Source organism: Dromiciops gliroides, chromosome 1 (assembly GCF_019393635.1).
Source record: "Dromiciops gliroides isolate mDroGli1 chromosome 1, mDroGli1.pri, whole genome shotgun sequence".
Classification (NCBI taxonomy): domain Eukaryota; kingdom Metazoa; phylum Chordata; class Mammalia; order Microbiotheria; family Microbiotheriidae; genus Dromiciops; species Dromiciops gliroides.
Window position 1 is genome coordinate 660275615 of NC_057861.1, and position 72089 is coordinate 660347703.

The window sequence follows — 72089 nt, forward strand, 5'->3', positions numbered from 1 at the left end:
CGCAATTTTCAATTAGAGATTCATTCCTTTGTCTTGTCAAATCAGTGATTTGTATCTAGTTAAAAAGTAGGAATTCCTGCTCTTAAGTTTACCAATTATTTAAAGTGCCAATGTATCATATCCTTTTTTATTGGCAGATATTGAAAGAGGGAAAGGGGAACAGCAACCTTGACTTGTATCTACCTGGATTTCCATGATTCTATTGATCTTTTCTAAGGGATTTGTCAGTTTTTCTTCCAGTTTCAGCCAGGACCAAAATAATTTTATCAAGAACAAGGTTAATGCTTTTAGTCAGCTACATATTTTGAAGGGGGCATTTTGTAATATTTGGCATTTTATCTACAATAATCAACTAATAATCACCTATTAAGCTCTCTACATATGTGTTCTAAGTTTTGTGTTAGATGTTGGGGACACAATATTAAAAAAAATAAGCAGATGAATAAGCTACTCTCAAGGAGTTTACATTCTAGGGGTGAGAGGAAGATGTTACAGAAAATAAAATACATGATGCATCCAAAATGAAAATGAGGGGACAGCTAGGTAGAGAAAGCACCAGCCCTGGATTCAGGAGGACCTGAGTTCAAATCCAGCCTCTGACACTTGACACTTACTGGCTGTGTGACCCTGGGCAAGTCACTTAACCCCATTTTCCTAAAAAAAAAATGAAACTATTTCATGGTCAGGGTACACAAATAACAACTTGAATCAGAAAAGACCTATTGAAGGAGTTCGTATTAGAACTGAGCCTTGAAGGGAGTTTAGAAGTTCTAAGAGTTAAAGATGACACACAAAGGTAGGAGATGGAATACCATGTGTATGTGTAGTTTCTCACTCGAGAACAAGGAAAGTCCCAACCTAACATCTCATATTGCACTTTTTTTCTCTTTTCTTTTCTCTTGTTTTTTTTCTTTTCTTTTCTTTTCTTTGTATTCTTTTGTTTTCTTTTTGGTGCATTTTTTTCTCCACAATCATTCAAAGAGTTTCTACCCAATTCACTCATTAATTTCTCAATAGCTTGAGGACAGTGGTGTAGCTTTTGGGTTGTTCATTTTGCTATTTCTCTTTCAACTTGATGGCCTCATGTTCTTTTCCAGTCATCTATGTCCTCCATCCAATAGCCACCTGTTGAATTTACTTTGGCTCTGATTTCCCATCTCTCCAATCTATCTTCCACATAACTGCTAAATTACTATTCCTAAAGCACACCATGTAACTCCCCTGCTCAAGAAGCTTCCATAACTCCCTAGGATAAAATACAAACACTTCTGTTTGTCATTTAAAGGCAATTATAATATGACCAGTTTATGATTCCAAAGGATTTCTTGTCTCTCATCTGTGTTCCAGCCCAAACATCCTACTTGCCATTCTGCATATGTGGCATTCCACCTCCCACTTTATGACTTTGCATAAGCTGTCTCTCATGTTTAGACTACTCTACCTTCTCACCTTTGCCTCTTGGATTCCCTAGGTCCCCTAATGGCTCCTCTGAAGTGTTACCTCCTACAAAAGACTTTTCATAATCTCCTCAGTAAGTCTTCTTCACTCTTTGCCCCCAGAATAATTTGTGTTTGAATATGCTGTGTATTTACTTTGTTTATATGCCTATATTTTGCATTGCTATGTTCTTCCCCCAAATATAATATAAACCAGAAGCAAAGTGGTATTGCCAATGGCAAGAGGGCTAGATCTGAGGCCAGAGGAGACCTGGGTTCAAATCTCATCTCTGATACCTAATACTTGAGTGGCCATGGACAAATCACTAAACATCTCTGGGTCTTGGTTTCCTCATCTATAAAATGAAGGGACTGGACTAGATGCGCTTTGTGTGTGTGTGTGCGCGCGGGGCAATGAGGGTTAAGTGACTTGCCTACGGTCACACAGCTAGTAAGTGTTAAATGTCTGAGGCCAGATTTGAACTCAGGTCCTCCTGAATCCAGGGCCGGTACTTTATCCACTGTGCCACCTAGCTGGCCCCTGGACCAGATGGTCTTTAAGGACCCTTCCAGCATAAATTTATTATGCTATGATCCTTAAGAGCAATAACTATTTAAATTTCATCTTTGTATGCACAGTGGCTAGCAAAGTGCCTTGTACATAGTAGGGATGAAATAAATGTTTCCTCAATTGAATTGATTGTTTTGTGCTTTTTATTGTGAAAGTCATTGCTGACAGGGTACTAATGTCTACTTAGATACACAATGCATTTTCCCTTTTCCTTTTTAGTTATTTGGAAATTTAGTCTTCTGATATCAACTTTAAATGCCATCAGAAGAATTCTGGTTCAGGGCAGCTAGATGGCGCAGTGGATAGAGCACTGGCCCTGGAGTCAGGAGGACCTGAGTTCAAATCTGGCCTCAGACACTTAACACTTACTAACTGTGTGACCCTGGGCAAGTCACTTAACCCCAATTGCCTAAACAAAAAAGAAGAAGAAGAAGAAGAATTCTGGTTCAAAAAAGGAACTTTTGGGTGCCTTGGCCCTACAATTTGGAATCTTTAAAGCATACAAAGGGTATATACAACAATAAATTTGTTTTTCATTGACAACTCAAAGTAATGTTTCTCCCCTCCAAGTGTTTGTTTCTAATATGATAAAGTTACAAAAAGTACAAGAAGGAGCACTATGGTTTTAAGCTCAGTGTTAGAAGTTAAAAATGTTGATTTCTTGCTTTAATGATGCCATTGACCCAAATAACCCAGTACATATCACAAGCTTCCTGTACCTCACTTTTCTCAGGTGCAGAAGGACAGAACTTACTCCCTTTCCTTTTCAAGATGTTGTAAAGATTAATTACTGTGCAGCACATCTAAAATATCAAAATGGCAGGTATTCACATGAAAATGATAATAACAACATCAAAATGGCTGACATGAACTGAGGAAATCCTTTTGTTGAGAATGATATTCTGTTGCTAGTCACAATTGTGCTCACACCATAAACTGAACTATCTGCTTTTCTCATAAAAACTTCTGGGACATTCCAATATTTCAGGGGTAATGGAGGAAATTCATAAGTATCATTCAAATACCATTTTGAACTTCTGGATGCTACAGATTCAGAAAACATGAGTCTTCTCTCAAATCCCAACCAAGAGAAAGGTCTATAGATCTCCTCTATACTTATTCTGGGTTTATTTATCTTCAGGGGCTCAAGCAGCCATAATCACCGTGATTGGGTCAATTTTCAGAAAAGAGAATGGTTTTCCAGGAGCATAATAAATAATTTCTGAGTCATAGATGGAGTTCAAGAGGTCACAATATACCAGAGTCTCTACCCTCCCTCTGAGCAATCTTTTCCTTTTTCAATAAGGACCAAGCTATATCTAAAGAATATTTCAGTTTCAAGAACCTGTGACCATCCCATGTTTTGTCAACTCATTCTCCTCCATTGTTATATATGTTCTCTGAGGGCCACAGAAACTTCTCATATAAAAGGATTGCCTGACTATGAAAAAGAAGAGGGGGGGAGGAGCCTACTTTTTATTCTTCTGATTTAGTAAAAAATCTGTTTCAATGCTATACACCAAATGAAAAGTTGCTTTTAGTTTTCATGTAGGATCAAAGGCATGTAGACATTAATTTTAAGTGACTTGTCCAGGGTCACACAGCTAGTAAGTGTGTGTTAAGTGTCTGAGGCCAGATTTTAACTCAGGTACTCCTGACTCCAGGGCCGGTGCTCTATCCACTGCACCACCTAGCTGCCCCTAGACATTAATTTTTGCAAATCAGAGATCATTGGTTCAAAACTAGAAGAAACCTTAGAGATCATTTTGTTCAACCCGTCTCATTTTACAGATGTTAGAAACTGATGTCCAGAAAGGATAGGTGACTTGTCCAAAATCATACAGTGAATGAATGTGAGGTATGATCCAGATCCTGATCTTCAGTCTCCAAATTTATCCCTTCTTCAAGTGAAAAAGCTGCCTCCCTACCCATATCACTGACAGTGATGGTAAACCATTTTGTTGTTGTTGTTGTTGTTTTGTTTTTTCTTCTTTTTTTCGTGGGGGGAGGGGGGAGGTTGTGGGGAGGTAATCAGGGTTAACTGACTTTCCCAGGGCACACAGCTAGTAAGTGTCTGAGGCTGGATTTAAACTCAAGTTCTCCTGACTTCAGGGCTGGTGTTCTATCCACGGAGCCATCTAGTTGCCCCAGCCTTTGGTTAAATGAGAAGCTGGGCATATAGGTGGCACAGTGGCTTAAGTAGCAGTCCTGGAGTCAGGAAGCCTCATCTCCTTGAGGTCAAATCTGGTCTCAAACACTTATTAGCTGTGTGATATAGGTTAAGTCACTTCACCCTGTTTTCTTCAGTTCCTCTTCTGTAAAATGAGCTGGAGAAGGAAAAGGCAAACCACTCCAGTATCTTTGCCAAGAAAACTCCAAATGGAGTCATAGTTAGACATGACTGAACAACAGCAAAATGAGAAGGTACTTATCCATCTCATTGATTTCTTATTTTTACTGAAATATGATATTGACTTCCCTCTTCGCAATACTGTATGCAGCCAGTTACTGATGTAAAAGTGAATATTACTCATTTTATTTTTACTATTTTAATGTATTTTGCATCTGAACATATGATTTTATCAGTGAACAAAATATAATGACTTTATCAGTGAATAAAATGTAATCTCCATGAGATAGGCAAATCTTTTATGATAGGACTATGCCATGGGAGTACCAGTAAGTTATGTGACTTATCCATGGTCACTTAGCTAGTTTGTATCAGAGGCAAGACTTGTACCCTGGTAATTCTGGCCCTCTGTCCATAACCCCAATGATCCTCAGTCCAAAAACATTTAAGAGAAAGTGTCTAAAATATTATTCATAAAGTCTGTTAGTCAATTAAGCCAGTATTTATCAATTATTCATTATGAGACCAGGATTGTGTTTACTAGATATAAAAGAATTCCAAGATCTCCTTCCTTGAAAAATTCAATTTTCGAAGAACCCTGAACTATATGTCAGGAAATGTAGGTCTGGTTCAGCCACACCTACCTGTGTGACATTGGGCAAGTCACTAATATTTCCTGGGGTGAAATTAGTCTCCTTTCTTATAAAATGAGGATATTGGGTTAGATGATCTGCAAGGACCCTTACACTTCTAACATTCTATGCCTCTATTTCTTTAATAGGATATAACTTCATAGGCAAACAATGAGTTCATACTGTGCACATATTGGCCTTTTTCTAAATGGTTGTACACAAATGGCTGTTTTGAAAGGGAAGCAGAGCATACTTGTCAGTTCCTGATTCTAGAATAGATATGAATTTATCACTAGGTCTAGAAGAATTACCTATGTACTTTTATGTGCTTCTCTCTGCTTCTATGGAGTGCCTATAAACATGCCCAGGCAACAAGCCTCACTATAGAACAGGAGAAAGCAATGCCAAATAACTAAAATAGCCTCCAAAAAGTGGGGCTAAGCCTTGAGATAAATGACTAACTCCATAGGTGTCTACTTGAAGGAGAATGAAAGTACAGGATTATATTTCAAAGCCCTAAGCTCCACTCACAGAAGCTTTATATTACTGGGACAGTTGAGTGTGTTATGGTTTTTTTGTTGTTTTTTTTTGGTGAGGCTCAGGCAGGCCCAATACAACAGGGTGGCTTTGGCCTTTGGCACGTAGCACCCAATGGTAACCAGGACCCATCTTAAAAATAGTGCCCTGTGGAATATGTTTGGTGGATTTTTAACTCAGTATTTCAAGGATGCATGAATTCATCAACAGGGGTATTCCATCCACCAACGCATTTAAGTTTCTGACATATGCCAGGCACAGAATGCAACTCATTCTTCTTGGACCTGAGAGATAATCTCAGAGAATTTTCATGGCCTGAAAGGAGAAAGTCATCATGCAATGGCCAAAATTTTGTTGATGAGTTTTTCTCCTATTGGCAAGGCTAGTTCTTAGGTCATATATAGTTATCATTTTCAGGCTGGAAATCAAAGCTTTTTGAGCTTGGCAGGGCCTGCTAGAGCTGGAACTTGGCTGCCCGTGGCCTTCAAGAACCTGGGGTCACTTTCATACCAGGATGAAGCATTCAAAGACGGTTTTAGGGGGAAAGACATAGCATTATTATCATTTTTCTCACTGGGACTCTCTTTGATAGATCATTCCAAGCTTGGGAGAATCATTAATCAATTCCATTTATTATAACTAGGATTCCTAGGACCCCATCTTTTCTACTCCACAACATTTGGAGCTATTATCAATTATTTTTAATGTGATAGATTTCAAATTATATTTAATACTATCAACAGTTTCCATCATTCCTTGATTTTGAATAGGTCATGAATGAAGGTTAAAATGGAAGTAGGAAAGCTTACGACCCTTGCAATTTAAATCTGAAGTACAGATTTGTCATCACATGAAAATATGTAGGTAATTACCAGGTAGTTGAAATGACAATTAACTGTGTCACTAATAATTATAATTTGACAGACAATAAATCATGATGGCAGTTATCTATAAATAAACACCCACATAGCCAGATGAATAACATTTCACAATGCTTTAACCTCATAAAACTAGAAAACCAGTACTAACTCGTGAGTGACTAAATTTCCCTAAAAGCAGACAGAAGCAAGTCTCTGGGGCCACATGCACTGATATTTGTCAGGTTAAGGGAAATCAAAATACCATTTCCATCCCAAATTGGGGAAAGAGTAAATAGTTTCCTCCTACAATTTGTTATCTTCTCCTCCCTCATCTCACCTCCACATTCCAAACAACAACAAAACCTTTTTTTTTAAATACCAGATTTTTTTAAGAAAGATTAGAAGGGGGCTTAAGATAATGTGTTTATACATGCAAGAGAAATTTATTTTTATATATAAAATTAGCTAAAATACCAGAATAATGAGTCCTATACATTGAGGAAATATAGCACACAATAACTCTCAATTGCAAGAATATATTTCAATTCTAACTGCAAGGCAGTGGTCATTTTCATAAAATAAAACACAATTAGTGTTTTTGCTTGTCTTTGCTCGTGGCCTTCCCTTTTTGATTCTTTCTTCCTGGCTAGGCCTCAAAGGACTATTGACTAGCAGTAGTATATACTTATTCCCACAGAGATTAGAAACAAGGAAGTTAATAGTATTGATTGCTCAAAAGGCAGAGAGAGGACCAAGAGGATTAATTTTAGAGGTTTGGGAATTGAAAGATTCATAGGATCACTGAAACCCAGTTCACTCTTGGCCTTATCACCTTGAGATCCTTCAGAGAATACCTCAGGGGTCTTTGGATTGAACAACTTCAGGGGAACTTAAGTTCAATTTAAGTGGGAAAAGGAATATCTTTATTTTCATAGCTGCCAACTAAAATTTATCATTGTCTTTAATTATGAATATATACATATATATACACATACACACATATAGATAGATAGAGCTAGAGATATACACAAACATTTCCATTGAAAGGTAAGAATTTAAATACATTTAAATTCAGAAATGTAAACTAATTTTTTTATACTTCAAAATTTACCAGGTGAGTAATCAAAAATGAAGTGCTTTCCTTTGGAAGTAAAAAGCACATTCACATACTTAAAAATTCTTGATCTAGGAGGAACTTTGCAGGATATTCAGTCAAATACACTTATTTTACAGATCAGACCAAGACCTAGAGAGATCCAAGAATTTGTTAAAGGTTATGCAGCCAGTTAGGAACAGGGCTAGGACTCAATTCTTCTGAATTTCAGTGAATTACCTCTTCCACCATATCATACTGCTTTGGTTTGTTAACTAATTTTCATGCCCTGTGGAAATCATTAAAGAATTATTGCTGATTCAGTGTTTTCTGGAAAAATCATCTAACTAAACATAGAATTGCTTACTAGTTCTGAGGAAGCACAATTACTAAATATTCAGGTGATGGAAGTAAATGTTTTTATACAGGACAAGCTCCATTTTTCTTGTTCTTTTAATTTTTTTTCTCCTCTCATCAAAGTATGAGATAAAATTCTACGATATGGGGGCAGTTCCATACTACAAGTTATTCTGATGAGGGAAAAGAAAATACATGTGATTTGCAAAATTCTTAAGTGAAATATACATATCAAAATACATGTGCTTTTCTACCCCACCCTCCTATTCCAAATAATGACTTCAAGATTTCCAAAATTTTTATATTTAACATTTTTTCAGCTGGCATTTAATTCTATTATTTTGGATTTTATACCTCTAGGAGATCCAGATGTCCCTAAGTAGTAATACGCTGAAGTTTGATTTTCAACCCTTTAATTACATGAGACTGTGATTTTGGTTTGCTTCCTCCCCAATCTTAACTCTAGGTCACTGATAATTGGTATTACCTTATGTGACTTATGTCGACACCAGGACACCAAATCAAGTCACTATTTGTGCTGATCTACATAGCACTAAAGTTGGGAATACAATCTCTTGTCTTGGAATCAAAATAGTTTTGTGGGTGGCCTCATCTATGGAGAGTGAGTGGTCATGCCTCCCTGGACGCTGATGTCAGCAGGCTGGGGAGTACATTCCAGGAAGTCTGTAGTGAGGACTTTGAGCCAGAGCTTCTCCAGAGAGATGAACCAGCTGGGGTCCCTTCTGACCCATTCCATTAGTATTCTTCAGAGTGGCCTATCAAGTTTTCTTCAGAGACTGTAATGTACAACCTGATGAGGCCAATTCTTTGGTGGGGCCTCAACAAAGTAAGCATCAGGGGCAAACTGTCAATTATCACCAGCCAAGGGCCAATCAGAGAGAGAGAGTAACCCTGAGAGGAGGATCCTAGTTGAAACAAACATCATATAAATCGGTCTTTTACATGTGGCACTGATCTGGTTTGAATGAAAACGGGTGGATTTGGCCACAGCAAAAGTCATGTGATATGGGTATGTAAAAACAAAACAAGCCCATTCTGCCATGTTTTCTCCATGTCTCCAAATGGTTTGGGGGGTGATGCATAGACCATCCCAAATACATCTTGTTGGATCCTGACCAGTTGGAATCGAGAGGAGCCTTTCTGTTAGGGTTACAAAAAGAAAATTTTGGGGAGACATGATAAACCACCCACAAGCTGTTGGTGGTGGCTCATAATCACTAGGACAAATGAAATTTCCCAGTTGCACTGGGGGCGTTGTCCTTTTCATGTGGTTCTGCACAAAGATTAAATTCAAAGGGTATGAAAACATGTCAAATGGAATCTGCCAAGAAGTCCTCCAGAATAAATGCAAAGTGTCACTGGCAACATTCATAACCCTCTGACATAGAAAATAGTACTTTCTTTGCAAGAACTTACACTCCCTTAACATTGGTTTCAGGAAACCTGGAGGAGTTAGAAAATGAACTGCAGGATAAGACATACTTAATGGCCTTTTTCTAGGTACTCAATGTGCTTCACAGCATGTGATGTTGGCCATAAAAAAGCATGAAAGAAATCTGCCAAAATCAGCCTGTTAATGAACCTCAAACACTATGGCCCTGTTTAAATAAATAAAGTAAAAGGACTGGAAGCAGTTTTCTAAAAGTTCAAAACAAACAAAGGAATGAATGAATGAGCAAATGGATGAATAAATAAACAAATAAACAAGCAATCAAGCTGAGGCAAGCCCCAATCCCAAAGGCTGGATACCTCATTTGGTGCACATTTCAGATTTGAGGTTTGAGCTTGAGGAAACCTAAACTAGATAATTGCATCATTTCTTTAGCTTACTTAACATGTGTCAATGTAGCTTCTGGTGTATTTGGCTCAATAATATAAGCATATAGTAGGCAGTTCTAAAACTCCTCCCTGTTGGGAAGTTTATTTGAGGTTGCATCACTGACTCACGATCAGTCGCTGTAATGATGTAACTTAAATTTCATGAAAATATCACTAGGAGGCCCTGGTTCTGCTCTATGAAATCAGTTTCAAATGAATACTATAAACCAGAAAATACCCTGATTTCTCTTAATAGCCATTCATAAATCTGTAATCTATGAATTTATTTGGATCCCTTAAAATTATATATTCAGTCTATCTCTTGAGGTTAACAGATGCCATCAATTGACTAACTAATGAGTGAAGTAGAATGTGATTTATTTCTCCTAAAATTATTTCATTCAGTTCTGAAAATTGGGGACTCGGAATTGGAAGTGACCATAAACTTCATCTAGTGAAGTCTCCTTCATCATTGATTCCTTTTACAATATCCTAGACCTGGTAGTCATTCAATTTTTGCTTCAACATTTCCAGTGATGGAATGATCTCTACCTGATAAAGCAACCCATTATATTGTTGGGCAGATTTAATTGTTATAAAAATCTACCTTCCAATATTTTTGTCTATTAATATTGGCTCCTTGAAACAATATAGCACTGGAAAATAAATTCAATTCTCCCTAAGTGAAGAATAAAGGAAGACTATGAGTTTGAGAAACTATGTAACTAGAAGGATAGTAGTACCTTCAAAAGAAAGAAGAGTTCAGAAGAAAGATAGGATTTAAAGAGATAGATAACAAATTCTTGCTAAATTTGAAATGCCTATAAGATACCTAATGGAGAAATCCAACATTCTTCTAGGCACATGGGACTGGAGATCTGGAGAAATATTTTGTTTTTAGAGTCATATCCATACAAATTATAATTGAACCTTTGAAAGCTGATGAGATCACTGAGAAAAGATGAAGAGGAAGAAGGGAAGAGAAAAGAAAGTGAAGTGACAGGAAAAACAGAAGGGAAGGAGAAAAGGGTCTAGGATAGAACATTGAGGGACATCCATGTTTAAAAGGTAGACAATGAATTATGATATAGCAAAGGATACCAAGAAGGAACTTTTAGATAGAAATAAAAGCAGGAGAGAGCAGTATGACTGATGTCAAGGGAGGAGAGATAGTCCAAGAAAATGAAGGGGGAATAGTTGACAGTTTCAGAAGCTGAAAGAAAAGATGTCAAAACAGGAAGGCAGAGGCAGCTAGGTGGCACAGTAGATAGAGCTCTGGCTCTGGATTCAGGAGTACCTGAGTTCAAATCTGGCCTCAGACACTTAACACTTACTAGCTGTGTGACCTGAGCAAGTCACTTAACCCCAATTGCCTCCCCCCCCCAAAAAAAAACAACAAAACAAAAAAAAACAACAAAAAAAACCCACCAGGAAGACTGAGAAAAGGCCATTGGATTTGGTCATTAAGAATCATAGATAAATTGGGAAAGGAGCATTAATATTAAAAGAATGGGCATGGATGTCAGATTACAAAGGGCAAAGGACTGAGGAAGAGGTGAAGAAATGGATGCAATGAATATAGGCAGGGTTTTTTTTTTTTTCCTATGAGTTTGACTGTAAAAGGAAAGAGAGATATAGGATGATAGTTTGGTGGATGATAGGGTCTACTGAGGGAATTTTTTTTTTTGTGGGGCAATGAGGGTTGAGTGACTTGCCCAGGGTCACACAGCTAGTGTCAAGTGTCTGAGTCTGGATTTGAACTCAGGTCCTCCTGAATCCAAGGCCAATGCTTTATCCACTGCGCCACCTAGCTGTCCCCTACTAAGAGATTTTAAGGAGTGGGGAGATTAGATCATGTTTTCAGGCAGCAGAGAAGAATAAATAATAGAAACACAGAGAGAGAAGAAACAGAGGGAGAGAGGGAAAGAGAGGGAGGGAGGAAGAATGATAAGGAAGTAAGGGGAGAGAGGGGAGGAAAAAGAGAGAGATAGAGATAGAGAGAATAAGAAAGAGAAATTCCTGGAGTCCAGATGGAATGGGATCAAGGACATAAGTAAGAAAAATAAGAAATCAAAGGGCTGATAAAGAAGAACCATCTCTCCCCCAGATCCTGGAGTAAAGAATGGGTGATGATATAGAAAGATTTATGGCATAGAATGGAAGAGAAGAGGGAATTTATGACATGTGCCCTTTATTTTCTCAGTATAATAATAGGTGAGGTTCCTTGTTAAAGAGGAGAGTGTAGGCTTAATACAAGAGGCTTGAAGAGAGAAAAAACACATTCTGGATTCATCTTATGAGGTCAAAATGGTAGATAGTAACTACTAGAAAAGAATAAAAGGATCACCATGTTTTTAATTGTGAAATCAGATAACTCACATTTTAGTGGACCTAGTCAGTTGTGACTTCCTCCAGTAGCATACACCTAGATGTATGTGAATGGTGGTAGAGAAGACAAATGGCAAGGACAAACCAGTTTGGGGGTTTAGCAAGGCATGAATAGCTACAGAGAAAAAGTTAAAAAATGATTCAAAGGTAAAGGTCAGTGTATAGTGAACTAGGCAACCACAAGGTAAAGATTATGAAAGTAATAATGGGGCCAGATCCTGATTGAAGGCCTAGAAGAACAAACAAGGTCATAGTGAAGAGAAAGACTATGTTTTAGATAAGGCAGAAGGAGGGATGGAAGTATGAGAGTTAATGATGAAAGAGAGAATTTCAAAGCTCTGGGTCATGGGAATAGAAGAGTTATGGTTGGTGCTGTGATCAAGCATTGAACCATCCCCTTATATGGTGGGTTCACAAGTTCGTATTTTATCCCAGGAGAGTCACTGAAAGTTTTTGAGTACAGGCATAATGTGGTCAGAACTGTCCTCTCACACAATTATTTTAGCAACTATGGGGAGGATGAATATTAGAGAAAAGAAATTAAAGGAATAGAACCCTGGCTCCCAAGTCAGACAATATGTGTTCAGAACCCATCATTGATGCTTACTATCTGAGTAACCTTGGGAGAAGTCATGGCTGTCGAATAGTAGATAATAATCTGAAGGTCAAGAGTGAAGCAGGATTATATGCAATGGAGATAAATTAGAGGCCTTCCCAATAAGATCAGGGGTGAAACAGGGATGTCCATTATCACCCCTATTATTTAATATTGTTCTAGAAATGTTAGCTTTAGCAATCAGAGAAGAGAAGGGAATTAAAGGAATTAGAATAGGCAAGGAGGAAACAAAACTATCACTCTTTGCAGATGATATGATGGTATACTTAAGGAATCCTCGAGAATCAAGTTAAAAATTACTTGAAACAATTAACAACTTTAGCAAAGTAGCAGGATATAAAATAAATCCACATAAATCATCAGCATTTCTATACATGACCAACAAAGTCCAGCAGCAAGAGATAGAAAGAGAAATTCCATTTAAAGTAACGGTAGGTAATATAAAATACTTGGGAGTCTACTTGCCAAGACAAACCCAGGAACTCTATGAACACAACTACCAAACACTCTTCACACAAATCAAATCAGATCTAAATAATTGGAAAGATATCAATTGCTCATGGATAGGCAGAGCTAATATAGTAAAAATGACAATACTGCCTAAATTAATTTACTTATTCAGTGCCATACCAATCAGACTACCTAAAAATTACTTTATACAGCTAGAAAAAATAATAACAAAATTCATCTGGAAAAACAAAAAATCAAGAATATCCAGGGAAAAAATGAAAAAAATTCACAGGAAGGTGGGTTAGCGGTACCAAACCTGGAGCTTTACTATAAAGCGGCAGTCATCAAAACTATCTGGTACTGGCTAAAAAATAGAGTGGTAGATCAATGGAATAGGCTAGGCTCAGGAAATGCAGTAGGAAATGACACTAGTAATGTAGTGTTTGATAAACCCAAAGACTCCAGCTTCTGGAATAGGAACTCAGTATTTGACAAAAACTGCTGGGAAAACTGGAAGATAGTATGGCAGAAATTAGGCATAGACCAACATCTTACACCTTATACTAAAATAAGGTCAAAATGGATACATGATTTAAACATAAGAGGTGATACCATAGGTAAATTAGGAGAGAAAGGAATAGTGTACCTATCAGATCTTTGGAAAGGAAAACAGTTTTTGACCAAACAAGAGATAGAGTATATTATAAAATGCAAAATGGATGATTTTGATTATATTAAATTAAAAAATTTTTGTACAAACAGAAGCAATGCATCCAAAATTGGAAGGGAGGCAGAAAGCTGGGAAACAATTTTTGAGGCCAGTGCTTCTAATAAAGGCCTCATCTCTAAAATATATAGGGAACTAAATCAAATTTATAAGAACCCAAGTCATTCCCCAATTGAGAAATGGTCAAAGGATATGAACAGGCAGTTTTCTGATGAAGAAACCAAAGCTATCTATTCCCATATGAAAAAATGCTCTAAATCTCTAATGATTAGAGAGATGCAAATTAAAACAACTCTGAGGTACCACCTGACACCTATCAGATTGGCTAAAATGACAAAAAAGGAAGATAATAAATGTTGGAGAGGCTGTGGGAAAATTGGAACACTAATGCATTGTTGGTGGAGCTGTGAGCTGATCCAACCATTCTGGAGAGCAATTTGGAATTATGCCCAAAGGGCAATAAAGCTGTGCATACCCTTTGACCCAGCAATCCCACTTTTAGGTCTTTTGCCCAAAGAAATCATGGAAGGGGGAAAGGGACCCACATGTACAAAAATATTTATAGCTGCTCTTTACGTGGTAGCAAGGAATTGGAAGTTGAGGAGGTGCCCATCAATTGGGGAATGGCTGGACAAGTTGTGGTATATGAATACAATGGAATACTATTGTGCTGTAAGAAATGATGAGCAGGAAGAGTTCAGAGAAACCTGGAGGGTCTTACGTGAGCTGATGATGAGTGAGATGAGCAGAACCAGAAGAACATTGTACACAGTATCATCAACATTGAGTGTTGACCTACTGTGATGGACTATATTCTTCTCACCAATGCAATGGTACAGAAGAGTTCCAGGGAACTCATGATAGAAGAGGATCTCCAAATCCAAGAAAAAAAAAGAAAGAAAAAACTGTGGAGTATAGATGCTGATTGAACCATATTATTTCTTTTGTTTTGGGTGCTGTTGTTTTTTTTTTTCTATTTTGAGGTTTTGCATCACTGTTCTGATTCTTTCTCTTGTAACAGGATTAATGCAGAAATAGGATTAATGTTATTATGTGTATATATATGTGTGTGTGTATATATATATATATATGTATATGTATAGAGATATATAGATATAACCTATATCAGATTACCTGCTGTCTAGGGGAGGGGGGGAGGGAGGGGTGGGAGGGAGAAAAATCTGAAATTGTAAAGCATGTATAAACAAAAGTTGAGAACTATCTTTACATGTAATGGAAAAAATAAAATACCTCATACATAAAAATAATTAAAATGAAAAATTTTTTTAAAAGATAGATTGCAAAAAAAAGAGTGAAGCAGGGCTCTTGTTTACCTTTTTAAAAAATAAAAATAATTTTTATTTAAATTTTTTAGTTCCAATTTTTATCCTTCCTTCCTTCCCTCCCCTCCCCTTTTTCTGAGGCAGTATATGGGTTATATGTGTGCAATTATGAGGACAGGGGTGCTCAGTCTCTAACTGGGACAGGTTCCATCACTTGGTGTGACAAATCAATGGAGGCTAGGGAAGGTTCCCATTGGGTTTTCTGTATTGCCTGGGCTGACTAAGCCACAGATTTTGGGGCCAGAACTAATCCATTTGAAAGACACTTTTTTGGCCACAATATGCAAATTTAGTGTCAGTGAGTCTGGACTTGAAAAACATGTTGAATATAATCACATTGACATGGTATGTGCTTATTTACCTCTATCCTATGCTCTCATTGCTTTTTATACTCCTTTTAGCTCCTTATATTCTAATAAACACATTTGTTTTTATCTGAATACTTGTGCTAACTCTACCCAAATGTGTTAGTTCTTTAAGGGTTGTGACAGTGTCATGTTTCTCCTTCTATTTCCCCTAGTGCTAAGCAAAATGCTTCATTGAGGAGCAGCCAGGTAGTACAGTGAATAGAGTGCCCAGCCTGGAGTCAGAAAGACCTGAAATCAAATGCAGCCTTCGACACTAGCTGTGTGACCCTAAAAAAGTTACTTAATTATGTTTGTCTCAGTGTCTCCATCTGTAAAATGAGCTGGAGAAGGAAATGGAAAACCATTTCAGTATCTTTGCTAAGAAAACCCCAAATAGGGTCATGATTAGTCAGACACAACTGAAACGACTGAACAACACAAAATGAATGATAAATGAATAAAAAATGAATGAATGAGAAAATGGTCCGGTGAAATCCATCCTCTGTTGCTTGCAACCTCTTGGACCTCAGAAAAATAATTTACTTTCCCTTGGCCTCAATTTTCCCATGTGTAAAATCAGAGAGTTGGACAAGGTGGTCTCAAAGGTCCTTTTTAGTTATAGATTTCAGTCAGAAAGTCAATAAACATTTATTACATGCTTGCTATGTGCAAGGTATTATGCTATGTGTTAGAGATAACAAAAGAAGCAAAAGACCGTCCCTGCCCTCAAAGAACTCACAATCTGACAGGGGATACTATAAGAAAACAAATTTGTACAAACAAGCTATCTAGGAAATAATTTAAAGGGAGAAGGCACTAGAATGAAGAGAGGTTGTCAAAACTTCTTGTAGAATAGAGGATTTTAATTGGTTGTAGTTTAGTTGGTGAAAGAAAGCCAGGGAAGCCAGGAGGAAAAAAAAGAGACGAAGAAAGAGAAGATTCCAGGCATGGGGACAGCTAGAGAAAAATTACTATGATTAACAAAAAAAGAAAGAAAGGTTTGATTAATATATGATCCCATCATGTGGAGAAAGCCAACAAAAGCAATCAAGAGGTGGGGTGGTAAATGGAAAGAGATTTTTGGAATCAGAGGAGTTGGGTTTGAATCCCAGCTTTACTATTTACCTGTGGAGCCTTGTGCAAGCCACTTGCTTTCTCTGAGCCCAGTGTCATAATTTTTAAAATAAGGGATTCAGATCAACTGTTGCAGTAGGTCCTTTGCACTTCACTTAAGAAACCTAGACATTTTTACTATATGAAAGAACTTAAAGTTCTACATTCATAATAAATAGTTGACAGAAGAGATCCTAGATTATTTCTCATATTATAAACCCCAGGTTAACTTCTGATGGGTGTCATACCATGATACTTTCAGTTCCACATGACAAAAATGGACGTTATTTACTGCCAGAGTCAGGTGTGAAATCAGATACAAGGTACCATCAAGCAGCTTACATTGTTTTTTGGGGAAATAGCATCTTTCTAGTGTAATTTTAGAGTATGATGAGTTGTCCCAGCTCTCAGCTCTAGTCATTTTCTCTGTCCCTCATTCTTGAAGTATTTGCCTTCCATTCCAACTGTTGATCTCTCCGACTTCCTTTAAATGCCAACTAAAGGGGCAGCTAGGTAACACAGTAGATAAAGCACCGGCCCTGGATTTAGGAGAAGCTGAATTCAAATCTGCCCTCAGACACTTGACACTTATTAGCTGTGTGACCCTGGGCAAGTCACTTAATCCTCATTGCCCCTAGAAAACACAAAAACAAACAAAAAACACCAGCTAAAATCTTACCTTCTACAGGAAGACGTCCCCCACCCCTATTCCAATGCCTTCCCTGTCTTAATTATCTCCTATTTATCCTTTTTATAGCTTGCTTTGTATATATTTGTTTGTATGTTGTCTTCCCCATTAGGTTTTCAATTTCTTGAGGGCAGAGATTATCTTTTGCCTTTTATCATATCTCCTAGTGCTTAGTATAGTACCTTGGACACAGTGTGTGCTTAATAAATGGTTATTAATGGATTGATTGATTATGACCAGAATTTTCTTTCCTACATCTGGTGGGATCTTTGAAATCTGCTTCTGACCATCTATGACTTATACTTTGAATTAATGAAAAGTTTCCTTATTATCCAATGAGTAGAAAAGGCTTATGACTCAATGATTTAAAAGGGAGTCTCCCCAGCCTCAGAGTTTTCTTTCTTTCCAACTGCATATCATATTAGGATTGATTTCCCCATGTGGGAAATGAGTGGCTTTCCATATCCCCCATTTCAAACACCAAATATCTGTGAACATGCATAGACATTAAAACAGATGTCCTACCTAGGTGAGCTTGAGTCTGGGTGTTGAGCTGTCTCTTTTCTGTTTATTTTTTCCTGATGTGAATGGGTACTTATACTAAAATAGTTATAACCAGGCTGTTAGGATACCTTGTGAATTTGTGAGGTCATGGTCCTTTTCAACACATTTTGTTGGTGGTCTGGGAAGGAGTCTATACTTCTTCATCACTTTAGGAGAAAAGGATGACCAGGAATAAGAAGTTTAACCTAAACCTGACCTATTTTATCAGAAAATATAGACTAGGATTTTTTGTTTTTGAGCCATGAAGAAAAGACATGCTAATTTGCAGTCTAGAAAACTACTTTATGCTCTGATGAAGTTAAACTTATCAGCTTCCTTTGAGAGTGTTTTAATGTATACACATAAATAAGAGACTTTTTGTATTTTAGCATTTCTTTCCAAGAGGAAAAGAAATACCTATCCCATATCTGAGTATCTTTTTACTCCTCTCTTTGAAAGACCTAAACATGAGCCGAAACCTAAATTTTAATTAATCTTGTCCTTGATTCAATAATGACAATGGGTCTTTGCAATGAGTCAAAGAGTATGAGAAAGGAAAGCCTAACTACCTTAACAACTCATTAGAGACAAAGCTTCCCATGAATCAAACCTGACCTAGGCTCCATTCCTCGGTTCAAAGTTTAAAGATGTTCCATAGTGGAGAACCAAGTGCCCTAGTCTCCAAAATCAAGCAGCAGTTCTTAATTTTAGCCTAATCCAGCTGTCAAATGAAAGGTTTGAGGAAGATGATCTCTGAGATTCCTTCCAGTGCTAAATCTATGTTCCCACATTTTATCTCACCCTCTTTTCTAGGGTTCTAAATCAAACATCTTCCCAGTGATCCATAGGAATGACACACAGCTTAGAAAAAAAATGACATAAACAAGAGGATTAGCCCAAGACCTATCCATATTATCAGAAGACAGAATGGAAAAGTTTTAAACAAGGCAGAAAGGGGGTAATATATAAAATACTTATCTTTTGTTCTTTACTGTGCACAGAAAGTAAAATCTACATCACGCACATACTAAAATATTTTTTGGTGGAGCATCTCCCACATCAGTCTATGACAGGTTGTTGATCATATTTTGTCTTCTTTTTTTCTTTGTCCTTGTCTTATATTTCTCTTCCCTTTTCTTTTTCTTTTTCTTCCCCCTTTCTTTCTCCTTTTCACCCTTCCCTTCCATTTTTCTTTCCTCTCCTTTCTTCTTCTTTCCTTTCCTTTTCCCTTTTCCTTTCCCCTTCCCCTTCCCCTTTCTCTTTCCCTTTCCCTTTCTCTCCCTTTTCCTTTCTTCTCCCTCTTTCCTTTCATCAATGCACCCTAAAGAAATAGAACACAAGGCAGCAATCAAGATAGATATTTATTTTGAGTAATTAGAAGCAACCTGACTTAGTGAATAGAGAGCATTACTGGGAATAAAAAACAAACAAACACCTGGTCTCAAGTTTTACTTTTTATACATACTGGCTAGGTGAACCTGGTACAGTCCTTTAACTTCTCAAGTCTCAGGCAGCTATCTAAGAACAGAGTTTGCAAAGCAGATGCTAATCTGAATTGGTAGAGGGCGTACCTTCTTCAGGAATTTGCTATACCAATGAAATCACAAGTCTAATTTAGAAAAAAAAAGTATTTTCTAAGGGCAATATCAGAAATAGGAACATGTTAAGGCTTCTTTTGCCAGGTCTTGGAACGTGTGTGTTTAGTTTATGTGGATGTAGTAATCCAGAGCAGGCTTTTCTTCTCAATTTCCGGAAGAAAGTAACAGCATGGAAGCAGGCCTCAGCCCTCTGAGCTTGAGGGGAGCCAATGTTCAGCACCCCAGTTTATTTTCCAGTTACTGGCAGCTAGAGCCAACTGGGGTGGATTTAGCAGCCTGAGGGGCACGAGTCTCAGAAAACAGACTTTGTCCAATGGGCTAAAGGATTGTATGGAAAGGACTGCTTAATTCACTGGGAAGGAGCTTTTTCAACTGAGGACTTCACATGAATTTTTTAAAAGAGAAAGCAAAATAAAAAACAGATCAAGCTGAGGCTTCTCTCTGTGAGTGCTGTTCCTTGGCAGGCCATTCTAATTGGAGTTTCTATGTAATTCTGTGAAATGTCATGTGCAATTAGGTGCATTAAATGCTTTTTGATGATAATGATGGGTCTAAGGAAAAGAACCTTTTATAACTCTTCCAAATGACTAGAGGACATGCCCTGAAAGGGAAATGGGAAAATAAGGAGGAAGGATTGGGCACAGGACCTTTTCTCCCTTGTTGGTATTGGGTGAGTTAGAGACTAGAATTTCTTTTTTATTTTATTTTATTTTTTCACATTTTTTCTTGGCTTTTTGTCTAGATTGAGAATAAAGGTTAAACTTGTTTCAACTGATACAGATTGTAATAGACACTACCAGGCCAAAAAAAATAATAATCCCAGCTAACACTATATATCAATTTTAAAATTGTGAAGTACCTTACTTAGAACATCTGAACTTTACAACAATTCTGAGAGGGATATACTATTACCATCATCATTTTACAGATTTACAAGGCCACACAATTCCTAGTATATTTGAGACAGAATTTGAACTCAGGTCTCTTGACTCTAATTCCAGCACTCTACCCATTAGAATATTGCTAATCTGAATTTTAAAAAATACTAAAAATAAATGAACCTCAGAAATTATAATGTTCAATCTTTACCCAAGAAAACAAATATTGACATTTTACTCAGAAAAGAGGGAAAACCTGGGTCTAAAATGTTGTATATACTATTAGATAAAGTTGCTATATGGGTTAACTAAAATCCCACCATCTTCAGGAAGCCTTCCCCAACCTCTCTTAATTATAGTGCCTTCCCTCTGTTATTTCCTTTTTATGTCATATGAAATTTCTTTATATGTATTTGTTTGTGTGTTGTCTCCCCCATTAGATTGTAAACTCCTTGAGGATAGGAACTGTCTTTTGCCTCATTTTGTTTCCACAATGCTTATGTGAGATTTAAAATTGGATACTAGAGCTTAGCACAATACCTGGCATATATTTAGTGCTTAATAAATATTGATTGATTGATTGATCAACATTTTTGTTAAAATAAATTGATAGTGATATAAAAACCATAGGCATCAATACACTTTTTTATTTTTGAAAAGTCTAACCTTCAACCTAAAGAAAGTGGACTGATGCTGTGAAAAAGAGCACTGACCTGGGAATCTGAAGACCTGGGTTGTGTCCAGACTTGCTCTGTTAATATGGACAAGTCCCTTCTCCATCTCTCTGGGTCTCAGTTTCCTCATCTGTAAAATGAAATGATTACATTGCATATTTTCAAAATTCTCTTCTAGCTTTTAATCCCAGGATCCTTATCTTCATTTCTCTAACATTCCAAGAGTGTCTTTTTAAAAAATTTCTTGCTTCTGGGTATGGCTTTAAAGGTTTTTATATTTGTAAACAAAAACGTCTTCAGGCTCTCCTTCAAGATAGATCATACCTCATCTTTCTGAATGCATGAGTTGGAAAGAGAGTTCTCTGTGAACAGCTAGCATCTTGGACCACAGCTCCCTTGAAGTATTGAAGAACACTTTCTTTTCTCCTCTGAGATCCTCTTAGAACCCCTACAGGAGTTGGAGGAAATGGTTCCTTCCATTCTGGCTTTTGTTTATGTAACAAGTGGCCAGCCAAACTCTGATTCCTATTGGCATTATAAGAACCAGATGTAAGTTGGGATTCAGATTCTCAGCAGACAGAGAGTGAATCCTGACAGACATTGCTTATTTAACCTCTAAATTTCAGGTGGCAAAAGGGGAACCTCCTGTTCTACACTCCAGGAAATAAGTCTGTACTGTCAAAGACTCACTTTTTAAAACAAAATTTTGTCATATTTATTTCAATGGATATTACTAGGCAGTCAAAATCCCATTTGGTTTTTGAAATTTTGTAACCGAGTGCATGGACAACCACAAAATAATCTCTGTTAGCGTGCAATTTGAATAGCCTAGATACGTGATATGTCTTACACAACTTTGTCTTCAAGAAAAAGTTTTGGATTATTGAGGGATTTGGTTTTAAAAAATAAAACAGTGGAAGGACACAAATTCATAGAGTATTCCACATTTTTCATTGTTTCCTGAATTTGATGTTTTGTTTTGTTTTGTTTCGGATGCACTTCTTCCTCATTACTGCCTTTCAGAATCTGTATTTCTTTTAAGGCTTAGATGAACAGTTAGGTCTTCTGCAGTTCTTAGTGCTTTCTCCTCCCTTACATTACTTTTTATTTATTTAACATTGTACATGCTGTATGCTTCCCAGCAGACTATAAGTTATTTACATTCCAAAGAATTAGAGCTAGAATACTTACCCTTTCATTTGATAGTTGAGAAAGTTGAGGTGCAGAATGTATAAATGACTTGCCCAATATCATACTGGCAGTAAATAGCAGAGATAGGATTTGAACCCATATCCTGATCAAAGTTAAATGACTTGTCCAGGGTCACACACAACTAATAAGGGTTGAAGACAGGGACTTCACATTGGTATTCCTGACTCAAGTGTTTTACATACTGTGTCACCTGGTTCGTTATCTCCCCACTCTTCCCCCTCCCCAAATAAAACATCTTTTTTCATAACTTCCCTTTTTCAGTCAAAGGGACTACTATTTGCCCCATGTTCCAGATTCCCAACCTTGCTCCATATATCTAATCATCTAAAAAGTCTTACCAATTCTATCCTCAACAACATAGGCCTTATCCATGTTCTTATCTTTCTTCATCCATGCATCCATTTCTTTGCAATCCCTTCTTTCATACTACATCTGTCTTAATTCAGGGCCTCATTATTGCTTACTTGAACTATTACAACCTCTCCAATCCATCTTTTACATGGCTGTCAAATGATATTCCTAAAGCATAGGTCTGATTGGTTCCTTCTATCACAAAATACTTCAGAAGTTCATTCTTTAAAAAGAAAAGCCCTTCCCAATGTTGCTCCAGTCTTTGTTTTCCAAAAAAAATCCCGAATGAGCTCACCAAGAATCATACACAACTGAAAAACTATTGAACAACTTTGTTTCCTGGATGATTGTACATTACTCCTCATCATTCATAGATTTCCAAAGATATCATTCATTCAAAAATCCTAGCCTCCATGCTTCAGGAATACCTATAATATGGAAAAACCTCTCCTTGCATCATGATGTCTAGCACACCTTGATTATTTAGCCATATAATGGGTATTGGTATCTAGACATCTGAAGCCAAATGTTTTACTTATGACTCCTTCCTGTGAAATTATGGACATTTCCACTAATAGTTTTCTTTCTACCTTTTACCTTTCCTTATGTCATCTATGTTGGTGGACATAAATATTTTTCACTCTCCTTTCTTCTTGTGCAATTTTAAACTCATCTGATAAAATTTGAGAGGTTCCCGACTTAAATAGAGTCTTATGAGTCCTGGTTAGGTGGTACACTTGGCCAAGAGACCATTATTTCCTTGTTGCAAGTCATATTTCAGATACCATCTTGTTATCTAGCTATTAATCCTTCCAAATCTGCCTTTCTTTTCTGAAGTCTCTGCTTTTAGTCCCCACCTATGAATGAAACACTGATTCTGTTCTTAAGGTCCCCTGTTTCTTATGCAACATTTTCTAATACTTAAGAATGTGTTGTACATTCCTTCTGGAGATATCATTTCTTTCTATAGCTTACAAACCTTCATATCTCCAAACCTTTCTCACAGATCTTATACTAATTCTAGATCTTTATTATATAATAAGATGACAAGATTGTCTTTATCAGCATTACACTTTAGTATCTTAGGAACTTGTATTAAACCTTCATGCTTGATTTATTTAGGCAACATATAGTAAAAAACCTCTAGCATGGAATAGGAAAACATTTGATGCATCCCAGGAACTTTGTGAGTTGTTTTTATTTGCATTTCTCTGATCAATAGTGATTTAGAACATTTTTTTCATATGACTATGGATATCTTTGATTTATTTATCTGCAAACTGCAATGGGCACTTTTCAAAGGAAGAAATCTAAGCTAACAAAATGCTCCAAATAACTAATAATCAGAAAAATGAAAATTAATGCAACCCTGAAATTTTACCTCATATCCATCAGAAGTAGAATAAATTCTATTCCAACCTTTTATTTTAAGTCTGTGTATCTCTCTGTTTCAAGTGTGTCTCTCATAAACAACAACATCTTGTTTTCTGGTTTCTAAACCATTCTGTTATTTGCTTCTATTTTATGGGTGAGCTAATCCTATTAACAGTCACAATTATGATTACTGACTGTCTATGTCCCTTCATCCTTTTTTCTTATGTTTATTTCTCTGTCTTTTTGTCCTGTCCTTTCTCAAAAGTCTATTTTGCTTCTGACTATTGTCCCCCTTAATCCACTGTCTCTAACTTCAGTCTTTTTCTTGCTGCTATTTTCAGAGCTAGTTCTGGGGATCAGCAAGTTTTCAATGCTTTCAAGGTGGTACGATCTGGGAAGATGTGTGGTCACTGCTCCCCCGGTTTTTACTCTGGTTTTTAGCCAAGAAAAGCCTTTGCTTTCCTGTAGCCACAAGCACTAGTTCTCCTGTCTGTTTCAGAACTGTTCCCACAGACCCTGATCCCTTGTCAGAAAACACAAATGCTTTCTCCTCCCTTGAACTTTGACCAGAGCCCCTGCTTTCTTGTGATGGACCATAAATGCTCCTCTCTACCCTGGAACTATGACCCAGAACTGCTTATGGGCAATAAAATTCCTAGATGCACCCTGTGACATAAAGTGTGTCTTGTAATCTCTTTTTGACCAGTTGTCTGAACCTTGTACGGTCTCTTGGCTGAGAACTCCCTGAACTGCTGTTGCTATTTCTGCCTCTAAGGCCCATCAATGGTGCTGCCATGCTGTTCTCTGGACAGGCCTTAATCCTCGTGTCACAGACCTCTCTTGTCAACTCCTAAGTTTTCATGGCTAGTAAAATGTCTCACCCCAACCTTTTGTTGGCTCTGCTGCTCCAAAATTTGAATTGAGGTGTTAATTTAAAGTTGTTTGGAAGATAACATTGGGAGAGCTCAGATAGGTTTCTGAGCCACCATCTTGGCTCCTTCTAACCATACATTGTATAATATCTCTCATCCTCATGAAAATACTTGCTGAACTAACAGGTCTGAGAAAGATTCCAGAAGTAATCATGGAATCCTTAGAGAAAGATAATCCTTCTAATGTGTAAAACAATTCATCCACAGCTCTGAGAAGCAGGTGCTAAAGTAGAGATCACATGTTCAACTATTATCCACAATTTTAAAAGTCAAGATAAATTCTCCAGTTTCAACTGAAACAAGATCTATTATGGCTAACAAATACCTCTAATCTTTTCATTGTGGAGGCATGCTGACAAATCATAACAATTCTAATATTGTTGAATCAAAGCAGAAGCCATATTTTCCTTTATTTTTTAAAATAATAATTTAGATTCTAAATATGATTGCTTGATGAAGTAGGTTTTTCTTGCAATGGAACATAATGGCTTTTAGGAGGCATTTGGGAACAGAATGATGGTTCCTTTGGGGCTGAAATTTGGCAGAATCCAGTTCTAAGCATATTTCTACCTTTCATATCCTTACACAGAGCCTTTGCCACCTGATCTGAATTTTCTTAGCTTTGTTACCCAGGATTCTGTCATGTTTCAAATGTGAAAAAAATTAGGAAAAGTAAAGTCCAGTTTTAAAATACAACCAGCAGCCAACTATGCATTAGATTCATACATAGAAATGACAGCTCCTGCTGAGCTTATTAAGTCATGACATTTCCCCCCTAAGTTTCCCACTGGAATTTTTGTATGTTAAGAATCACATAATTTTATAACTAGAAGTGACTTTAGTGATAATCTCATACAATATGCTTATTTACATATCAGGAAACTCAAGAGCAGTGAGGGAAAATAATTTGGTCCAGGTCACACTGCAAAGGAGTGAGTCAGGCCAAGACCCTGGGGCTCCTGCCTCATTCCATTGTTGAACCATCAAATCCTATCAGTGGTTCTCAAAGGATTGTGGTGTTTGGAGAACAAAGCTAAGGGGAAAAAGGAAAATCATTCTCCATCCCTCAATTCAGCAATACAATTTAAACAATATATGTTAAGTAGCTGTTATACTGCTATATATAAGACCCTGTGTTAGGCAAAAGAGAAAACATAATGAAGAACAAGACAAAAACACTGACTCTGTGGATTTTACAGTACAGGAAGCGGTGGGAATAATACATATGCACATATTACAAAAGTATATCCCGTCTATCAGAGGGTGCCTTCTCTTATGAAGGGATCAGATACATTTTACAAAACTTTCACAGAGTTCTGGTTTATCTGTCTCAAGTAGGAGGTACCTTGAAACAATAGTGCATAGTATTACTTCAAAGATTGGCCATCCACTCCCTTTAGAAGTCATTAGAATCACAAAGCATCAAAAATAAAGCATCATTTTTGATTATACAGTGGAAGACAAGCAAAAATAATATATTTGAATCCATGGACAGTAAAGAAATAATCTTCTCTTTCTAAAGAGGTTCCTTTTCCTCTCCCCTTTCAACTTATAGTGAGTGTGGACTGCTTAATAAGTGATACAGGGAATACAGTGATGGACTTGTAGTCAGGAAGACATGGATTCAAACCCTGCCTTAGAAACCTTAGCTATGTGACTCTGGGCAAATCATTTAACATTTTTTTCAGCCTCACTTTCTGCATCTGTAAAATGTAAGTATAAAATGCTTTGTAAACCTAAATATGCTATCTATTATTTTTATTAATTATTATTCTCCCAGAATTTTGAATTTGCCAGAAATTCAAGTGGTAACTCCTTCATCATCCCCAACCTTGCCCACCCCATGTTCTGGTGGTCTCATGATATTTTCAGAAATGGCTTTCTTCAGGAACTTACCTTGTGGACATACTCCCTGAACACTACCCACATGATTCCAAGTTTCTTGCTGACATGGTACTTTTTTCCTCTCTAATTTCCTACTAGGTGCTTCTCTTCCTCAGGAGATGATATCACTTCTCAAATATTACATCTTTTTCAAAGTGAAATAGCCAAGGTGATATTATCTCTGCTATTTTAGACTACATGTTTATTCACTGTGGTCCCACAGCCTAGAAAAAAAGCATAGTTTCATTTTAAAATATAATTTACAGTCAATCATGCTTCAGGTTTATGCATAAAAACCTCACATACAAAGAAATGTTACAAATGCTCTCCACATAAAGAATTTCCTTAAGTTGCTTTGAGGACCTCTCTCTATTCATTGGGCAAGTCTTCAATTTAACTCTTATCTGAGAAAAAACAAACAAACATAAACCAACTGACCCCAAGCAGCTGTGGCATGTGTAGTGGACACATTCTAGTAAACCATCTCAGCAAATGGGTTAAGCCAGGTTGATAGTAACCAACATGCCTCAAACCTGTTGGTGAGTTAGGAGGATGTCTATCCCAAGCATGCAATGATTTTCCCTGGAAAAATAGGCAAATGAGAACAATTTGTTCCAATGGCTATGAAGACAGCTGAAACAGGCACTACGAACACTTAAAGCTTGATCAGGCATTAATGATGCCAAGGTCATCCACTGCATCTTGAGTCATCTCCAGTCATCTTCATTTTTGTCCTGCCACTGAACTTCAATGACTCAGGAAGATAGAGTGAAGCTAATGACTTTGTGCAACTCTGTCTCACTTAAATCCAATTCATATGTAAATCAAGACATCACCTATGATGTCACTGATCCTCTTCAAAAATAAAGGACAAACAACATCTAAGTAAACATGACTTCACTTTTGTGGCCCCAATCTTTTTGTAGTTCCTTTATAGGGTGCCTCCTATTCATTTGTCATTTTCTACTGACACTTAGGATTGTGAGAGATACTCTTCATTCCCTCTACATACTTGTCTTATCATTCCCCATTATTTTGTTGGTCAAAGACATGCAAATGAATCCATGGTCCTATGAAGAAAGAATTGGCCATAGAATTGGGGAGGGGAAGAGCTACTTTCAATGAAGAACCCATGAGTAGTTAGAGAGGAAATTGTATTCAAAAGAGAAAGATAATCCTTCTAATGTGTAAAACAATTCATCCACAGCTCTGAGAAGCAGGTGCTAAAGTAGAGATCACATGTTCAACTATTATCTACAATTTTAAAAGTCAAGATAAATTCTCCAGTTTCAACTGAAACAAGATCTATTATGGCTAACAAATACCTCTAAGAGTCATGCTTTACCATACCAGAAAGAATATGAAAGTGCAAACAAAAAGTCCACTTCATAAAATTATTACCTCATGTAATTATAGATGATTAGTGGGTAGGGACCTAATAAATTGTCCATCTTAGTGAAACATCCTTATTTTACAGAGGGTGAAAATGAGATGCAAAGAATGTAATGGTTTTGCCTAATGTCACACAGTATGAGACCTGTGATGTGAACCCAGGTCCTCTGATTCCCAATTCAATGTTCTTTCCACTGTACCATGTCTCTCTTGGGTTTCTCTTCGGTAAGCTCAAGATTCATGAAAGAGCTTAACATTGGAGATTAGACAGAGCTGGAGGAAAGACTTTAATAGAGAGCATAACTAGGGTGAGAAGCCATCAGACGTTTAAGGAACAACAAATAATGCAATTTTTCTGTAGATTTCTTTTCTGGAGAGCGATTTAGGAATTCTATACAGCCTAATGTGGAAGCAATATTAAGCTTCAAATTTATCTGCCAGATTCATTTTGGTTTTATCTTTACCAATAACATCCTATATTTATAAGATGAATCATCTCAAAATTGATTACTTTTCAAACTTCCAGAAGCATAAATTGAGACATGTGGCAATAAATATCTTAAGTCTAACATGCCCCATACTAGTCAATTTGGCAAGGTGATTATAGGATTTAGAGATAGAAAGAGCCTTAAGACCATCTAGTCTGTCTTGGTAGTATACATAATTGTGAAGATGAATATGATCTACAAACTGACTTTGTTGGTTTAATGCATTCAGTGAGTAGTATTTACTAAAAGAGGGTTTTACACAATTCTTATGAGATAGTGCTATATGTACTTCTTTGGGGGGGGGGCAATAAGGGTTAAGTGACTTGCCCAGGGTCACATACCTAGTAATTGTCAAGTGTCTGAGGCCTGATTTGAACTTAGGTCCTTCTGAATCCAGGGCCGGTGCGCCACCTAGCTGCCCCCTGCTATATGTAATTTTTCATCTAAAATTATGTCAAATTATTTAATAAACATCAATGTGCGAATGCCCAGAAAGGAAGCTAATGCATTTTTATTTCCCTTTCTGATTAACAAATTTTTTAGATGAAGAATAAACAGTAGATGTATTTACTCTTGTCATCTACACGCTGAGAAAATGGTCTCTCCTACCAATAGACAGATTTCCACACCCATAACAAAATGTTCAAAATGTTCAATTCACTGATTTTATTCAAAAGGAATTTATTAAATGCTAACCATGTTATGGGCACTGTTAAGTGGTGAGTATATCTCCATGAAACAAGATAGGTTCTATGTTCATGAGTTTTCCAATCTACTTATCAGTGGAGTTGGGAGGGTCAGACAATTCACTATAAAACAAATTATTATTGTTACTAATAACTTGCATTTACTGAGTGCTTAGGTGTTTAAAAACACTTCATATATGTTATTTGATTTGATCTCCATGACAACCTTGTCAGGTAAATGATCCAAATATTACTGTCGACACTTTACCAATGAGGAGACTGGGACATAGAAAGATTTGCAGATGGTTAAACCATTTAGGAAATATGGGAACTGGGATTTGAATTCAGGTCATCTGACTCCTAAGCAAGAATTATACCCATTGAGTATATATGAAACATAGTTAAGACTTAAATGTTTGTTGAATCAAATCAGTGAATTGAGTAATTCGTTATAGGTGGGAACATCATATAAAAATAGAGAAGATTCTACGTTCTTAGTCTCTTAATTATACACTATGATTTTTTGAAGTCAAGAATCAAACCTTATATGGGAAAGATTGCATATAGGCAGTATCATTAGTGAGAGTCAGGGTAGAGAGAGTTAAGAAAATATTCCATGGAATAGGCAACACCAGATGTGGTTCATAAAGGGAAAAAAAAACATATTTCAATACATGAAGAAAGAAAGTCCATTCTATGAAGATGGCATTAAATAAACAAATGCATGCATGAGCGATAGGGGTTAATCTGTAGCTTACCTGTAGATTGGATAAATAAAATAGGATAGTTTTGAGATAAGACTTGAAAGCTAAGTTACATGTTACATAAGACCTTGAATGTCAGACTGAGTACTATATTCAAGTGGCAATGGGAAGACATCATAGAATTTTGAGACTAGCATAACCAGATATCTACAGCAAAGATTACTCTGATGATTGTGGAAGATGTTATGAAAATGGGAGAAATGGAGGCAAAAGAACCAGCTAGAGACATTGCAGAGGTAAAAAGAGAGTGAGCTAGAATTATTACAATGATAGTGGAGAAAAGAAGGATATGAGAGGTACTGGGGAAAGCAAAAAATGAAAAAACTTTGGAAAAATGATTGGAAGGAGTCAATCTAAGGAAAAGTAAGGAATCAAAGAAGACTCAAAGGTTTTAGATTGTCAGACATTTAAAAATGCAAATTTGGAGCCTAGGAGAGAAAGCAGGATTGTGCATATTGATTTAGGAGTCATATCTATAGAGGTGATAGATAAAAATATAAAGTGCATGAAAATGCTGAGGGAAAGAGTACAGAAAAAGAATGTAATGAAGTCAAGGATACTCTTGGGCTCTCTTATCTTACTTTTGGTAGATGGAGAGGAACCAGTAAAGAGATTTCACCATTCAGATAGTTAAGAAGAAGAAAATCAGAAGAGAGCACTGTCATACCTGGAAGCCACAGGAGAGAATAAGTACAAGTGAGTGAGTATAAATCACTGGTAGTGATGGAAGCTATCACAATGCTTGTATGGATGGATGGAGAGAAGTTGCAGGCAGTGAGTATAGAATACTCTTTCTAGAATTGGGCCAGTAGATGGGAACAAAAAGCTGGTGAAATCATTTGAGAGGAAAGCAGGGTACAAAGGAAGGATGTTTTAGTATAAGGGAGCCCTGAACATGTTTGCAGAAAAAAAATGGACAAAGCCAGTAGAGGAGAAACAAAATAATAAAAGGGAGGGATGGATATAGCAGTCCTATAGAGGAAATGAGAGGGGATGAAGATAATAATGACATTAGTATTTTGATGAATCCATGACTCATCAGCATAGGCATGTCATTTGCTAATGCAGATTGCAACTCTTCTCCACATAACTCCTGCCCCCATTCCCTAATCACGCATTAGTTCTTCTGTGATCCTTGTCTATGACTGTCTCTCAGTCCTTCATAGGGCATGGACCTAGTGCACTGGAAATATTCTTTAAGTTATTTCAATATTTAATGGACCAGTGCAGCTGTCAGGTTATCTCTTTCCCCTGACTTTTCCTAACTTGACCTGCATTTTTTCCCTAATCTTACATGTCCTTGGAAGACAGAAATTGTATTCTGCAGTAGTCATTCCAGTATTTGGTGTTACCATCACTTTAGAAAGCAGCGATGACAAGGACACACTCCCTAAGTTACAAACAATACCGTGTTGGGAAAGATGGTTCCTTATCAGGGTGAGGGCAGAATTAAAAGGCTTAGGACTATAGGTCATAGATTTAGATCTGGAGCTTATCTCATAGGCTGCTATGATCATGACATATGTGAAGTGTCAAGAGTAAGTTAAATGAGTTAGTAGAGGACATTTGTGGAGGACGAACAAACTGGGAAAATTCATAATGAAAGAAAATCGTCTATGGATTCATATGGACAAGAAAGTTAAAGTTAAATCCACATAAACAATGCAGGAGGAGGATTATGCAGTAGTATGAAAAGTACTATATAAATGTATAAAGTAACCCATCTATTTTATAATTCCTAAAGTACAGCCCTATGCCTGTCCTTTACAATATTAACAGAGTCATCTTCCTAGGGCAGAGAACTGATCATTTTACTGCTTTGAAAACTTGGAATGCTTCTTCTAAATGGCTGCCAACCCATGATACAAAGTTTCCTGAATGCCAATTTCCGAAATTCCAATATCTCCACTGGAGACAAAACCAGAAGGAATTCATTGAAATGCCAACAAGGAGGACATGGATAAAAAGAAACAGTATTAGTGTGATGTAAAAGAAAGTACACTGGAAAGAATTCAAAAGAAAGATTTTGGTCTCAACTGTACCAATTTTAGATCTGTGACTTTACACAAAGTTGCTTAGATCTCAGTTTCTCCAGATATAATTAAGGGTATTAAATGAGAAGATTATTAAAACTCTTCTAACCCTAACATTTACTGTGTCTGTGTAAAGTTATTTTAAATTTCTCCAAAAGATGATGTAGAGTCACATCTCTTTGACTGTTTAGAAATAGTCAAAGATCCCTAGGAACAATTTCTCACCCAGCCCTGCAAATGCTATTGTTTTTATCTGAAAACTCTGAGACCGTGGGTTAGAAATAAGAGCAGACATATAATTTCATTGGTATAGGGAGCTATTAAATGAAGAAACTCCCTCTACCAACACAAATTGGCATCTTCTCTGCAACTTATAGTTTTAGAGAGTTTCCTAGAACACTGAGAATTGAAGTGGCTTCCCCATCATCACATAGCCAATTTATATCAAAGAAAGTATTTATGTACTAGTCTTGTTGGTTTCAAGACTAGCCTTTGATCCATTATGACACTGCATCTCAGTTGTTTTTCTAAGTGGGCACACAACACTTCCATCTTTTAGAAAAAAGTAGTATTTCAGCTTAAAATCTTTAGATTAATAAACCAGCTTTTATTAAACATCTATTAGATCGAGGCACCAGTGACATGAACAAACAAAAAAAAAGTGAGAAAATTCCTCAAGGAGTATTTGTTCTATAAGGTACCACACATATTGGGAGTGAATTCCAGAGTGGAATTTTGGTCTAGGTCAGGACTTCTTAAACTTTTTGCACTTGTGACCCCTTTTTGCCCAAGAAATTTTTATGTGGCCCAGGTAAATAGGTATATAAAATAGGTATATATAACCTTTTATTGTTGCCAAATTTTTCATGACCCCCACATTCAGTCATGTGACATGCCCGCAGTTTAAGAAGCTTTGCTCTAGGTAGTCCCAGCATTTTGAGTGGAGCCATATGGTAATAGGTTGGCACTCTCTCTCTGGTCTCAATGATAGTATCCATCCATCCATCCATCCATCCATCCATCCATCCATCCATCCATCCATCCATCCATCCATCCATCCATCCATCTATCCATCCATCCATCTATTATTACACACATGAACATGCATATATGTATGGATATAGATATACATATGTGTATGTGAACACACTCATGCATGTACATACATATGAGAAGGGGTATATACCAGGTTGACTCGGCAAATAGTAATGTAACAATTTTGGGTAGAACTTGGTGTCTTGGATATAATTTGAAGCATGATCTGGAGTTGCCTAGACATAACAGGTTAAGTGTGAGTTTTAATTTATTTGCCTACCATCAGGACAGCCTTACCCCATGGTGGAGTCCTAGAACTGAGTGGGAGTCCCAAAAATCTAGGGATAATGATCTCAGTAGTCTTTGGTTTGGAGGGTCACTGTTTAAAAGGGGAAGAGGGGTAATGAAAAGGTAGATATAAAAATGCCATACTGTTTATTTAGATCATTGTATCTTGGGATGTGACTGGATCAAAGATATAACCATGTTACCCTGTTCTTTCTATGCCTCCCAGCCCCACTGCTACCTCAACCCCTTATTCAGGAAACTCCATGGCTTCGGGATTCACACTCCATATGCACATGTATATGTATGTGCGCACATGTATGCATGCATACATGTGTTCACATTCTTATTTGTGTGTATGTACATATGCATGCATGTGTGCATATATTCACCATGTATGTATGTATGTATCCTCATCCTCATCTCTTGGTTTCCCTAGCTTCCTTCAAGTCCCAAATAAAATGTCACCTGTGACTGGAAGTCTTTCCCAGTCCCACTTAATGCTTAGTAGCTTCCTTCTGTCGATTATCTCCAATTTATTTCCTTTATATCTTGTTTGCACATAATTTGTTTGAATGTTTACTCACCCATTACATTGTGAACTTCTAAAAAAGAGAGATTGTTTTTTGCTTTTCTTTTTATCCCCATCACTTAACACAGTGCTTGGCATATATCAGGTGCTTAATAAATGCTTGCTTATAACTTATATCAGATTAAATGACTTGACTTGTATTTAAAGTAGTCCTCAGAGGAAGAAAACTTATTTCTCTTGCTTATGGACACTGGTTTCCTTTCAGAGTCCCTGGGTACTCCAAATCTGAAAGGTCTTTGTACATCACCTCATCAGACTTCCTCATTATCCAAAGGAGGAAGATGAAACCCAGAGGAGAGGAAAGGACTTGCCCAAGGTCACCTAACTTGTTAGTCATAGTTAGGACTGCAACCCAGATTATATCCTTTGATATCCTGCAGAGGGCTTCTCTATAAATAGCAACTAGCACAATATGTAAATAAACTGTTGAATTACAAATTAAACAGCAATAATTTAATTAATAACATTTATTTAAGAGGTGAAAAATATTTCAAGATATCCTTTAAGATAATAAGGGGCCATTCAAGTTTTAGAACACACACACAAACACACACAAACTTTCATGAATGGGAAACTCTCAAAAAAAAAAAGTTTGTGTGAGGGAATCATTCATGTGATTATGGCTCAGAAAGAAAAGTGAAACCCCTTGGATTCCTGCATAATTCCAGGGTGAATCCATTTGTTGTTCAAAAGAACACTGGTGCATTTCTGTAGGCATTGTCTGTGCAATAATTACCTGTGTTAGAGAGAGAGACTCAGAATTCTCTCATTCAAAACAGTGGCAAGCATCCACATTCTTCTGCAAGCAACCACAGAATTGTCTGTATAATGAGGGCAGGGAACCTAGATGATCTAACAGATTTCAGGCGTCTTGGTGATAGACAGGCCTTAGAGCACAAGAGAAAGTCACGCAAGCCTTACCTTTCTAGCAGAAAAGGATTTTATCATGGAGGCCTTGCAGTGATTTGATTTGAGTAATTAATTGTAGCTTACAGTTTAGCCCTATACCTGGGCCTGGGCCACCTTGTCAACAGTCACAGTCATATGGAATTTCATCTAGCCCTAACCAAAGACCCAGGGCTATGCTGAACAAACTGAGAGTGGCAAATGTGGAGTTAGTCTTCCAAACCAAAATAGGCCCTCTGTCACATTGCACGACCAAATTGCACACTGAATTGTACAAACTGAAGTGGTTTTGCTTCATTGATTGCACATTTTTCACAGATCCAGACACTAATAATATCTCCTTTCTTTTTTTTCTTTTTTTGCGGAGCAATAAGGGTTAAGTGACTTGGCCAGGGTCACACAGCTAGTAAGTGTGACAAGTGTCTGAGGCCAGATTTGAACTCAGGTCCTCCTGAATCCAGGATCAGTGATTTATCCACTACACCACCTAGCTGCCCCAACATCTCCTTTCTTAGGAGCTGTTTGGAATAAATTGTGAGACTCTCAATTCTAAGGGATTCAGTGAATGCAAGAAAATCCAGTCTAATGAATACCCAATGAAAACACTAAATAGATATTATTGCTATTGTTGGTGTTTTAGTTTAGGGGAAGGGAATAAGGATTTTTCTAGCACCTACTGTGTGCCAGGCACTGTCCTAAGTACATTATAAATATTATCTCCTTTGGGATCAATAAGAAGGTCCAATTTCCTTCTGTGAATATTGGCAAAATACAGATGTTTTAGGGATTATTTTTTACAAGTTAAAGAATGAACCTTTTCTTCAATGAACTCACATTTTCAGAACTGGCTCTATCTGAAATTGTTCCTGGTGGGACTTTGAAATATTCCAAGAAATGTGTTTTACTTTCTTATTTCTGGCATGGGGGTTAGACATACTGACAATTGTATGGAGGAAAATGGATTTTGCAAATTAGAAACAGAAGTCTAGAACATCAGTTGTGATTTCCAGTTCAACTTTCTCTATGTACCATGAATCTTTGACAGAAACAATATGGTGTAGTAGCCTGAGGGACCAGTCTTGAAGTCAGGAAGTCCTGGATTCAAATCCTGCCTCAGTCCTTAGCTGTGTGACCTTGGAAAGTCATTTAATCTTCCTAGGTCTCAGTTTTCTCATTTTTACAATAAAGGGGCTAGACTCATTGAACTCTGGGTTCTTTTCAAGTTCTAAATCTATGATCCTGTAAGACCTAAATTCAATTCTTGCCCCTGAAACATACTATCTGTGGGACAATAAGTAAATCATATAATCTCTGTGTCTTAAGCAATTCTCTAAGATGCTAAATTCTATATGCTAATGAAATTACAGTTCCAGACAAAGAACAAACATTTAGGAGAACTTTACTCAGGTGAATACTACCATCCAGGTACATGGTAGTGTTTTTAGTTCAACACCAATTGTTTTGAAATGGTCTATTTCACAATGTTAAATGAGTCAAAAAGAGGAATTATAGAGCTCTTCTCCTAGGTTAAAATGCCACGGTGATTGTGACCTAGTGCTGAAGGGACAGATCTTTCAGAGTGATTTCTTACCAGAATGGGCTCAGATCAGTCAGTCCTGCTGAACTCGGCCAAGGTTATTTCTGAAAATTTATTGACAGAAATAAGTGCTCAAAGTCAGGACAACAAGGATTTTTTTAACTGTCATGTGGCAACTTGATGTAATGATACAAAATCAAAGCAGAAGTGTTTCCTGTGATGAATGACATGATCTGTTCCATCATTTGGTCTGAGAGAGAGGCTGATGAAGTTGGGGGCAGGGATCCTAATGGAAGTAAGTAGCAGGGTGCATCAGGGACCAAAAAAGGAGTGCAAAACCTTCCAGCACTGTAGAAAAATCAAGTGGGGGTAGAGGGAAGTATGAAGCCAGGAATGACGTGTAGCAGGTAGGTAGAACACATGAATGTACTGAGTGGGCACAGGTGGACAAGAAGGACAGAAGCTCAGCAGCAATAACAATAATGAAAGCAACAACTAGATCCACTCCCAGAGGACAAGTACTTCCTTCTCATGTATAGTTTGGGGAATCCTGACCCTGGGTGGTCAACATATCAATGACTTGGGTAAAGACATACCTAATTTGTTTATCAGATTTGCAAATGATACAAAGCTAGAGAAGGTCACTCACACACTCGATGACAATGGTAGAATCAAATCAGATATGAACAAGCAAGGAAAAAAAAGACTTGAGTCTAATAAAATTAAATTTAATAGAGATAAATGTAAAACCTTGCCTAGGTTCAAAAATGAATGTACTGCCAGATGATAATTCATGTTAAATAGATCTGGGACTTTTAGTAAACAATAAAACATCATTTCCTACTCTCAAGTTACTTACACTCTGATAGGAGAAGAAAAAAATTAAAATGTATCTATAAAAGAGAGGGTATGGGGGGCAAGGTCCTGAGTGGGGAAGGGGACAAGGTACATGCTGTGGACATACAGCAGAACAGAGAGTGAGCAGGAAGAGAAGTGAGCAGGATGGTTGATGCTCTTCCATGTATGGCAATCTGGGGCAGGGATTGTGCTATCAGGAAGATAGGAGCTGTATTGTATTCCTTTGCAGGTTTGGAAAAGACAAAGCTATCACAGGATCAGAACTAGAAGGCACCTAAAGAGGCAGATTCTGATTCTTTCTGGAGAGACACATGGTAAGGGTGTAGAAGACAGTGAGTGGTAGGAGGAGTAGCAGCAGCAGCAGCAGCAGATGGAGGATGCTTTCCAGGAAACTGACTCTAAAACTTGTAGCTGCTGGAGCCTTTTCCTTTCCCTCGATCACCACTTGGCTTATTAAGAGAATCCAGTAGAGAGTGACTGAATTATGGCTACTCAGAGAAATCTCTGGACCACCAGTGAATTTACTCACTTTCTTTCTTCTGTTTATTGCCACATGTAATGAGTGACATGGCTCATTACTATGTGTTTCTTCACTATTTAAATTTTTACTTGCTGGTTATTTGCATTTTTAAACAATGCAACTAAAATTTTAAAACAATTTTTAAACAATTTTAAAATTTATTTAAATACATTTGTATTTCCTCAATTAAAATGAAAAACAATTAAGATGTCCTGAGTTGGTGCTTATGATATAGAATATAATTGGAAGTGGGAACAGTGGATAATTGATTATATCAAATTCAACCACCTAGTAACCCCTCCCCACACCCTATTGGCAATCAGTAGACTACCTGGGAGCTTAGAACATTTTATTTATAATCTGTATTTTTAAAATTTTCCTTTCAGAGAAAGTAAGACATCTAAAACTGGCATCTTTGCCCTAGATCAAAACCCAAATGAGCTAATCTCCTTTTCTTTAATCAGACAGGTTGCTTTGTATGGGGGTCCATTGGGTTTTCTTCTACCCTTTATGCATATCAGGTAAGGCAGATAGATGGTTAATAGAGTACTTAAGAGAAGGTCTTGCTCTGAACCAGCCCCCTTGGATGGAGATAGAAATAATTAGAGAGGATCAATTCTTCCCACTACCCTGGAAGGAAGAGGGGGGTGAAAAGTGCCCCTCAATCAAACTACTCTCCACAAGTGACATCCACTGGGTAGAACTAGGATTAGTTGAAGGAATTGGGAACAGGGGGAAAAAGGTTTCCATGAGAGCTGTCTTGATGTCAAATGTCAGTCAATTAACTCTTTAAGACTATGTCATTGCTGTATTTGTAGCCTCAGCACCTAGCACAGTGACTAGAACACAGAACACTTAATACATGTTTATTGTTTGATTGGATTGTTCAGATGGCCACAGAGAGAAGGCATAAAAGGCAGGTATAAAAGATGCCAAGAACCATATTTCTGTTCTATTTAAAAGAGAAATTGACCAACATTTAATGCTATTCTAAAGTAGAACATGCTGTTTATAGTGAATTCTCTGTTCTTACCAGTCTTCAAGCAGAGGCTACACAAGTGCCTGGGTATATTTCAAATAGGATTCCTATTTAGGTGGAAAGATTTGGGCCTGGTCACCTTTTGAGATCTTGTTCAACTTTGAAATTCTATGATTTCCTGGTAAGCCCTACTCTTGAAGCCTTGTAAAGGACCCTGGTCCTTTAGGCTAATACTTTAATGTCCTTTAAACCAGGACTCTTCTGTCACAGGAGGTGAAGCTCTGTGCTCAGCATAGAGTGGGCAGAGAAGCTAGATAGGATGGGAAGGATGCTCGAGCAACTGGCCTGAGTGTTCAAAGCCCTCCTAGGGCTCCACATGGGCTGTGATGGTCCAGTCCCACAGTGCAAAGCTTGTTTCAATAAGCCCAGCACTTGAGGGAAGAAAGAAAAATGCTTTTTTGCTTTCAAGAAAATTTGTTGTGAAAATAACAGGGGAAAATGTGACTGTATGTTCTCAGTGAAAAACAAAAGTTCTGCCAAGGTAATTAATCTTTTATACAATAGGAGAGAATTAGAGTGATCTTTCATTCATTGTACATTTTTACTTTGACAAACTTGGAGTGAGGTCTAGATCTGAGTCTTTACAGACTCAAATAACCATCCTGTCAATCTATCTTTGTGTTGGCATTTGCAAAAGCACCTTATTTTTATTTCACACTCATTTAAATGAGAGGCAGATAGGAAGCCAAGCTTAATTTTTGGCTCCAGCACTTACTAACTCTGTGACCACAAGCAAATCAAATTTCCTTGCCTAGTCTCAGTTTCCTCATCTGTAAAATAGTAGTATTTTTATTACTTACAGTTTTGTTCTGAGGGAATAGTATTCTATAAATCTTAAAGAACTATAGAAATATGATTATGATTCATTTGGAATTTGTGCCAAGATCTTGAATGAAATATATCTTTATACTAGCTATGAATTAAAAAGAATAGTTAAGCAAATTTATCATATTCTCTCAGTGAAGAATGTTAAACCTACTTTACTTCTATATAACTTATAAGTACCAATGTTCATTTTGACAATATGTCAGCTAGAAATCATTCCTATCTATTTATAAAATTTAATTAGGAAGGACTCCTTTTTGCAGTACATTTTTTTGCATAATTTCTATCCATGAATGTACTTGAAAGTAGTTATACTTCAGTATTATATAATTAAACTTTTTCCAAATTCATACTGGCCATCACATTGAATGAATATATATGATGATTATATTTTAACCATACATGAGCACACATGGCCCATAAAATAATATTTGGCAATTCTTTGCTAAAAGTTCATTTTTCTTGAAATAAAAACTATCACAAAATGGATGGAATGCATCCTTTCCATAGGCATAGGTTCAGGTAACATCAGAAGACAGGTAATAATAATCATTAAAATTTATATGCCAATTTAAGGTTTGCTGAGCACTTCAAAAGTACTATCTCATTTGATCCTTACAACAACCTAGAAGGTAGGTGCTATTATTGTCACCATTTTACAAAAGAGGAAATAGGCTGAAAGAGGTTAAGTGACTTGCTCAGGGTTACATAGTCACATAGGGTCTGTCACTTTATTTGACCTCAGTCTTAACTCTAAGATTAATACTCTATTCACTGCTCCACTTCAGGAATATATAGAAATATATTCATTTACATATATATACACTATGCATATATAACATATATAATGAATATAGAGAGTATATATATGTAGACATTGTTATTTGTCCATCCATCCATTCATCCATCTCTCTCTCTCCCCATCTTTCTTTCTTCCCAGAGAGAAGAACATTGGAGGAGACCCAATGTCTAGCAAGCAATCTGGAAACAAGGGAGTTCCTGGAGTTAAAAATATAAAAATTACTGTGAGATCTTGGCAATCTTTTTCCTTACCAGGATATATGTGTGTGTGTGTGTGTGTGTATATATATATATACTATTTGAGGAATCAGAACAAGGCACCAGTAACAGGCAAAGGACGTGAACAGTTGAGGTAGCTGCCACAACAGATCCACATACCATGCATGGTGGGAATCAGTCCTGAGCAAGCCTGGTCTGGAGGTTTCCAGTTGATGGAAGGTGAAAGTTGTTGGCACGTTATTGTGTGTGGAAGCAGAAGTAGAGAGGAATCCTTTGTAGAGAGAATTCCCCAACATTTTCTTTCTCTATATTTTTGTCAGACTTGGGGAATTTTTTCCTGTAAGATTCTATTTTGTTTTTAAGAAGTCCCACTTTTATAGGTCTACATTCAAAGAACATAATGCATTCATTTTATTCTAATTCTACTTGCAATATTTTAAGGCAAAGTTTGTTGAAATAACAAAGATCCAGCAAACACACAGGGATGTGAAATTATAATTTGATGGCTTTTCCTTGGCTTTGTCCCAAGCTCATTGTGTGACCTTAGGCACATCACCTAAACTTTCTACATGGATGCATTTATTTTAGAGTTTCTATTCTCTCATTAAGTATAATAAGAGCAGATCTCTAGAAGGATGGAAATGCTGAGAGGTTTCAATAGTTTGAAATTATTAAGTGTCAACAAACATTTATTCAGTGCCAACCATGTTCACAGCAAGGCTTATAGTCTAATAGGAGATCAGACACATGAAACAGTAGGTACACGTGATAGGTGCATGAGAGATGCAAATAAAGTACTGCATGAGACAAAGAGGGGATTATTACTAAGTATAGAAATAAGAAAAGGTTGCACAAGGATATATCATTTAAAATGAGAATTAAATGGGTAGAGTTTCTCTGGGGGGGCAGGGCAATGGGGGTTAAGTGACTTGCCCAGGGTCACACAGCTGGTAAGTGTTAAGTGTCTGATGCCAGATTTGAACTCATGTTCTCCTGAATCCAGGGCTGGTGCTTTATCCACTGTGCCACCCTAGCTGCCTCTAAATGGGCAGAATTTCAAAAAGTGAGGATGTATGAGAAATAGGGAAGTCACATGGGTAATGGCATTACCAATGGCATGGGATATCTACAGTGAATGGAGAGTAGTCCAATTGACTGGTTATGTGGAAGGTCAGGGTTATGAACAGAGAAAGAACTGCTCTTAGAGTCAGGTAGAACTGGGTTCAAGTTCTGCTCTCTGACACAACATCCTAGCTCTGTGACCCTGGTCAAGGTATTTAATCTTTTAGTACCCCACGCCACCTGTTAAGTCTATACATTGCGGAGCAGGTATGGTATCTTTATTGGTAGAGTATGCCCCTGATTAGGAATGATAATCTCACAAGTTTAACGTTTATAAATAGTACATTTTGAAAGAAGTAGCATAAGTTAAGTCAATTAAGGTCCAATAAGATTATCGGTAGTCTTGAACAAGAGTTGGAAAACTATGGCCCATGAGCCAAATATAACCCATGACCTAAGAAGCAGATGATCCTTCTTCCCTGGTTATCATCCACTTTCCTTTCTCCATAATCCCAAATATTAGCTTAGTAGAAGTGGAAAGAGTGCTGTCATGAGATTCAGAACTTTGGAGTTCTACTCCTGACGCTACCTTTTTTTAGTCATATGAAATTGGGTAAATCACTTTAAACAATCACAGGATTGCTGAATAAGATGGAACCTCCATGTTTGTTTGGTCCCACTTACACACATAGAACCCCCATTACAATATATATATAGCAAGTAGCCATTCATTCTTTGTTCAAAGACAAACTGGGACAAAGTACCCAAGACCTCCTGAAGCAGGCTATTACACTTTGAGATCATTTTAATTTGCAGAAAGTTTTTCATGGCAGCAGACAAGAATCTCTAATGTCCATACGCTGCCCCTAGTTCTAACCTTTCTGACCAAGCAGAGTCGGTCTCAGCTACCCTTTGAACCTCAGTAATGGGGACCTAATATCCCAAAGACCTGTTTTAGGATGAAATACAATTCTGTAGGTGCAAAAACTTTGTAAATTATAACAAAGCTATATAAATGTAGGAGAACATTAGTAAAAGCTTATTTTGGTTCTATCATCCAGAAATTTATCTAAATATTTTTGAAGCTATTTACATTTTCAGTCTTTTTTTATGAGTTCCATAAATTCCAGCGGGTAAAACAGTACTGTTTGTGTTGGATTTGTCTCTTTCAGATTTTGAATGCAGCCTCTCAAGTTCTAACAGTCAAATCCAGATTCATCAAATTCATATCTTTCACAAATACGCTACTCAGTCACATTGTCAAATGTTTTAGCCATGCCACTACATAGGTCCCAGAGAAACTCTGACATTTTTTCCACTTTGTGAATGGACCAAAGAAAGACTGTATCACTACTCTGTTCAACCTCTGGCCAAACTGACTAATGTTGAAAGGAATATTTGCCAATGAGAACTTATGAAATCTGACCAAAACCAGTTAAAATTTGAACTGCCCACCTGCTTTCTCCTTTGAAATCTGACAAAGTGACAGAAAATCTGTTATGTACACGCTCCTGGAAACACTTTAAAAGGAATAAAAATTTTAGCTGAGGAGAAAGAACTTTCTCTCTCTCTCTCTCTCTCTCTCTCTCTCTCTCTCTCTCTCTCTCTCTCTCTCTCTCTCTCTCTCTCTCTCTGTTTTACCATTGTTTAGGATTGTATTTGATAAAGGCCACCAAATTATCAATGCATTTAAATTGTTCTATAATTCAAAATAGAGGAAGGAAGGGCTGAGTCCCTCCTTTGCCTCCTCTACCCCCTTCAGAGTTAGGAGAATTAGAGAACTTCATTATTCAATTTGAATCAATTCGATTCAATTCAAATCATCCAAAAATTACTAGGTGCCTAAATGTACAAGACATTGGGGCTATAAAAATAATAAAATGGTCCCTATTGTCAAGTAGCTTACATTCTACTAAGAAATGCAATACATACACACACACACATATACACATAGACATATAGATTTGTAATTTTGGATCACCACACATATATACATACGTGATACAACATATATGTGTGTATACATACATATATGGAATATCACATAAATACACAAATACAAAGAATTTACAAATTAATACACAGTGATTTCTAGAATGATAGAGTGCTTCTAATTTGGGGAAAGTCTTTATTCTGGAGGTGGTACCTGGACTGAGCTTTCAAAGAAATCAGGGGTTCCAAGAGATAAAATTCAAGATGGCTCCCAGAGCATATATATATATATATATATATATATATATCCAAGAGATAAAATTCAAGATGGCTCCCAGAGCATATATATATACATACATATATATGTATGCATGCATGTATACATATATATACACATGTGTATATATACATATATGTATGTATACATATATATACACATGTGTATATATACATGTGTGTATATATGTGTGTGTGTGTTTTATATATATATGTAATATAATTCCTTCCAGAATGTAGGCTGAAGGACTTGTCTCTGAGTGTCTTATACCATTCCATTCTAGTGTCTAATAAAGGCAAAATGAAGGATCATCTCTGGATCAGAGAACAATCCCTTAGAAAATGTGGCAGGGGTTTTGTTGGTTTTGTGTACAAGGTAACTGAAATACTAAATACCCTGTGCCTCAGATTTTTATCTGTAAAATGAGGATCTTGGATTGATGTCCTCTCATCTCCATTTCAGCTCTAAATCTATGATTATATTAGGTAGTGAGAAGACCTCATGAAAACAAAACAACAAACAAACAAACAAACATTACTGGTGGGGGCAAAACCAAAGACTTTAATGGAGCAGCTCTAGAAAGAGGAGGGAAATGCAGCAGCACACTTACAAGTGGAGTGGATTGATGTCCACCTACTGGGTAGTCATCCAACCTCATCTGGCAGAAAATGAAAGTGAGAATTCTTTCTCAGAAACTAACTTTTGACTCAGAGGATTCCAGTGAATAATACACAAATTTAGCATCCCCAATTAGACCACCCTGGGAAAGCCAAATGCTTTTCTCAGAATTGTAGTTAGAGATGCCCTCCTCCCACAATTGTGCTTCAAATCCCACTTAGACTGTAAATGTAGTGTCACATTCTTTTCTTCATTATACACGAGGGACTACACCAAACTGGAAGGGAACTGCCTTCTCTGGGCATAAAGAATGTACCCAGATCCACATGTTTAAGCAGGTATTTTTAGACTAAAATGTTTGGGAAGAGCTAAACAGTCCTGGAAGCTTTTAGAGATCTGTAGCAAAATGGCATTTAGTACAAAGACCTCCCAGAATGTAGGACTTGTCCCATATTTAAAAAAAAATAAAATCAAAGCCTTATGGATCTGGTAAAAATTTCTTTGTTTAAGTAATTAATCAAAGTTTTATTTTTAGACATAGACAGACACACAGACACAGAATTTCAGATTTGTAACAGCCATCTATTCCTATTCAATAAGAATCTTCTTTATTAAGCTACTAAGTGGTTATCCAGTCTTTGCTTAAAGACCTCCAGTGAAGAGAAAGGGCAATACAGTATTTCCCAATGCAGTCCATTCCTCTTTAGGATACTATTAATTGTTAATTTTTTCCTTCCACAGGCCTAAATTTTCCCCCTTTGTAATGGGTAGCCACTTATCTTGTTTCTCTCCTGTGGGGTCAAGAAATACAAATCTAGGGGCAGCTAGGTGGTTCAGTGGATAAAGCACTGGCCCTGGATTCAGGGGGACCTGAGTTCAAATCCAGCCTCAAACAATTGACTTACTAGCTGTGTGACCCTGGGCAAATCACTTAACCCTCCTTGCCCTGCAAAAAAGAAAATACAAATCTAATCTCTTCTACATTACAAGACAGCTTAAATCATTTAAGACAACTAGGATTCCTCACCCCCACTCACCCACCATGAATCCTCTTTTGGTAAAATGCCCACAGCTTCTTCAGTAGAATCTCATACTTTATGCACTTAACACTTCATCATCTTCATTTTTTCCTCCTTTGGATACTCTCCAGTTTATCAGTCTTTTTCCTAAGATAGACTTTCAGTCTACCCCCAATTCCAAGGTTGGAATTAGAACTCTGAGATTTTGATTTTATCAGAGACCCACTATTACATGTTTCTGTGCCTCAGTTTATCAGTCAGCTAAAATTGATCCAAACAAATGCAGAACAACCTTGCATGCTTTCTTTGAGTCAAAAAGTCACATGAAACACAATAGAATGAAAATGGGATATTTTGACAATCATTTACCATCTCTGATCTTCTATGTTTCCATCTATATACTGAAAACTTAGTATAATAGTGATTGCTGTGAAGTAGAATTTAATATAAGATGGATCTTCTGTGGATCCCATGCAAATAGGTATAGTCACTGAAGCAAGGACCTTGCTGTAGGGTCATTTAGCCTGGAAAGATGTCCCATGGCTTGGATCCCAAAGAGAGCATTATTTTAAAAGACTCAAATGTATTAGCTCCTTCTTTCATTTAGCCCCATAGATCTTCCTATAGGGGTGGAACCCAAGTTAATGATTAGAGGAGATAGAACTAGAGGGAGAGACCATATCTAGAAAAGGGACATATCCAAAAAAAGCAAATTATGTGTGTTGCTGCAGTCAACCTGAAGAGTTTGGTGAGGTAAATAAATCTTGAGGGCCATATAGTAGTTAAGAAAAGAAAGAAAAATGGAGAACAGATCAGTAGAACAAGTTCCAGGACAGGTTGTCATGGAGTAAGTAAGGAAGACTAAGAGAAAGTAGCTTCATAAGATGTCTGTTTGATGTCCTTGCCCAGCTATGAACCAACACAGTTTCTTTCATTATTGGAAGAAAACTATTCATTAAGCTCATAATGTATACAAATCACTGTACTAGACATTAAAGAGATAGAAAGATAAATAAGACATGGTGTTTGCTTTCAAGGAAGTATAGGTAATTATCTTTCATTATACTAAAATAACCCCTCCAAGGCTACTTCACAACACCCACTCTCACTGGAAGGCTGGGTTTCCAGATGGTGGTTGACTACTTTTTTCTTTAGGGTTCTAGGAATAACCCTGAAGGGTTAGGGGATTTATCTAGTACTATCAATTGTCATCTTCCATACAGTGTTTTCCTCATTGATTACCAGACATACTTAATTGGCTAAGTGATAGAAGCATTTAATAAGGTTTGGAAGTACCATTATACATTTACTAGGAACAAGACTAAATGTCCCCCCAAAGTCTCTGAACATACTCCTGCAAGTACATAGAGTCCAAGAGTAGCATACTTAAACATGTCTTTTTGTCCTCTCTGCATGTTACTTCTGAAGGTCCCCTTAAGTATGAAGTCACGTTCCTTCAGCATTCCTTATGGAGCAATGCATCTCTCTTCTCATATCACCACTGGTCTGTTCTTTGCTCCCAGTGGAGATACTGCTATCAATTGGTGCTGTCTTCAGGGATGGAATGGAGAGATGTGATGGTAGCATGCAGATGGGAAGATGTGAAGTCCAAAATCATCCAGAATCTTCAAAGCTTGCAGGGTATTTCTTTGCCAAGGAAGTGGGAGAGGGGGGTGGTGAGCTAGACTAAGGCCAAAGCTAATGTGTTCTTCTTTCCTTCTCCACAAATGACTCCTTGTCAAGTGTATTCTTGGAAAGTTTTCTTCTAACTTACACTCATTCCAATCATTTCTCTACCACATGTTTGAATAAATAACTTGGTTTCTCAACTTCTTTTCTCTTTGATAGATAATTCACAGGGCATACCAAGTTTCCCCTTCCAATCTAAACAGCTTTCCTCTCAAAAGTCAAGGGTATCATGGTGTAGAACATCTTGTTAGTTTCATTAATTGGGTTTGAAGAGTATGAAAATCCTAAGCATAACATCATACTTTCTTGGTTGTGGGAAGACACAACATAATGCATACATGTGAAGATATTTGGAACTTTTGGAAGGTAAAAGAAGTATACTGAGTAATGATTATGGAGGCCTGTGAATATCTTTTCTAGATGCCCTTTAAAGCTAGTGACTTCCCTCTGTTGACTATCTCCAGTTTATTCTGTATGTATTTTGTTTGAATATGGTTATTTGCATGTTATCTTCCCCATTAGACTACAAATCCTTGAGAACAGGGACTAATATTTTTTCTTTGTTTTTATTTTCAATACTTAGCACAGTATGGCATCAGTAGGCACTAAATAAATGCTTATTGATTAACTGACTGACCAATTCCTAGAAGAAGGCATCTCAAAGATGGTGACATAGCTAAAAGTAAAGGAAAGGTATTGGGACACAGACTGGAGACTATATGCAAGCCCTATTTCCCAATTTATTGGGAAAAAAACTGCATGCCAGAGTTCAATGGACTCTTATGAAAAAGTATTATTATTGCTGCTAATTGTGGCATTTAAAATTATATGTGGTCACCTTATTTCCATCCCAAGTTTAGGGAAAATTAGCTGGGGTTTCTAATATATTTGTTACTTCTAAATTGGAAGATTTAGCACCATTCAGGGCATTAAGCATTTATTAAAGCATACTAAATATTAGTAAAGAGAGAACACTTGGCTCAGAAAGTTTCAGAGAACACACCCTCTGAGGGCTAGGCTCTCAGGCAGATGTGATTTCAATCAAGTCAACTTTAAGTGAGTCAATCAGCAAAGTCAATCCAATTAATCTTTTTTTTTTTTTTTTTTTTTTTTTTTTTTTTTTGCGGGACAATGAGGTTTAAGTGACTTGTCCAGGGTCACACAGCTAGTAAGTGTCAAGTGTCTGAAGCTGGATTTGAACTCAGGTCTTCCTGAATCCAGGACCATTGCTTCATCCATTGTACCACCTAGCTGCTCCAATACAATCAATCTTATTATAATCCCCTCACATGGGCCTCTGGATGTCAAAAAAACCTATTATTTTCACATATACAGAAAATCAAAAAGAAAAAATATCATGTTTTCCACTATTGTTTGAAGTTTCAGATTTATACCTTAACTAGGGCAGACAATGAGCTTTGATGAATCCTTACCCTTCCCTCCAGCCAAGTAATGCTGTGCAATGGAAAATGCACTGAATTTGAGGTCATAATATAGGATATAAATTCTGGCTCTACCCTTTCCTATTTGTAGAATATTGGGCAAACCATTTAAACTGTTTGAACCTTACTTAGTTTCCTCATCTGTTAAATGGAGAATTGGACTAAAAGACGCTTGAATCCTCATGTTATACACTTCTAATCTTTTTTACAATATAGTTATCAATATTCATGTCTTACCTTCCTTACTAGATTATAAACTCCCTGAGGGCAGGGCTCTTTCCTTCTTCATCTTCATATCCCTATTACTTGGCACAAACCTTTGAATATAATAGATGAGTTATATTTATTTTTAATTGAACAGATCTAGTTTGTTGGCAGTGAAGTATCCATTCCACTAAAGAGCTGAGCTTACACCCTCCCTTGATTAGAATGCAACTTGGAATGTTTGGAATCAATTCAATCTGGGGCATTCTTAAACTAGCTCCATCTAGTTTTTTAAACAGTAAATTTCCAAGCAAATGATCTCATAAAAAAAAAATACATACGGAAGAGAACCACAAAAAGTTCTGGAAAGTTTCGTGTGACTCATGTGCTTTCTTTTTTTTTTTTCTTTCCTTGTTATGGTGTTAATTAGGAATATGTTTTCCTGTTCCTGGCCCAATCCAGGCCTTTGTAACTGTAGCTTCACCAGCCCAGTGTATACAAGCTTCCTCTTTCCCCCTCCCTTCAAACCTCTCCCCTCCCCACTCCACTTTTCCAGTGAAATGATCCAGGTTAGTAAGAAGTTTGGGGTTGTTTTTTAATTTTAATTTATATATATATTTTTAAATTATGACTAGAAGTAACTGAGTCCATACATAATCTTTATTTGAGCTGATAGCTAAACTCTGATTGCCCTACTGATTCAATCCTTTTCCTTAATTTTTTCCCATTGCTGTCAAACCTTTTTTGCTTTATGTTTGAAAAATTAAATTAAAAAAAAATAAAAGTCTGCTTTTGCAGTACTAACTTTACAGCTGATAAATCTGTCTAAATAATGTTAACACCTTCTACAAGGTCAAGGGTGCCTGAAGGTCAACATGATTCTTCCAGTCCAGGAAGAATGTAGGCATATTTCCCACTTAATTCCACACATCATTTGTTCTGCAGTTGGAAAGCTTAATGGTTAAGTATTTTTAATGGTTAAGTAATATTTTTGCTCCTCCCCACCAAGCTTTAAAACACATTCACATAAAGAATGTGCTATCTGCACATCTCAAAGATCTTTACAGTTATACATGAATTCTAAGAAATAGTCTTGGGAGGGAAACAAGTACTGTACTCCTTAGAGAATCAGGAAATTGAAAAGTTGGTGATTTGTCCAAGGTTTTAGAAAAAAAAAAGCTGGAGCAGGCTTTTTAGGAGAAATCAAAAACCATGACTTTGGTATCAGAGGATCTAGATTCAAATTCTGTCTCTGCCGCTTATTATCTAAATGATTAAGGTCAAATAGTTTTCCTTCTCTGAATGTAATTTTCTTTATCTTTAAAATGAAAGGTTTGGGCTACAAGTACAATTAAATTTGGGGGCTCATGAAAGGAAAAAAAAATTAAAAATAAATGACAACACAATGGAAGAAAGATCAAGAATTCCCCTTCCTTCCTTGTTTCCCTCCTTTTTTCTTTCTTTCTTTCCTCCTTTCCTTCCTTTCTTTCTGCTACAAAAGCTTAGTGATCACTTCTGGTAAGAATTAGCTTTTCATAAAGAAGAACATAATGGAAAAGAGAGAAAGTGTGGAAGAATTCCACAATATTAAAAAAAATAGTGACTTAACCTCAAAAGAATGGATTATGCAGAAAAAGATAATAAAGGATGTCTAATCCTTGCAATAATCTATGATGTTTCCTTAGAGAAACAAAGATAGATGTGACTTGGACACTTCCACTCTCCAATAAAATATACAAGTTATGGAATTTTGGTCATGTGAAAACTTGTCTTGACCAAAACAAACAAACAAACAAGCAAAAAACTCACATACTCTTCATTTTCCTTGTTCTCAGTTACTCCATCACTATTTTACTCTTTTTATATCATTTTCTATTTTTCATCCTTATATTCACTGAAATTTTTGCAATATGGTCAGTAAAGAATGTGTTTTATATTTCTGCATTTTATGCTTGTATAAAATGTCTCTCTTTATGTCGTATCATATGCTCTATTTTTTGTAAAGGTGCCATGATATCTAGGGCACCTAGGTGGTCCAGTAGATAGAGCACTAGACCCAGAAAACCTTAATTCAAACCCAGTCTCAGATACTTACTTGCTCTGTGACCCTGTGCAAGTCACTTAATCCTATTTGCCTCAGTTTCTTCATTTGTAGAATGATCTGGAGAAGGAAATGGCAAGTTACTACAGCATCTTTGCTAAAAAAACAAACAAATGGGGTCACAAAGAACAACCACAAAACATATGATACTCAAATATATGCATATTCTTTGATGTCTCCATTCCAAACAATCCATGTATATTTTGAATTTAATTTTCCAACATTCCATTTACTTCTCTTTTTTCTTTTTTGTTAGATTTATTTAGCCCCAAGAAAGGAAAATAGGAATCGCCAAGAAATATTGTATTCCTATCTTTATTTTTTGCAATTAGCTTTTCCTTCATGAATTTACATTATTCCATTTGTTGCATGTTTGTTAATGATGCTGTTTTATTGCCTTTGATGATTAATATTCAGAGAAAAATGACTGAGATCCTACAGTATTAATCTGTGCACAAGTAATAAATATAGAATAGAGAAAGAGGGTTATACCTCTCTGGCTGCTAATAACAGTAACAACAACATATTTTGAGACAACTCATGGAAAGTGGTAGTGAAAGTGCCAAGAGAAAAAGAAAAAAAATCTATTCTTGGGGAAATTTCAGCTCGGTTTTCATGATCTATAAAGTCCAGATGGAGATAAATCCTGTGAGATAGTTCTCTGAATGTAACATGTCATTCTTTGTGAAATGCAGGTATACACAGAGCAAGGAGTAGAGGTGCTTCCTTATGCTAGGATTGTTGTTCAGGGGATGAAGAAGCTGATTTTGACCCAAAGTTGGGAAGGTAGGCTTTACTCCAATAGGATTCCTTAAGAGGCAGGACTGACATAGAATTGGAGTTTGTGCCCTGCCTGCAGCATTTGCTGTAAGCAACAGCATGAGTGTAATTGGCAGGATGCTTTGTGAATCACTGGAAGTCAAAACACTGGAAGTCAAGGACTGCCTGTGCTTGGAGAACATCCTGTTCTCTTTATTCCCCCTCACTTAATTTTTCTCTTTATTTCAATACTTTTCATATCATTTCTTGTAATTCAAACTGCTTAACGTCCCTAAACATGTGCACATAGGGTTCATATTAATGATGCCATTTAATGTTTTTTTATGGGGCCTACTAAGAATGATTTTTTTATGTCACAAAAGAAAAATGATTTGCGAAGCTTACATAAAACATTCAATTCATTGTTCTGCACTCAGGGTTCAGTCCTTTGGTCAGGTCTTTTTGACTGTCAACTGAAATGCTTAATTGGCAAAAAGCAAATGAGCAACTTCAAGGTTTGCTATCATTAAGAAAAAAAAAATGAAACCTCCTTGCTGATGTGAATCAGTCCTGCTGGATATTCAGAGCAATATCTATTTAAAAATGGAAACTATGGCTCAAGATACCTGACACAATGGGTTCCATGGTCCAAATGGATATTTGGGGCCTACACATAGAGATATATTCTCTTTGACTTGTATGTCTCACTAATAGTTTACTTTGGGAAATCTTCAAGCAGATGTAAGTCTACAGATATCAATGACAAGATCTTTAGGTCGTGTGCAAGCACTCAGAGTAACAAATTAATATGGAGTAAAACAGACAATGAAACTTCTTAAAGCACTCATGTTATCCCCAGCAGTCCCTTTCAGAAGGAAATTAAACTTGGGACTACTAGTGGAACAACACATCCTAGGGAAATCCTTCTCTTCTACAAGCCTTCCACATTCATTCTGTTAACCTAGAGTATGAATGCCTCCCTAGGAGCAGAACCAAGATGGTGGAAGAAAGGTAGTAACCTCTCAGAGCTCCTCACAGATCACTTCAAAAACCTCCAAATAATGGCATAAGGCAATTTCTGGAGCAGTAGAACCCACAAAAGGACAGGGTGAGATCATTTTCCAGCCAAAGAAGGCTTAGAAGGGTGGATGTGGGTATGGAGCCCAGAGCTGGGCCATACTGACACAAATCCAGCCCAAGGTAGGCCACACCAGAGAAAGAGACCTCTGCATCTTCTGAATCATCTGCACCTGCAGCTACTTCTGAAACTCAGCACACAGACTGGTGAAAGGGCTGAGTGACTGGCCAGGTGGCGATTATAGGGTCTTTTGCTGGCACTGTGGTGGAACTCGATTGTCTTGCCTGTACTGGGAAGCAGGAAGCAGTCTTGAGTGACAGGTCCAGGTATGTGTGTGTGTGTGTGTGGGGGGGGTGGTGCAGACACACCCAAAGCTAGCAACCATAGTGAGACAGAATTCTGTTTCCAGAGTTAAAGAGCAAGTAAGCCTGGAGCTATTTACAGACCAGAGCACAGGGCAGAGGAGTGAAGAACATGCCTTTCCTTAAATTAATCCAACTGGGACCCCCTGAAGCTTGGGGCAGTACATCCTGGAGGCAGGGCCCAACTTTAAGAAAAAGTTAAAAGTTAAGATAGAGGGTAGCAAAATGATCAGACGGAAAAAGATACAGACCATAGAAAGTTTATTTGGTGACAAGGAAGATCAAAATACACACTCACAAGAAGATATCAAAGCAAAAGCTCCTACAACCAAAGCTTCCAAGAAAAATATGAATTGGTCTCAGGCAATGGAAGCCCTCAAAAAGGAATTTGAAGATAAAGTAAGAGAGGTAGAGGAAAAAAATGGAAAAAGTAATGAGAGTGATGCAGGAAAGTCATGAAAAAAGTCAACAACTTGAAAAGCCAAATGGAAAAGCTCTCTGGAGAAAATAATTGCTTTAGAATTAGGATTGAACAAATGGAAGCTAATGACTTTATGAGAAACCAAAGCACAAAAAACCAAATACAAATAAATGAAAAAATAGAGGGCAATGTGAAATATCTCCTTGGAAAAGCAGCTGACTTGGAAAATAGATCCAGGAGAGATAATTTGAAAATTATTGGACTGCCTGAAAACCATTATCAAAAAAGAGCTTAGACATCATCTTCCAAGAGATTGTCAGGGAAAATTGCCCTGATATCCTAGAAGCATAAGATAAAATAGACATTGAAAGAATCCACTCATCACCTCCTGAAAGAGATCCCAAAATGAAAACTCCCAGAAATATTATAGCCAAATTCCAGAGCTCTCAGGTCAAGGAGGAAACATTGCAAGAAGCCAGAAAGGAACAATTTAAGTACTATGGAGCCACATTCAGGATAACACAAGATCTAGCAGCTTTGACATTAAAGGATTGGAGGGCTTGGAATATATTCCAGAGGACAAATGAATTGGGATTATAACCAAAAATCACCTACCTAGCAAAACTGTGTATAATCTTTCATGGGGAAAAATGGTACTTCAATGAAAAAGAGGACTTTCAGGCCTTCTTGATGAAAAGACCTGAACTGAATAGAAAATTTGACTTTTAAATACAAGACCCAAGAGAAGCATAAAAAGTTAAATAGGAGAAATGTTAAAAGGTTAAACTGTTTGTATTCATACATGGGAAGATGATAGGTCTAACTCATAAGAACTTTCTCAGTATTAGGGTAGCTAAAAGGAAAAATCTGGATAAAAAACACAGGTTGGATTTGATTATGAAGGGATAATATCTGTAAAACATTTATAGTATGTTTATCTTTTGGAGGGGCAGTTGAGGTTGGAGGGCATGCCCAGGGTTGTGCAGTTAGGGAGTGGCTTACATCTGAGGCCAGATTTGGGCTTGCATCCTCCTGGGTCCCGGGCAGGTTTTTTTGTCTACTGTGTCACCTAACTACCCCATGATGACATCTTTCAAATAAAATTAAGGGATGAGAGTATTGCACTGGGAGAAAGGGAAAGGGAGAAGTGGAATGGGGCAAAGTATCTCACATAAAAAAAGGCAAGAAAAAGCTTATGGAGTTGAGGGGAATATGGGGAAGGAGTGGGGGAGGGAATAAGCCTTACTCTCATCAGAATTGATTTAAAGAAGGAATAACATACACAGTCAAGTGGGTATAGCAATATATCTTGCCGTTCTGGAAAGTGGGAGGGGAAGGGGAAAAGCGGGGAAGGGTGAAGGAAGGGAGGGCAGATTGGGGGAGAGGCAGTCAGAAGTGAAACACTTTTGAGGAAGGATAGGGTAAAAGAAGATAGAAAATTGAGTAAATATCATGAAGAGCAAATAGGATGGAGGGAAACAGCAATAGTAACTGGGAAAAAAATTTTAATAAGAGGCAAGAACAATGTAAGACAAGGAGGAGGAGGAGGAGGAGGAGGAGGAGGAGGAGGAGGAGGATGAAAACAATGATGGTACTTTGCTGAGGTATTGTGAAGAAAATGCTTTGTTAGGTATAAGGTACTATATAAAAGTTAGCTACTATTGTTGTTGCAATAATCAACCTCATGGGTTTATTTTAAGGAAATATCCCTTTAAAGTACTATATAAATGTAGTTTAGTATTAAAAAAAAATTCTGGATGACTTATGAAAAATGCAATCCATCTACAGAAAAAGAACTGATGGTTCCTATGTACAGATGGAAGTATACTTTTTTGTTTTTGTTGTTATTTCATTTTTCTAAAGTTGTTTTTTGTCTACTATGTTTTGTACAACTGTACATATATAACTTATATTGAATTACTTGAGTTCTTAAGGGGAGAATAGGGAGGAAGGATGAGAATTTGGAACACAACATTTTAAAAATCAATGTTACAGGGGCAGCTAGATGGCCCAGTGGATAAAGCACTGGCCTTGGATTCAGGAGGACCTGAGTTCAAATCCTGCCTCAGTCACTTGACACTTACTAGCTGTGTGACCTTGGGCTAGTCTTTTAACCCTCATTGCTCCACAAAAATAAAAAAAAATTAAATCAATGTTACAATTTGCTTTTACATGCAAGGTGGGAAAAATTTCTAAATAAATAAACAAATAAATAAATAAATGCTGCCCCCCCTCCCCAAAGAAACCATACTTTTTGGCTCCTGGAAGGCAACTCCTTTTATACTGGACCTGTTTTGTCCTACCAACTCACTGTAATGGTATGTATATCTGGGTGTGTCAGGACTGAATGAATAAAGTCCTGATTTCCCATTCTCCTACCTTTCTACCAATTAAATTACACTGTGCATCAAAATTTTTATGGATGTTACATATATAGAACTAGACAACAAAATCGAGTATAAACTGTATACTTAAGTATAGAGAAATTACAAACTAATAATATGGGTAACATTGGAGCAGATTTTTCAGGCAATGATTTCTGCAGGAAGGCTTCTTGGGGAGGTAGCATGGTATAGCAGAAAGAAAATTGACACATTGACATGGTATATGTTTATTTACCTCTATCCTATGCTCTCATTGATTTTTTATGTACTTCAATCTGTATTCAGATACTATCAGTACTTTCTCTGTAGATGGATTGCATTTTTCATAACTCATTCAGAGTTGTCTTGGATCATTGTATTGCTGAAAATTACTAAGTTACTCACTGCAGATCATCTCACAATATTGCTGTTATTTTGTATATAGTACATTTCACTTTGTATCAACTCATATATGTCTTTCCAGATTTTTCTGATAGCATTCTGCTCATCACTTCTTATAGCACAATAATGTTCCATCATAATCTCATCCCACTTTTTGTTCAGAAATTCCCCAAGTGATGAGCATCACCTCAATTTTGAATTCAACTTTTTAAAAATCTCTTTTAGGATACGGACCTATTAGTGGGATTGCTAGGTTGAAAAGTATACATGGTTTTATAGCCCTATGGCCATAGTTCCAAATTGCCCTACAGAATGTTTGAATCAGTTTACAACTTTACCAAGAGTGTATTAACGTCTCATTTTCCCCATATCCTCTATAAAATTTGTTATTTTCCTCTGTTGTCTAATTATCCAATACAATAGGTATAAGGTACTACCTAGAATTGCTTTGACCTGAATTTCTGCAATCAATAATGAGTTAGAGCATTTTGTTCATATGGCTATAGGTGGCTTTGATTATTGCATCTGAAAATTTCATGTCTTTTGATCATCTATTAATTGGGAAATGACTCTTATTTTAACAAATTTACCACAGTTCTCTATGTGTTTGAGAACTGAGGCCTTTCAGACACACTTGCTTCAATTTTTTCACAGTTACTATTGCTAACTGAATTTCCCTCCATCCTATTCCCTCCCCTTGATATTTACTTCATTTTCTATCTGCTTTCACCCTATCCCTCCTCAAAAGTGTTTTGCTTCTGACTGCCCCCTCCCCAAATATGCCCCCTCTTCTTTCACCACTCCCCCCTTATTCCTTTTCTCTCCTATTTTCCTGCAGGGTAAGATATATTACTATGCCCAATTGAGTGTGTATGTTATTCCCTCTTTAAGCCAATTCTGATTAGAGTATGGCTCACTCATTCTCCCGCACCTCTACCATCTTCCCTTCTACTCTGTAACTTTTTATTGCTTCTTTTATGTGAGATATTTTATGTCAGAGTCCCCGAGGAGCTCGGGGAGAACAGGGGCCAAAGGGTTCCTGGGTAAGGTGATGCAGAAAGAAGAGAGAGACACAGTTGGGGGTCAGAAGGGGATCCAAGTGCTGATGGCACAAGGACTCTGACTTTATTGAACTTGGTAAGCAGTTTTATAGAGGGCAGTTACATAGCAAGTGGGGAGGGAGTCACATAACATGCATGCTTCAGGAGTTCTGAGATTCTTTGCACAATGGTTCCATACATCCTGTCGATGCATACTGTGGCAACCTCTGGCGCCAGACCCTTGGGAAGTCCCTGTTAGAAACTAGCTCAAGCAAACATTATTCTTATTCTGTAAGTGGGTTATTGTTGCTAGAGGAAGTTACAGATCTGTGCCTTGGGTTAGAGCTGCCGAGGGCTCCATATTTCTGGAGGGTCTAGGGACCTTCCTCAGGCTATAGCTCCCATGCCTGGGGCAGACCCTGTTAATTTTATTCCATTTCACCTCTCCCTTTTCCTTTCTCCCAGTGCAGTCTTCTCACCCCTTAATATTTTAAAGATATCATTCCTTCATATTCAACTCATACCTATGCCTTCTGTTTAAATATACTCTATTTAGCTGCCCTAATAATGAGATAGTTCTTATGAGTTACAAGTATCATATTCTCATGTAGGAATCCAAACAGTTTTAACCTTTTATTACCCCTTATGATTTCTTTTTCTTGTTTACATTTTTATGCTTCTCTAGGGTCTTGTATTTGAAAGTGAAATTTTCTATTCAGTTCAAGTCTTTTCATCATGAAAGTCCTCTCTTTCATTGAATTCCCATTTTTTCACCTGAAAGATTATATGCAGTTTTGCTGAGTAGGTGATTATTGCTTATAATGCTAGTTCCCTTCCCTTCCAGAATATCATATTCTAAGACCACCAATCCTTTAATGTAGAAGCAGCTAGATACTGTGTTATCCTGACTGTGGCTCCACAATACTTGAATTGTTTCTTTCTGGGTGCTTGCAATATCTCATTGCTTTTTATACTCCTTTTAGCTCCTTATATTCTGATAAGCACTTTTTTACCTGCATACTTGTCCTAACTCTCTACCCCAAGTGTATTAACTCTTTATGGATTGTGACAGTGTCATATTTCTCCTCTTTCCCCGAATGATAAGCAAAATGCCTCATTGAGGGGCAGCTAGGTGGTATAGTGAGTAGAGTACCCAGCCTGGAGTTAGGAAGACCTGAATTCAAATACAGCCTTAGACAATTATTAGCCTTGTGTGACCCTGAACAAAATTATTTAATTCTGTTTGCTTTACTTTCTTCACCTATAAAATGAGCTAGAGAAGGAAATGGCAAACCACTCTAGTATCTTTGCCAATAAAACCCAAAATGGGAGAATCAGATGCAACTAAAAACAACTAACTACAACAACCTAGATTCAAATCCTCCTTGTTACCTCTGTAACTTTGGGTAAGATTATTTATTTCTCTATACCTCAAATTTCTTATGTTGGTCTAAGAATCAACCTTGTTTCACTGGGCTTCTTCAAACTACAGATTATTTAACAAAGCATAGTGCCTCTGTAGGAGATTGTGAGCTCTGTGAGGACAGATAATTATCTTTTGACCATTTGTATATATCCAGCTCTTAGCAAAATGCCTAAGAGATAGTAAGCACTTAGTACATGCTTATTGACTGACTGATTCATGTGGATAGAAAGAAAGGTAAGAAAAAAGAAAACATTGAATGTAATAATTTTATAAAAATATAGAAAACATGCAATTCCTCTGCTATTAGCAATGTAATTCTGGAAAAGTTACCTAACCTCTCAGTCTTCCTAGCAAATTTATAAGTTGCAGAAAAATATCTAATGGTTGGTGGAGTTTCCCCATGCTTACAAAGATGAAAGTGCAGGTGTGGACCAAAAAAACACGATAAAAAATCTAACACAATAACAAAGAGATCAAAAGAACCTAAAAAGCTACCTTAGTCAGCAAAAATTTGACCTAATTGCCAAGTAGAGAAATGTGGCAGCCAACAGTAACAACTGGTTTGGAATATAAAATAATTTGTAAAATATTATGGAAGATGATCAAAGATTTTGAACATTATTATCTCATAAAACACAGAATCACTCATGGTAAAGTCAGTTTAAAGAATGGTTGGAACGAGATTCAATAAACAAAGATTTTCTTAGGCATTATGAGGGTAAAAATGGGAGGAAACCATAAACAAAAGAAAAATGGAAAAGATCTGGAAAGGTTTTTTGATAGTATAAACCTTGTATTTTTGGTGTTTTTTATCTTTGATTTTGTTTTAATATTTGCTTTTGTCTTATGTATTCATTGCTTTCTCTTTCCTCTATTCTAATTTTCAGGGAGCCCAATTCTTGGATAAGATTTACCATATTCTAATCTAAGGTATTAATTCTCCTTGCCATTCTTTCCTCCCTGACCATAATTTCATTTAACATTGCATTTAGTATTTCTTAATTCCTCTATTCAAGGTGTTCTTATACTTCTTGTGGCTAAAATATCCTTTTCATTGAGTAACAAATAAAAAAAAAATACCAATAACTAGCTTTTAGATAATGCTTTAAGCTTTGCAAGGCACTTTAAACATGTTATCTTATTTGATATTCACAATAATGCTTTAAAGAAGATGTTATTATTTTGTCCTTTCTACAAATGAGGAAACTGAGGCTATGAGAAGTGCCTTGCCTAAGACTGCACAGCCAGTAAGTGAATAAGGAAGGATTTGAGCTCCAAGCCTATTACTATCCACTATACCATGCAGTAGCCTTTTGGTAGTATCGTTGTGGAGTTGTTCCCTTCTCCTTCGTTTTTTTTCAATCAATAGCATTGCTTCATATGTCTAGCATTTCTTTTGTTTACTCATATCTCCAGTTTCATGTCCTAGACTAGGCCTTTGTATTTGATCCAGATTTTTAATTCCTACATTTTAAAATGGTTTGTGAAATTACTGCTTGTTCCTGGGTACCATGCCTAAAACTAACACCTAATCTTTTCAAGAATTCCTGGAATGTGTTCTGTCTTCAGGTGGCTTAACTTAGGCTTTGGCATTGGGCCCTTCTCTAGCTACTTTTCCTTGCATAGTCCTAAACCTGCAATTGGTTTTATCACTTGCTTTGAACTTACCAGGCCACAACCAGTTACTCTCTGGGAGAAACCTGTTAGTAGGCCTCCTGTAAGATCCCAAGTGCAGCTGTAGCCCTTTCTTTGGCCCAGACTCATTCTGAAGATACAGTAAATTAAAGGAACACTGGACTATCTGGGCTCTTGCTTGGCCTTCTCTCCCTATGTGGCTTGGGTGAGGCTTCTCAACCACTGCAGTGCCTGAGCACTGCTCTCTCTCTCTCTCTCTCCTGTTTTGAGTCCAGGATGTTTGCATGATTTGCCTTCTATCTAGCATGACTTTACTTTGCTCAGACCATCTGCAGGATTCTGGCAGACTTTTTTATGCCCAGACTTGGACTAGAAGGCAAAAGCCATTTTTTGTTTGCTTGTTTTTGTTTTGTTTTGTTTTGATTATTCTATAATTTTTCCTTATGGTGCATTAAAAAAACTCTACTCTGTGTGTGTGTGTGTGTGGGGGGGTGGTTGGTCTAACATGTTGTCAACTTCCCATAATTCCAAAGATTTTTCTTTCCTTTTTTTATTTCTCCCAATCAAAGAAAATAGTCTCCACACTTGTACTTTAGCATTACAATCTTGGTTGTAGAGAAGGTGGAAATGACAATAAAGAGCTATAAACATTTATGAACCATCTACTATGTGTCAAGAACTGTGTTAAGTGCTGGGGATACAAAAAGAGAAAAAGACAGTTCTTGCCCTCAAGGAGCTTATATGAAAGGGTCGGGTGAGCAACAGCAAATAAATATATACAAGATAAGCTGTGTACAGCATAAGGAGGAGATAATTAACTAAAGAGAGGTACTAGATTAAAGAGGGGTTGAGATTAGCCAAATATAAAGAGAAGACATTTTTGTAGAAGTAACATTGTATTATCATAATTGAAGGATCCATTTTCAAGATATCTGAAGGGGGAGTAGCCAGTGATGTAGCAAGGATATGGGGGAGGGAGGGACAGACTTTATTAACATATAGAAAAAGTCAATGAAGTGGTGATAAAATTGAATTATGGGAAGAGGAATAATACCTGAGTGCTTTGCTTCATCCCTGTGCCTACTAAAGAAATTTAGCTCAAAGTCTTGATTTGTCAAAGGAACCATGGCTTTATCATTTCCTTGTCTCCTTTCTAACCAGTGAGAGGAGGAGGAGAGGAAGGAAGAGAAATAAGCTGGCTCTCCCAGATTGTCCTCCCAAAGCAGATGGCCCACTTTTGCCACCTTGACCTTGACTATGATCCTTTCTGTACCAATGACATTTCGATTGTTAAAAAAAAAAAAAAAGATTCAAATACCAGTTAATACAACTTAAGGGTGGTGGAATGAGACAAGATTGGGAAGAAGTTTTGTCCTTAAATAGAAAAGAAAAATGAATTCCCTCTAGCTAAAGCTGAAGTGAAGTTGGGGAATGAATCACCTATATCCCTAAGAGAGAAAAAAAGAACACTAATCAAAGATGTCTCCTGGATTAATTGTAAGAGAAAAATTATGGCTAGGTATTTATTACTGTTATTATTCCTTGTATTGACATTGTTATTATATTGGAGCATTCCTAGTGTTTGTGGAGCTATATTTTAGGTAAAGACCTAGGCTAAGTGTCTTTTACAGATGTGAGACTATACATATATACAATTCAGCTCCATGTCCACCTTACTCATGAGGACTTACAGTAAAGTAAGATTACACACACACACTCCTTTAAGGTTTATGGAGATTTCCTTCACATTAACTCTGTAAGGTAGTTATTGAAGCTAATGTCCCCATTTTATTGAGGTGCAAATTGAGATTTAGAGAGCTTATGACTGGAGTCATACTTAGTCATATATCTAGACCCTATGTGTAGGATCATATGGCTATTAAATATTAAATATTAACATCCAGGCCAGTGTTCTTCTACTACACCATGTTAATGAACCCAAACTGAGATACCAATGTAGCTCAAGTAATAATTATAATATAAGTAGAAATAGAGGTAGAGGTGATAGCATTAGTTGGAGATGGAGATAGAGATGATAAAATTAGATGCAGAGAGAGCTAAAGTTAGAATTGGAGATAGAATAGAAATAGAATAATATATTTATGCATATATTTACATATTTATCCTTCATTTTCTAGATGTTCACATCATTTTCATCAATTCTAATTACACCCTATTTACTTGAGTCTAATGCAAATAGGATTGTCTATCTTAATGAATTATAAAGAGGCTAAATCATTCATCTTTATCATATGATGAATCAAAAGTAAATCTCAGGGGGCAGCTAGGTGGCGCAGTGGATAAAGCACCGGCCCTGGATTAAGGAGTACCTGAGTTCAAATCTGGCCTCAGATACTTGAAACTAGCTGTGTGACCCTGGGCAAGTCACAAAAAAACCCCATTGCCTCGCAAAAAAAAAAAGTAAATCTCACTTACTAAGGAGGAAATTCCCAATATTTCTTTCTCTCCTTACTGTGCCCAAGGCCTCTTGTGCTTTGACTTTTCAAGCAATAGTAGATTAAATTTATAAAATGTTTTACTTTTATAAAATTATTCAACGAGCATTTATTAGGCACTTAATATGTGTCAAGCACTGTGTTTGCTATGCACTTTACCTCATTTGATCCTCATAACAACTTCAAGAAGGAAGGTAATGTAAGTTTTATCATTCCCCTTTTTAGGTGATGAAACTGAAACTAAGAGCATTAATTAATATGCTTGGTGAGCTAGTAAATGGAAGAGTCAGGATTCGTTGTAAGCTGGAGCTAAGCTTTTTCTGTTATGCCTTTCTGTCAATCTTCAAATATATATATAATCATGTAAAGAAACTGATGACGGCCAGTGTGACCACCTATATTCAGTCTATTAATTGATCCCAGGACAACAGTGCTGTGAAATTAATTCCTTCAAAACTCATAGTAATAAATTAGATTTTAGGAGGAATCCTTTCATAGAAAAAAACTGAAAAATCTAGGGGAAATGCTGTTGTTTCATCATTTTCAGATTATAGATCTAGTCTAGACGCTAGTCGTGGCTATTTATTGCTTTGTCTGAAGTTTTGTCCAATTTTGCTGTCACTTCTAAGTTACACTGAATGATTCTTTACTGCTGAATGACGATTACAGTAAATGGAAACAGCCTGAACCACACGATAATTTGATGTGAATAAATACACCATTTACTCTGATGGCTTATGTGTGTCTGTGTGTACATTTTAATGTCTTCAGAATGGAAGAAGTGCATTAAATGAGTGTGACTGTGCAGATGAAGTTCCATGAAAAGACTCAGAGTGGTTATTACTCAATCCCAGGGGAGAATTCTTTAATACAGATTTAAAATGGCATATGTTAATGTGGGTCATTAAGATTAGTCTTTGTTTTAGCTGTCATGTCTTATTTAGAGCCTTGCATTTTCAATTTATTCTTAACTATGGTTATGAATTCATCTGTGATTCCAAGGGACTTGTGCCACCTTTAACTGGGCAACCTTCATTTTATTTACAGATTTGTATTTGCTTTGTTTAAGTTAATTCGAGTTTAGAATTTTAGTTTAATACATGATAAAGTTGGTTCGATTTTAGACTTTTTGAGAGATTTAGGGTTTTGGTTTGGATCATTTTTGCTCATGGTCTAAAACAGATGCCCTAATTATACAGTAGCATGGTGCAATGGAAAGGATGTTGGATTTGGGTTCAGATACCAGATCTGTCACTTACTACTTATATGCCATTGGGTAAGCCATTTAGTTTCTATGGTCTTTATTCTTCTTAGTTTGTAAAATGAGGGGTTTGGATTCAATGATACCAAGGGTACCATCCAGTTCTAAATATATTGCACCATGAAATAGCAATTTTTGGTGGCAGTTGGATAGTTCCAGGAATCATTCTTACAGAGAGAGATTAACCTTTATTAGCAGTCAGCTTTGATTTTTCAATTTTTACTGCTGGAATCAAGTCCAAACTAATTAACAGGTTTTTAAAATTCGTTTCAAACATTTAAACGCCAATCATGTACACTAGGTCTAGGCCTGTCATTTTTTAAGTGCAGGAAACTTCCAAACAAAAAGGAACAAAACTCAAAATATGCAACATATACAGAGATGCATATATACACTTACATATATGTATGTACATACTGCAATCTCTGTCTTTCCTTTAAACAAACAGGAGATTGATGAAGTACAAGAATGCATATTTTTCATTGATATTATTTTAAAGAATTACAAATAGGGGCAGCTAGGTGGTGCAGTGGATAAAGCACCAGCCCTGGATTCAGGAGTACCTGAGTTCAAATCCGGCCTCAGACACTTGACACTTACTAGCTGTGTGACCCTGGGCAAGTCACTTAATTCTCATTTCCCTGCAAAAAAACAAACAAAAAAAAACCCAAACAAAAGAATTACAAATAGAGAATAATAAAATATTAAAAAATATAAAAATGTCTGGCCACTCAGACAAGAAAACATGCTTGAGAGGTATTAACACTTTTATTTCTGGAATTCTAGCCCTGGGACCCCTATCGTCCTGACTAATTAAAGGTTTATCTAGTCCTGTTTCATTATCAACCCTTGACCATACTTCTAGGTTGTTAGATGAAGAAGCCAATTTGTCTCTTAGTTTGTTTCAATTTTTACATATGATTAGGAATCAAAGAATGAAAATCCATGATAAATGTACATGCATATACATGTATACACATAAATGCACACACCCCTAGTCCAAGTACCTCATTTTAGAGATGAGAAACTAAAGATCAGAGGGTTGAGTTATTTGCTCAAGTGCACAATGGTAGTAAGTGGTAAAGTACATATTTGAACATAGTGTTCATTAGTCCAATACTATATTGTTATAATGGGTAGAGGGTTAGCCTTGGAGTCAATAAGACCTGAGTTCAAGTCTTGCCTCTCATCCTGAATATAGTCACTTAACCTTTCCATGTTCTAGGCCATTCCCTAATATTCTTAAGTTGCAGAGAAGGTGCCAGTCTTCATTGATAGATGCAAACACATCTTTATATGAACTGAAAACACTTTGTTTAGAAGTAGAGGCATTCAGGGCAGCTAGGTGACGCAGTGGATAGAACACCGGCCCTGAATTCAGGAGTACCTGAGTTCAAATCCAGCCTCAGACACTTAACACTTACTAGCTGTGTGACCCTGGGCAAGTCACTTAACCCCAATTGCCCTGCAAAATAATTTAAAAAAAGAAGTAGAGACATTCAAAAAGGCCTTTCATCATCATATATTTTAACTTTTTCTGTCTCATTTGCTGGTTATACAGTCTTCTTCATTCATGGTATAAGATAAAGAGTCTAGAGTCCCCAATTTTGGGAGTTTAGAATGGTCAGAAGAATAATCTTCAAGAATCAAGGAGTTGGAGGCCAGGCTGGGTTTCTTTTCCAGTGCAGCATTGATACTCTGTGGAGCAAGGCACAATCTTTTGAGAGTGTTCTCTGGGATTCTAGGCTTCAAGCATTAATCTAGATAGAATATGGTGGGACCAATGCTATGTAGGAAATGAACTGAGTTTTGAGCCTATTCTCCCCAGAGAATGGGGTGTTATGGGGGAGAGTATTCCTCAGAGTTGTTGCAGGAAAAGTTTGCAAGTTTATATTAATTTGACATAAATATCCTAATGTAAAATTATCTAAGAGATTAAATGAAATTGGGATTGCTACTTGCCAGTCCCCAAGTAAATGTGGGAACATATTCATTTATTGCTTGAGCTGATGTCAAGGAAAGAAAAGACACTCACAAACTCTTCAAGATACCCTCAAACTATAAGAGGGAAATGTAGTAAGGCTGGATTTGAGAAAATGGTGCCGGATATATACAAACAAATGAGTATTCCCAGAATCTGTGATGTAGTCAATGTGGATGCTTCCTTTATCCACACAGATCATAGCCTTTCCATGGCTTATTAGATTATCTTCAACAGTTGCCATAATTCAAAAAATAAACTTTATTTTAATAAACTGCCAGTCAACGTTAAGGGAAAGTGAGGAAGGCCCACAATACATTGAATGGAGCCCTTATGGTAAATTCATGGAGGGACATGGTGCCACAGTGCTCTTTTTTATATCAGATCATATTAATAATGACAACAGAAATTAAAGGATTATCTCTTGAGGAGGAACTCCCCCCCTTTTTTTTTTTTCAAAAAACACTAAATTATGTTAAAAACACTAAAAAATAGGAGTAAATGGACCTCTGTTTAATTTAATAAGTAGCATTTATCTAAAACCAAGAACCAACATTACATGCAAAGAAGACAAACTAAGGGCCTTTCCAATAATATTAGAGGTAATACAAGGTTGAGCCCTAAAAGGAAAGGCTAAGACTACATGATCTCTATGTTCTCTGTAGCTCTGATCATCTGTAATGCTATACCCCATAGAAATTTCACTTTTTTTGCTTGTTTGTTTTTTTGTTTTGTTTTTTTTTAGTGAGGCAATTGGGGTTAAGTGACTTGCCCAGGATCACACAGCTAGTAAGTGTTAAGTGTCTGAGGCTGGATTTGAACTCAGGTACTCCTGACTCCAGAGCCTGTGCTCTATCCACTGCGCCATCTAGCTGCCCCGAAATTTCACTTTTTATTGTTTTCCCAACATATTAAAATTATTCCTACTTCTATTCCTTTGTATTTGATGATCCTTCTACTCAGGATCCCTTCCTCTATCAAAATCACATCACCACTATAGGAGTAATCATCAACTCTTTGCTCTCATCCACCTCACATATTTTATCATTTGCCAATTTCTCTATATTTTTCAATATTTTTCTTCAAATCTATCTTTTTTTTCTACTTATGCCCAAACATCTTAGTCAAGGCTCTTATTGCCTCTTGTCTGTACTATTTCAGTAGCCTTCTAATTGAATTCCTTGTATCCATTCTCTTCTCATATTAATTAATATGCCTCACAGCTGCCAAATTAAAATAGCTAAATATCATTATCTGATCTTTTTCAATAAGCTTGTGTTTTTGGTGCCCTTTATCATTTAAGGAAAAAAAAATACAGCTCCTCTGTTTAACCTTTGGCAATCTAGCTCCAGTCTATTTTTCTAGGCCAATTGTATATTATCTGCGCTTAAGCATGCTATGATCTATCTAGTCAGACTGGTCTACATGCTGTTACCTATAGACTCTTATTCCACTTCCTACCTTTCAGTTTCTGTGTAGAAACTCCCCATGACTGGAATATGTCTCTTCCTCATTTCTGCCTCTTGGAACCCCTAGTTCTTTTCAAGCCTCAGCTCAAGTGCCACCTTATTTCAGAGTGGAATTTTCTGATTTCCTTTAAATAACCATGTATTTATTTCTATATATTCTGTACGAACATGTTGTTCATCCAAATAGAATTTAAGTTACACAGGGGCAGGGTCTACCACAGTGTTTGGCACAGTAAGTGTTTAATAAGTTCTTAATGACTATTTGGTTAATTATAACTCCATTAGCTGGGTCTTAGAATGGATTTAAGAGTTGCTCAGCCCAAGTATAGATTAATCTATTAATGTGAGATTTATGGTTTTAACAAAAAAGCACCTCTTCTTTTTGTGTGTGCTCTGCAAGGTTTGAAAAAATGCTCTTTTCTTATTCTTTTTTTGGTGTTTAAATTCATATTTTAAAAGTTTAAAAATATATAAATGTCTTCACATAAATTTCCTTATATTGACAGATGTGTGGTTTGGGACTATATAAAAAAAATCCATGAATCTTTGTCCTCTGAGCTCAGTATAGCCAAAACACAGTAATGAATCTGCTGATTGTCTCCACTCTTTGGGGCAGTCAAATCTAAAGAATGGCATCTGTTTGACTAATGGTCCCATTCAGATAGAAGGTGTTGCATTCTCTAAGCCTTGAAAACGACAGTTTGTGTCCTGTGGTTGTTTTCTCACAGGTTAAGATTCCTGGGGTCTGGATTAGCTGTGACTTTCTCAGCCTCAGCAAGCTCAGATCCAGCCAGCATGCCTCAGCTTTCCTGTGGTAAGGAGCAAGCAAACTGAGAGCAAACAGGGATTTGAACATAACTGAGGGAAAGAGAGAGAATGTGCTTCTAATGTGATGTCAGTACCACGGAAATGTGATGGGAATAGGGAGAAAATAAGTCAATGCCAGGTAGTGGTAAGAACACTGGATTTGGAATTAGAAGACCTGAATTTGGATTTTATTGGTTATTGCCTTTGTAGACTTAGGCAGAAATAGAGACAGAGAGAGACTGATAGAGAGATGGATACCACTGAAAACTCTAGTAAAGAGTCCATATCAACAATGCTTTCTTCTAGCAAATGCATGATTGTATATACAGAGGAAGACATACTAACATACCTGTGAATACTATTTCCAAAGCTGCCCATTTTTACTTCCTTAGCATGCATAATTCTCCTCTCCACTGCAGACTCCTTGAATGCCTGAATTGAGTTTTTCTTATATTATATCTCCATCATTTAGCTAAGTGTCTTATTATACACTTTAGATGCTTAATAAATATTTGTTGAAATGAGCCTCAAAGCCCAAAGTTTGTTGGTAACTTACATGATCTCCTAGGATAATTAGATAGCAATTAGAAAACAAATGAGTAAGTTAATAGGATTGTAGTATGAGAAAAGGAGGGAATGAGTCCTCTGGAGTAAGATGGTGGTCTGAAAAATTATCCGTGGTACTCTCTGAGTGTTAGAGAGTATGTGACCCTGAGGCAGATGGAAAATCATCAAACTTGATCAGTTGTATACAGGTAAGTGGCCATTTGTTTATATCAACCAAGTATGGCATGTTTGTCATTTGTTGTTGTCATTCAGTCATTTTTCAGTTGTGTTCAATTCCTCATGACTCCATTTGGGGTTTTCTTGGCAAAAATACTAGAGTGGTTTCTTTTTTCCTTCTCCAGATCATTTTACAGATGATGAAACTGAGGTAAACAGGGTGAAATGACTTGCCCAGGGTCACACAACTAGTAAGTGTCTGAGGATGCATTTGAACTCAGGAAAAAGAATCTTCCTAAATTCAGGCAAGCAATCTACCCACTGTGCCACTGAATTGCCCCCATATTCTTCTTAGGTAACATTAAAAATATGATAGACAATAATTGCAATGATGTTATTTGATAGCATTGCTCTTTTGTAAAGAATATAATGTAAACAACTTGCCAGTATAAGCTAAATCCCTGCTTTCAGAACATTTTTGTAGATCCATAATGAACCCAGAGGTTTCAAGGACTCAACATCAATCACAGAAAAAGATTAGCTTTGCTGATTACTATCTCTGACATCCTTGGACCAGTCAATTTCCATCTCTAGGACTCAGTTTGTTCTTCTCTCAAATTGGGAGATCTGACTAAAAATCTCTAAGGCCTCAGAGAGCTGCTCTAAAACAATGGTCTTATAAGAATGCCATGAGAAAAAATGTCTTATACCAAGGTCTAATACTATTTGTCTAATAGCAGACAAAATGTCCCACTTGTTGGGGGAGGGGAGTTACAGGTGATTAGGAAAGGATATGAAGTGCCTAAAATATTTCTTTTACTAAAATAAGAATACGAGCAATTGTCAAAGCCATTTTTCTAACAAATTCATAATAAAATATTAAAATGAATATCAATCTCTGCATCAGAACTCTGCATGAAATGGCAATGTAAAATTAAGTAAAACAATATGAGCAGTTTTAAAGGATCAGAAACAAATGGCTCTTTGTCTTCCAGAAAAAGGAATAACATTTTGTCTTTGCAGCTGAAGACATTGACCTTACATATTATAGGTTATGATTATTAAAGCTAATACAGGTGGTATTGGCTTCTTTAAATGAATTTTTTAAAAAAATACATGAATTGCATTTAAATTAAAAATCCTGATAGATATAATTGGGTACCTTGTGGGGGAAAGAAGGTAACATCTCTATTTTGAATTTAAATCAGGGTAATAATGTTTGAAATCTTTTCTCTGTCAGTTAACATGCCTGAATGCCTAGCATCCAATCCAATCCAATATTTAAGCACCCACTATGTGTCAGCTGCCTTGCTAGCACCAGAGATACATGAAATGATAAATGAAAAATCTTTCTTGCCCTCAAGGAGCTAAAATTTATTATTTGGTTATCTGCAACTACCATGGTCCATCATAGCTAATTCTGTACCTCTATTAGGTTTACATTTTATGAACATTAATTTGAGATTTGCAATCAACTAGTTCTATGATCATGGGTAAGATACTTTATCTCTCAGCCTTAGTTTGCTCATTCCACAAAATCATTCAATAACTCATTTTTAATTCTTCATACCCTACATCAGATGTGTCACACATGGGCAGTTGGCCACAGTATTCCTGAATACAGCCCAAACTAGATTAAAATTTAATTGAGAAATAGTTAACAAAATACATTTAAATATAAATGCATTACCTTTTAAAGCAAAGTTAATATGGAGCTCACAGAAATGCTTATGTAGGATTTAGTGACACCTCCCTCCCCCCATTTCTATTTTAATTTTCTACTACTGCTCTACATCATTTTCTAAATTGTCTCCAGCCCCATAGCTGCTACCTTAGTCCCAATAATAGATGATTCCCAGAACTCATTTTAGACTTGCAAGGACATTAATGAATATCATGATGATCCACAATGTATATCCTGGATATTTGTAGCAACAATTAAGCTTTGCATTTCTCCAGTTATTACTCACCTTTTTAAATTAAGAAAAGAAAAAATGTAAAGAGAACATTGATGTGCTCCTGAACTTGAAAACAGTGTTCATGAAATTTAGGAAAAGCTATTGTTAAAGCTGCATTTCATACATGTGAGGGATTTTGCTCCCTCTTTTGTTGGGGGGAAGAGTTAAATTTATAAGGTATGATGTTAACATTGACATTACTAAAACATACTTGAGAGAATGCTGGGTGTACAGTACTGTGAGTTTAAAATTCCTTTTACAAGTCTAGATTGGGCATTCTTGACTTTTGAAAAATGAATTCTAAAATAGTTTTTTCTTCACATCATTATGACCTTTACTAAACTTGGAGCTGCTAGGGTGCTTCTAGCCACATTCGAGAAGACTTGTGGGCATGAAAATTAGCTTCATTCTGATTGAAATATTATAGGCCTCAGATTGGATAACTAAGTTTACCTCCTTAATTCTAAGACCTCTGATTTCATCAAGGTGAATCTACCCTCCTCCATAGCAGACGGCAGCCTCCTCATACCTTAGTATGTATTGTATGATGTCTTCATGAATTACTGTGTCTCAGCATTCATCATTTGATGACCAATCCACTGATAAACCCCATTGAACTTAGCCAAGTTGATCACAAGATTAATAATTAGGAGACCTCATGATGTGGAAGGACCCTAGAGGTCCTCTATAGCAATTTGTTGTTGTTGTTGTGTTTTGTTTTTATTTTGTTTTGTTTTGTTTTGTTTTCCGGGGCAATGAGAGTTAAGTGACTTGCCCAGGGTCACTAGTAAGTGTCAAGTGTCTGAGGCTGCATTTGAACTCAGGTCCTCC